The sequence below is a fragment of the Zingiber officinale genome, chromosome 2A (genome assembly GCF_018446385.1).
Source record: "Zingiber officinale cultivar Zhangliang chromosome 2A, Zo_v1.1, whole genome shotgun sequence".
Lineage (NCBI taxonomy): Eukaryota > Viridiplantae > Streptophyta > Magnoliopsida > Zingiberales > Zingiberaceae > Zingiber > Zingiber officinale.
In genome coordinates this window covers 3,124,928-3,195,130 of record NC_055988.1, presented here as the reverse complement: position 1 = coordinate 3,195,130, position 70,203 = coordinate 3,124,928, and the positions used below count along the sequence as shown (strand labels likewise).

Here is a 70,203-nt window from a genome sequence, read left to right as displayed (position 1 = left end):
GGGGATAAGGGGCTTCGGCTTGGCCGGGACGGAGGCCGTGGAGCAAGTGGCAGGATTCGAAGAAACCAGAAGGTAGATCGAAGACGGAGCGGCGGTTCCGTTCCCCGCGGCTCTTCTCGCTGGTCGTCGTCGCCGCCGCCGCCATAGATCGGCTCCGAACACTGGAATATCCTTTTATAGTTTATTTTAAAATTAGGGTAATTAATATAGTCAAATATTTGACATAAATATTAAAATATCGTATTTTAGTGGGCTTTACAGTGGACCCCTCTCGAAGCCCACGAGCCCACAACATAGCCGTCATAACGCATTCGTCTTCCTCGCTTCCTCTCCAGGCTGAACCCTCGCGTCCCGAGTTGCGCCGCCCACTCCACTCGCCGACGTTCCTGCCTCCTTTGATCGGGTAACTCCGTTACTAATAATTACCTTTCTGTCTTCTTCCTGTTCGCTAGTTTGAGAAGCTGATGCGTACGGGTTGCAGCTTTCAGGTTTCCTTCACAATGTTCGTATCCAGGATTGTCCGTCGAGCTTTTGGCGCCGCTGCCAGATCGAAGTCTTATTCAACTTCCTCCGAAGCTTCTGATTCCGCCGCCGCTGCGGTTTCTGCTAAGAGAACGCTGAATCCTCTTGAGGAGTTCTTCGAGCCGGACAGGAGCGCAGATGAAGAGAAGCCTGTTACCTACGGTATTATCTCGATCCCTTTAGACCCGTGCCACTCTTCTATAGCTTTTACCTATCTTCTTCTCGGTAGAGATGACAGTTCTAAGCCGAGTTTCATTGGGAAAAAAACGATCTTCAAAGCGCTTCCGTGGGTTTTCTAGTCTCTGGTCTTGAACACGTGTATATGAGATCTTATAACTAGCGCAATACTGAAGATATCAAGAAGAAGCTTTCCTTTCCCATGGCTGCATCGCAATTTCTGGGATTTTCTTTTCCAACCAAAAGTTGGGTCTAGAGATATCGTGGTATTTACTGCCGTAGTTACATGATTGCTGTCACACAAGAATTGTGTAGCATATACTCAGCGATAATGCCCTCAACCTCCTAGGGATTATTAATTTTGGCAACAGAAAACAAAGCAAAATAACATGAAGAAGTAACTGCTCATACAAATTATCAACTGAGAAACACTTTTTCGAATGAAAAAGAAAAGACATTCCCGGTGATTTATTGTATTAGAAGGAAAAAAAGGAATTACAGTAACATGATTCAGTTTTTGGAGAATTATTATCATGCGGTATTTCTCTACTATTTAGTTTTTCATGTGTGTATCTCTCGGTGATATCTGGTTGCAAAATCTCTCATTAGAGGCTTCAAGTGTGTGTTCCATATTAAATACAGTGTCATTTTTTTTTTCCCTTTTTGTTTGTTAACTTTGATGCTTAATGAAGGTCGTGGTTGGAAGGCTTCTGAGTTACGTCTCAAATCATGGGATGATCTTCACAAGCTGTGGTATGTCTTTTTGAAGGAAAAGAACATGCTTATGACTCAACGGCAAATGCTTCATACTCAGAATCTTCGTTTCCCGCATCCAGAACGAATTCAAAAGGTTTTTGTTACCTTTACATAATTCTCATTTTGAGATTTAAAGATTTATCAATATTTATTTATGAATCAATGATTCTCCAATTTTTGTATTGGATCAAAACATAAACTGTGTAGCTCATTTAATGTGAATAATTAATCCAAGTTCTGCCCATTTCGATGAGCTTTTCTTTGCTCATGTCGGTGACATCTGCAAGGCACATTTTTTATGTTCCTTCATCAAGTTTGGTTGTGTTAGTTTTTCCTGCAAAACACATGGTGGACTTAAGAGGGGGAGGAGGACAGGGAGGAACATCTTGAGGCAATTGAGATGTTGCTCTGGAAAGACTTTATTATCGCTGCCACCAGCAAGTTCAACCCAAATGGAGGGTTGAATGAATGTTGTCTTGATCTTGTCTCCATGGTGATCAAGGGACTGAAGTGTATGAAGGCTTGATGTGAGGTCAAATTGGATCGAGACAATATCTGATGGTGCCATAAGTGCCTGGTTATCTGTCTTTTATTATGCTTTGCAGTTTCCAGCCAAGAAAATATAAGTAACAGACTAGATAATTTGAGGTTTACTGCTAGGCCTATGGGTTTTTATCTAATAAAACATTTTTCGAAAAGATATCAATCCTACTATGAGTATTTTGTTTGTTCGGTTATAGGTTAGTATTTCACAGAATATGTCGGATTGCATTTTGCCAATTTCAAATGTCTGGAGTCAAGATATATGCCTGACTTGAGGAACTCAAAAGCTAGTGCAGTCTCTTACTAGAGTTCTTAATCTCAGTTTGCCTCAGTAATGCATGCAATCAATTTGTTACTCTGATTCGCTTATTGTGATTTTCTCCTATGGGCTGTTCTTACTTGAAAAAAGATGATGAACGCTAAATATGTCTTTCTTGTGGACCTTGAAAGCAAGTATGCCTTTCTTGGATAACCATCTTGGGCATATTTCAGAATATATGCTCTTATGCCCATCAAATTCTTAGAGATTGTTCCATGTTTTTAACTTCTACAAGTATGAACAAGATTCTTTAGATGTCTGACACTGCCTATGCCTGTCAAGTGTAGGTAAGGAAGTCAATGTGTCGTCTAAAGCATGTGCTGACCGAAAGAGCAATCGCTGAACCTGATCCAAGGAGATCTGCAGAAATGAAGAGAATGATCAATGCTATGTGATGCTGGCCAATTTCCTTCCAAGCTCATGTATCCTACTCTTGCATGAGATGAAATGCACCTCTAACATTTCGATCTGGATGCTCAGAGAATTACATTCTGTAGAGCCTCATGTTGGCTAAGACTTATCTTTGGATTTTTGTGTTTTGTTTATCCCTAATTTACAGTGGCAGACTGTGGGAATGTGTTGTGATTGTTGAATAATTGCTGATATATTAGGAAGACTTTCCATCTGCCTGCTCAAGTGATTCTATCTTTTGGGTTGTTAGGTCGTTTTGTTCTTAAAAATTAGTGTTTCATTTAATCAATTTTATAGATATATATATAAGGCTCTTTCATTTTATATGTGAATTATTTTTAGTTAAGTTATTCATCTATGATTAGTATAGCAACTTGTCTATTGTCAAGGGTTAATATGGAACTTAGCTATAATTTGTTTATTTATTCATTGAGCTTGAGTAAATTATATTAAATATTTATATAGAACATGAAATTTATATTATTTTTTATTTTAAATATTGATCCTGTCCGAATACTGAATCAACGGACGTTGGGCACGTGGCGTTCTCCAGGTCGCCGATGTAGATCTCTGGCTAGTCTCACGAAGCTCCGGCGAACTTGCACAGAAGTCGGGCCGGGAAGGGGTTCCCGACGGCGACCCTCCGACGCTCAAGTCAGGTAAGCAAGCAGTGAAAAGAGTGACTCCAAAGCTTGTAGAACGCGTACCTCCAACGAAGTCTGCGGCTCTTTATATAGAGCGGTGAAAGAGCTTCTACACACCCACCGAGGCGCGTACGTGTCCGCAGCCCATACCTCGGTATGTATTTGTCAGAAAGCTTACCTGACGTCATACTGCAACAGTCCCATCGCGCCTTCGATGGGACAACAGGACACCCCCGTTGTCAGACTAGGAGTATGGCTTAGCTATACGACTTGACGGCTGTCAGCAGATGTTCCTGTCCCTATTTACCCACCGCCGGTCAGGACGTCCATCCGGCCGGCTAGACGAAGAGCGCCGTCATGACGGCCCTAATTCCCTGCGCCGGTCGGGCGGCGCGCCTATTACGTCCTGCCTTCTCTTAGGCCTTCCGCTCGGTCATTATTTACTGTTTCATTGAGCGTCGGAACCCCGATCCCTGTCAGGACGCCTTTTACTATCAGATGTTTACTGGCAGACCGATCGGCTTGCCCTTTTCTCATGAGTCCGGTCGGCCCACCCTTCTTCAATGGACCACCTGGCCTTTTGACCTCCACGTGGCGTTGACCCCTCGTTAGGGGGTCCCGAGCTCTTACCACCGGATCACTTGCCTTCCCCTCAAGTCTAGTCGAAGGAGGCGAAGTCCGACTGACTGGACTGCCGATCTGACTGAGCAATGATCACTGCATTAGGTCGCTCGGCTAGGCCCAGGGATACTCATCCGTTCGGCGGTATCTTGTCCGTGCCTTGTGTTCTCTTGGAATCCATGTCCGATGCTCTCCCCTACTACCCATCACGTGCGCTGCGCACGGTAAGGGGAGCTCATTAAATGCGGCCAGTATCCTGCTGACACGTGGCGATCGTGCGTTTGTCAGCGTATGGCGGTGGCGTCACTTCCGATGGGACAGCCGCCGTTTGAAATGAACGGCTAGATGACGACCTCGATATCGGCGACCTGGATCGGACGGCTGAAATTAATAGCGGCCGCCCTTATAAAGCTCCCGACCCCAGATCTTCGCCGCATTTCAACCTTATCGTCTCCAGCCATCCCTCTGTTCCTTTTTTCCGGCGACCTTGCGTTCCAGCTCTCCGACGACTCTACAACCCCCTTCGATCATCTTCTTTGCCCGTAAGGATTCCTTTTCCTTGCTGCCTCTCCTTTTTTCTCTCTATTAGCTATTTCTTTCATCATCCCGCATTCTTTCCCTGTTTTTATTTCTCCTTCCTTCCATCACACGTCCATCCCTGGCCTTATACCATGACCAATACCTCACAGTCGACCGGCGGTGCTCCGGGTCTTTGGTATTCGACCATGGAAAGCCGGTTCGACGAGGAGGACGCCTTGCGCCTCACTCGAACCTATAATCTGCCGACCGACCATCAAATAGTGTTAGCCACACCGGCCGATCGGCCTCATGAACCGCCGCCCGGCACCGTTCTATTCTTCCGAGACCAATTTTTGGCCGGGCTACGCTTTTCACCCCACAAGTTCTTCTTACAAATCTGCAATTATTTTCGCATTCCGCTCGGCCAGGTAGTCCCTAACTCCATTAGGCTGTTGAGCGGAGTGATAGTCTTTTTTAAACTGAACAACATCCCCCTCGACCCTAAGATTTTTCACTACTTTTTTTATCCCAAGCAAGCCGAGTGGGGTACCTTTATTTTCCAATCTAGGATAGGCTTCGTCCTTTTTGATAATATGCCAAGCTCCAACAAACATTGGAAGGAGCACTTTTTCTATGTGCGTTTTCCCGAGCTGCCAACTTTTCGTACCAAGTGGCAGACGGCGATGCCGGCGCAACCGGAGCTCGGCAAATTTAGAGGTGATGCGGCCTACCTTCATGCGGCCGAGCGGTTGGTGGGTCAGCGCTATCACATTGACAAGCTGCTCCTCCCAGGAGTAATGTATATATTCGGCCTGTCTTCCACCCCAGCCGATCTGCCTTGCAGCATGAGTAAGCGATTCTCATCCCTCCTTTTTCTTTTGTTCTAATTGATTTAATCTTTGTTTCTGCAGCTGAAGTTATGTGGCGTGCTAAGGCGACCGAGAAGCTCAAATTGAAAGCCGCTCAGATTGAGGCGGTGAAGAACAAGGAGGTCGCCGAGCGGGGCCTTGATCCAGCCGATCCGACCGGCGAATTAGGCGAGGGGACTCAGGATGCCCCTGAAGCCTTAGCAGCTACTACCTCTCACGACGAGGCAGCGGGCGGCACAGAACCTTCTACCCAAGCCGAGGTGGAGGGCCGTTCGGCCGATGATGTTCCGCTACTCACTCGGAAGCGCCGACGACCGGAATCTGCATCTGCCTCAATTCCACTTGATGAGCCACAGCCCGAGCGGGGCGCGGATGCTCCGGTGTTGTCCGGGACGGTTTCCCTAGAGAGTACCCCGACCCCACATGGCTCTCCGAGGGCAAGCTCTGAGGTGCCGCCGTCCAGCCCTTCAAGAACTCTGCGCCGTATCAGGCGTTTGGGCGAGCTTCCTTCCTCGTCCACCGGTGGGCCATCCGGTAAGGCCGATGCTTCTCAGGGCGAGCCGAGCGGCCAGAACTTAATTAAAACCGTCCTGCGCCTCCCCTCAGAGGAATACATGGCTGCTGCTGATCGGCCAGTGGTCCCCGAGCAGCAGATCACCTTGACGGGCCCTCTTGCAAAAGCTTGGGAGGACGCTCAGCGCCGAATAAAAGCGATGACTCCCGGGCAGCTCGGCGACAGCAACCTTCAATAGGCCACCGGGGTATGCTCTTTTCCTTTGTTCGTGTATTTGAATTAAGTTTTTAACCTGTTCACTTTTGCTCGTAGAACTGGGTGGAGCAAATTGCCGTTAGCAATCGGTTGGCCGAGCTGGAGGATGAATTGAAAAAACTCAAAGCCACGGGGGACAGCCAACAGTCGACGGTCGCTCTGGAGAAGGCCAAAACATTACTGGAAGCCGAACGGAAACGGGCTTCCGATCTGGCGAGCAAGGTCGTTCGGCTTGAAACGATGGTCAAACAACGAGATAAGGAGATCAAGACGGCGACCACTCGGAAGCGACAGACCATCGATGACATGGACCGAATGAAGGTGGAGATCAGAGGGTTGGAGCAACGCATCAAGGATTTGGATGCTCTTCTGGCCACCGAGAAGGAGAGTCGCTCGGCCGATCTTCAAAGATTTGATGGAGAATTGAAGGATCTCCAAGCTGCCAGCGACGCTGCCCACGCCAAGCTCAAAGAGTATCAAGAGGGGGAGTCGGCTCGCTCCGACGAGGTGAGGAAGGCATTCGTCCGCTCGGATGCCTTTGGGGAGAAATTTACTGACAAGATCTCCCTCACCTTTGAAGAGGCGATCAAAGCGGCTGTGGATCACTTAAAGGCCAAAGGCCACCTGCCCGCCGAGCTGACCATCCCTCCCGAGGACCTCGCGACCGTGATGGGCGCCATCCCCGATGCTCTTTTTTATTTCGACGCATGAGGAGTGTTTCTTATGAACTTTTTTGTATCCCCGCCGTTCGGCCAAACTTATTTTTGCTGTAACTTTTTTGGTTAGCCCTGTGCTTAATAGATAATCTTTTCCTTTCCTTCAACTTTTGTTTTGACAAGAAATTTTTCTCTCGTCATAACTAAAGTGTTCTTTAAAACTCCTCCGCTCGGCACCACGCTTTGTCAGACAAGTCGATTGTCTTTAATAACGTCTTTCATTATGCGACTGAGCAGCCGCTCGGCGCGCGAACGTCACTCGTTCACTTGCTCGCATTTTTAATTCCGATTAACCATCTTTTGCTTCGCGCCTTACCTCAAAGGGGTTTTCGCTAGATTTTCACAATACGAGCCGCTCGGACGTTTATAGACGCCGGCTCGTCTCTCGATATTTAACGTCGGAGCTCGACGGTCTTCCGCTCGGACGTTTATAGACGCCGGCTCGTCTCTCGATATTTAACGTCGGAGCTCGACGGTCTTCCGCTCGGACGTTTATAGACGCCGCTCTCGATATTTAACGCCGGAGCCCGACGGTCTTCCGCTGTTTATAGACGGCGCTCATCTCTCGATATTTAACGCCGGAGCTCGGCGGTCTTCCGTCAACGCTTATAGACGCCGCCGTCTCGGATATTTAAGGTGAGCTCGGCGGTCTTCCGCCGGACGTTTATAGACGCCGGCTCGACTCTCGAACGCCGAGCTCGACGGTCTTCCGCTCGGACGTTTATAGACGCCGGCTCGTCTCTCGATATTTAACGTCGGAGCTCGACGGTCTTCCGCTCGGACGTTTATAGACGCCGGCTCGTCTCTCGATATTTAACGTCGGAGCTCGACGGCCTTTACGGCTAACTTCGACACTGCCGATCGGCGGAACCCTTGGCCATCCTTTGAATTAATTTCGCTTCCTGCATTACAAGGACACGGGCGACTAGCATATACACAAAAATGAGTTACATTCGTGCACCTTTCATCCAGCTCGATAAGGCTGGAGATGATTTGCACTCCACGGTCGATCCAGCTGCCGCCCGTCTTCATCCTCCAAGTAGTAAGCGCCCGAGCGGAGTTTTTCAATAACCTTGAAGGGACCCGCCCAAGGAGCTTCAAGCTTGCCGACGTCGCCGACCGGCTTGACTTTCTTCCAGACGAGATCGCCGACCTGGAATGATCTGGGGATTACGCGGCGGTTGTAGTTTTGCTTCATCCGCTGCCGGTATGCCATCAGCCGAACGGACGCCTTGGCTCGCTCCTCGTCGACCAAATCCAGCTCCATGTTCCTCCGTTCGGCGTTGCCATCATCATAGCTCTGGATCCGGACGGACTCAACGCCGACTTCGACCGGAATGACCGCCTCGCCGCCATACACCAAATGGATGACGCCCGTCCCTTCCTTCGGCGTCGTTCGGATGGCCCATAAGACGCCTGGCACTTCATCCGGCCAACTTCCTCCCAAATGGTCGAGCCGAGCGCGCAGAATACGAAGAATTTCCTGATTGGCTACTTCGGCTTGACCGTTGCTCTGGGGATAACCCACGGACGTGAAGTGTTGCTCGATGCCGTAGCTTTTGCACCACTCCTCTAACATCTTCCCTGTGAATTGCCGCCCATTGTCGGAAACCAATCGGCGAGGGATGCCGAACCGACAGATGATGTGTTGCCAGATAAATTTTTTGACCATCTGTTCGGTGATCTTGGCTAGCGGCTCGGCCTCCACCCACTTGGAAAAATAATCAACCGCCACTAGCAAAAATTTTCGCTGCCCGGTCGCCATCGGAAATGGACCGACAATATCCATTCCCCATTGATCGAACGGACATGAAACTGTTGATGCCTTCATTTCCTCTGCCGGTCGGTGGTTGAAGTTATGGTACTTCTGGCATGAGAGGCACGTCGACACGATCCGAGCGGCGTCTGCTTGTAAAGTCGGCCAAAAGTACCCAGCCAAGAGGATCTTCTTGGCCAACGATCGTCCGCCCGGATGCCCTCCGCACGATCCTTGATGTACTTCTTGGAGGATGTAAGCCAAGTCCTCCGAGCTCACGCATTTCAACAACGGGCGTGAGAAAGCCTTTTTGTAAAGCTGATCGCCAATGAGTGTGAACCGACCGACTCTCCTCCTTAGCAGCTGGGCTTCATACTCATTGGATGGTGTGGCGCCCAAGCGGAGGAACTCTATGATGGGTGTCCGCCAGTCGCTTGGAAATGTGAGGCCTTCCATCCGGTCGACGTGCGCCACCAACAGTACTTTTTCAATTGGCTGCTGAATGGCGACCGGCGTTATTGAGCTCGCGAGTTTGGCTAACTCATCAGCTGCTTGATTTTCTGCTCTGGGTATCTTCTGGACAACAACTTCTCTAAAATCGACTTTGAGCTTCTCGAAGACTTCAGCGTAGAGCTTGAGCCGAGCATTATTGATTTCGAAGGTGTCAGAGAGCTGCTGAGCGGCCAACTGCGAATCCGAGTGAAGCGTTACCCGACCGGCTCCCACATGCCGGGCAGCCTGCAAGCCAGCTATGAGGGCCTCATACTCTGCTTCATTGTTGGTAGCTTTATAATCCTGCCAGACGGATAAGTGCATCTTTTCTTCTTGAGGGGAGAGCAACAATATTCCAATCCCGCTTCCGAGCCGAGTGGACGACCCATCCACATATATTCTCCACATAGCTTCCGGCTCCGGCCTTTGCATCTCAGTCACAAAATCGGCCAAGGATTGCGATTTGATCGCCGAGCGGGGATGGTATTGGATGTCGAATTCACTTAACTCTGTCGTCCACTTGATGAGCCACCCGGACGCTTCTGGATTCAGCAATACACGCCCGAGCGGGCTATTGGTTTTGACAATGATAGTATGCGCCAGGAAATATGGACGAATGCGCCGAGCGGCGAGGACCAGAGCGAAAGCTAGCTTTTCAAGCCCAGTGTAACGAGATTCAGCATCTTTTAAAATGTGACTAAGGAAATACACAGGCTCCTCTCCGCTCGCCCTCACCAGTGCTGAGTCGATTGCCTGCTCGGTCGAGGATAGATAAATACAAAGTGGCTCACCAATAGTCGGCTTGGCTAATATCGGGAGCAAATTCAGATATGCCTTTAAATCTTCGAACGCCCGGTCGCATTCTTCGTCCCAGTGAAATTTTGTAGCCTTACGCAAGATCTTGAAAAATGGAAGGCTCCGGTCGGCGGTTTTGGAGATGAATCTGGACAGAGCGGTTATCCGACCGGTCAAACGCTGCACTTCCCTTGTATTTCTTGGAGGCGGCATATCTTGTAGAGCTTTCACCTTGCTGGGATTTGCTTCGATACCCCGCTCGGTCACTATGTACCCCAAGAAACGCCCTCCTTTTGCTCCGAACAGGCACTTCTGGGGATTTAGCTTGACTCCATATTTGCGTAGCGTTCGAAAGGTTTCTTCCATGTCCTTGAAGAGATCGGCCGCTCGGACGGACTTAATGAGAATGTCGTCCACATAAACTTCTAGATTCCGCCCGATCTGCTCTCTGAATACTTTATTCATCAAGCGCTGATATGTGGCCCCCGCATTCTTCAATCCGAACGACATCACATTATAGCAATAAGTGCCATCGGCCGTCACGAAGCTGACTTTTTCTTGATCTTCACGGGCGAACGGCACTTGGTGGTAGCCCTGGTAGGCGTCGAGCATACAGCCGTAGAGTCCACCAGCTGATCTATCCGGGGCAGAGGATAAAAATCTTTCGGGCAAGCTTTGTTAAGATCCCGAAAATCTATGCACACTCTCCACTTGTTGCCTGGCTTGGAGACTAATACTACGTTAGCCAACCAGCTCGGGAACTGCACCTCGCGTATATGGCCGGCCTCCAGAAGTTTTTCAACCTCTGCTCGGATGATGAAATTCTGCTCGGCGCTGAAATCCCTTTTTCTTTGCTTTACTGGTCGAGCGTCCGGTCGGACATGCAACTCGTGTTGCGCTATGCTCGGCGAAATTCCGGGCAGATCATGTGTCGACCAGACGAAGACATCATGATTTCTTCGGAGGCATTGGATCAGCTCCTCTTTCTGCTTCTCCTCCAGATCGGACGCAATAAAAGTCGTGGCCTCCGATCGGGTTGGGTGAATCTGCACTTCCTCTTTTTCTTCATAAATTAAAGAGGGTGGCTTTTCGGTGATGGCGTTTACCTCGATCCGGGGCGCCTTTCGAGCGGAATTGGCTTCTGCTCGGACCATCTCGATGTAGCATCGCCGAGCTGCTAGCTGATCTCCCCATACTTCTCCCACTTTGTCCTCCATGGGGAACTTGATCTTCTGATGGAAGGTTGAGACGACCGCTCGGAATTCGCTGAGCGCCGTGTAAGACCGTTGGATCGATAGAGGGGGGGGCTCTTCTCCCAGCGAGGTAGCCAGCCGGAGCTGTCCGACCGGCTGAACTTCGTTACCCGTAAACCCGTAGAGCGGAGTTGTCATGGGCAACAGCTCGGCTCGATCAATTTGCAGTTGATCGAACGCCTTCTTGAATATGATGTTGACTGAGCTCCTTGTGTCAACAAATACGCGGTGAATAGTATAATTGGCTATTACCGCTTTGATGAGCAGAGCATCGTCGTGGGGTACTTCAACTCCTTCCAAGTCCCTGGGCCAGAAACTAATTTCGGGTCATTCTGCTCGTTCTCGGCTACAGCCGACCGCATGAATCTGGAGCTGCCGGACACTCGTCTTTCTAGCTCGATTGGAGTCTCCTCTGGTCGGCCCGCCAGCAATAACGTTGATCTCGCCTCGGGAAGTATTGCTTCTATTTCCTCTTCCCGAGCGGACGGTCGGGACCGTTCTCTGGACGCTCGGCGATTCTCCTGCCTTGGAGAACGATGCCGATCGGGAGTCTATTGCCGTGGCCTATCAGCTTGCGTCCGATCGGCTTTATGAGTTCTCTGTTGCCTGTCGACTGAGGGAGACCGTCGTCCGGCATTCCGGGGCACAGGATGAGCCACGAAGGGAAGACTTCGACAATCCCTTGTGTTGTGCGTATCCATCCGGTGGAAGGAGCAGAACATCGGGGTCCATCTCTTCTTTGGCTTGGGCCGGGCGGCAGCTACCTCTTGCACATGGGACATGGCGTGGGGGGATCGGATTGCTTCGGCCCTTGGTCCTCTAGGCGGCTGATGAGCGGCGTGCTGTTTCCGCTCGGCCGGAGGAGCCCGCTCGGCTGGAGTTTCTTCCATGTTGATGTATTCGTTAGCCCGGTGTAGCATGTGATCGTAATCTCGGGGCGACTTTCGGATGAGTGATCGGAAAAAATCCCCATCCACTAGGCCTTGTGTGAAGGCATTCATCATGGTTTCCGAAGTGGCCGTTGGAATATCCATCGCCACTTTGTTGAATCGCTGGATGTAAGCTCAGAGCGATTCACGGGCTTCTTGCTTGATGGCGAACAGGCTCACGCTCGTTTTCCGGTAGCGTCGGCTGCTTGCAAAATGGTGGAGAAAGGCCGTTCGGAAGTCCTTGAAGCTTGTGATGGATCCGTCCGGCAACCTCCGAAACCACCGTTGAGCCGATCCCGAGAGAGTGGTAAGAAAAACTCAGTACTTTACTCCATCTGTGTATTGATGGAGAGTAGCTGTGTTATCGAACTTACCCAGATCAGTTGTCCCATTATACTCGCCGATCGTCGGAGGCACATAGTGCTTCGGCAGAGGATCTCTCAGAATAGCCTCTGAAAATTGGCGATTAATCCTCTCGGGTGATGCGTCCGCTCGGGGGGCTTTCCCCTTTCTGTCATCTCGTCTAGGCATCTCATCCGAAGAAGATCCCCTATCTCTATGAGCTGGTACGGCTTCAGGGGTGCGGAATAGGGCTCGATGAAATGCAACGGTGGCCGGTGGTGCTTCCGCTCGACCACCAGACGCTGATGTTGCTTGCTGCTCCGGCCGCTCGGCTGTGGCTTTCTGTTTTTGCTCCACAAGCTTGGCGGCCCTTATCTCGATCAGAGCGTCGAGTTCCTCGTTCGAAAGCGTCACCATGTGTTGTCGTCCAGCCTCGTCCATTGCTTCCGATCGGATGCAGGAGCGTTCCCACAGACGGCGCCAAATTGATCCTGTCCGAATGCTGAATCAACGGACGCTGGGCACGTGGCGCTCTCCGGGTCGCCGATGTAGATCTCCGGCTAGTCTCACGAAGCTCCGGCGAACCTGCACAGAAGTCGGGCCGGGAAGGGGTTCCCGGCGGCGACCTTCCGACGCTCAAGTCAGGTAAGCAAGCAATGAAAAGAGTGGCTCCAAAGCTTGTAGAACGCGTACCTCCGGCGAAGTCTGCGGCTCTTTATATAGAGCGGTGAAAGAGCTTCTACACGCCCACCGAGGCGTGTACGTGTCCGCAGCCCATACCTCGGTATGTATTTGTCAGAAAGCTTACCTGATGCCATACTGCAACAGTCCCATCGCGCCTTCGATGGGACAACAGGACACCCCGTTGTCAGACTAGGAGTATGGCTTAGCCATACGACTTGACGGCTGTCAGCAGATGTTCCTGTCCCTATTTACCCACCGCCGGCCAGGACGTCCATCCGGCCGGCTAGACGAAGAGCGCCGTCCGGAAGGCTTTAATTCCCTGCGCCGGCCGGGCGGCGCGCCCATTACGTCCTGCCTTCTCTTAGGCCTTCCGCTCGGTCATTATTTACTGTTTCATTGAGCGTCGGAACCCCGATCCCTGTCAGGGCGCCTTTTACTGTCAGATGTTTACTGGCAGACCGATCGGCTTGCCCTTTTCTCATGAGTCCGGTCGGCTCACCCTTCTTCGACGGACCATCTGACCTTTTGATCTCTACGTGGCGTTGACCCCTCGTTAGGGGGTCCCGGGCTCTTACCACCGGATCAAATATATTATAAATTAGTAAATAAAAATTATAGGAGTGTCCCTCATTTTGTGAATCATGAAAGTAGTGTTTCATTTTGATTTCTTTTATCAAAAGGACGTTTCATCTCCTTGTAAAATAACAAAGATATCTTTTGCTGCATGTATGTATATAACACACACAATATTGTCTTTTTTTCATTTAAATCTTGTCACATTGTAGTACCTACAGAAATATAACTGTTACAATTATAATAATAGTTGTAGCAACTATGAACATGTAGCTACTACAACTATAAAATTATAGCAACTATGAGCTAATAGTTGCTACAATTGCAATCCATGCACATGAGGAATCAGAAATTGAATGTCTAATTAGGAGAAGAGTTACAATTCCATGAATAAGTCATGCACATGAGGAATCAGAAATTGAATGTCTAATTAGGAGAAGAGTTACAATTCCATGAATAAGTTGCTTGCTCAAAAATCCTAAAGTCTAAACATGTCAACCCTAAAACAAACTAGATAATGAACTTTTGTTATGTGTATACTACATGTTCCAAGTGATTCAGTGATTAATTGATTAGTTATGATATATCATTCTCTACCTTGATGAGATAATTAAGAAATCAACTCTATATTTGTGATATATCTTTTATATCAAACGTCTCTTAACACTACTAACACTACTAAAAAGAATGAAAATATTAAAAAAGAAACTCATGTTTCAAGTGATTCAATAATTAATTGAATAATTATAATAAGTTAAATTCACCATTCTCAATTATAATAAATATGAAATTATAATTGCTATAACATAGTTTTACTGTTCAATTGTAGCAGCTACAGTTTCATAGCTACTATACACAGTTTGTTGCTCAATTGTAGCAGCTATGGTTTTGTAGCTGCTATAATATGATCAGATTTAGGTTAGAAAATAGGCAGGAGTGTACATGCAACTCGTCGGAGGACATCTATATCATTTTATAAGGGATGGGGTGCCCTTTTAATAAAAAATTACTTTGGTTATTCTGAAAAAAAAAACACTCCTATGATTTTTACCTAATTTTATTTATGAATTATTTATTAATTTTATCAACCCGGGCTTATTAACAACAACATCCTTGTTGGGACCTTAACATTGGCTAGAGAGGGTGAATAGGCGGTCACCCAAATCATTCACATCCTGAGTTTCCTTTCGTGCACAGTAGAAATACATAACTAATATGAATACAAAAGCTAATACTAAAAATAAGAAATAAAATAATCAAACCACTAACACGTTGATTTAACGTAGTTTGGAGATGATGCTCCTATTCCACGATGTGTCCGTAAGGGGGGCGATCTCTCAATCTGTTAGTGGATTAGTCGTCGGAACTCCAGCTATCTCAATCCTCCTTCTCAATGGAGAAATCTCGCCACAATCTCTTAATCACACACAAGGATCACATTGAGTGCTTTGGAGACTCTAATATATTTTAACCAAGTCTATTTTCATCACCTAAGCCAGCTACACCGAGCTCCATTCTATAAAGCTCAGGAGGAAACACCTAAGTCATGTTTCCGCCACCAGTCGACTGCTATACTTGCCAGTCGACTGACCTTTATGGAATTCGACCATTACAACATAATGGTTTGATTTCAATCGACTGCCCAAACATGGATCAGTCGACTGAACCACATGGATTGAGCAACAAAAGCATTTTATTTGCTCTCAGTCAACTGTGCGGTCGACTGGTCCAATCAGTTGGTAAAGTTATGACTAGCAACCCTAAAACCACAAACCCTGGAATTCCATTCAAGGTTTGCTAGTTATCAACCACTAGTTAACTGGTAAACCCTGACTTAAAGTTTTACCCCCGACTACAATCACTCATGCACTCGTTCTCGCCCGCACAACCTTGACCTTGCCTTCTAGCCTACTCCATCAGCTTTGCGTCCCTTGAATGCTTCCCCATCCTTCATGCCTTGCCTTCAAGAGTTTTTTTCGGCCTTATTGTTATTGTCGAATATTCAACTTGCCAAGTCACAATTGGATTTACATGGCCAAGCTTCAAGATTGGACGGACTTACACCACTAGGACTCTCATGCTTAGACTTCACTTTTTCCAAAATTACACTTGAACTTTCCTTTGCACTTGTCACCTGCACACTAAATAGCACATATCAAATACAAATGCAAACCTTTACTTAAACTCTTTGCCTACACTTAAAAATATAATGATACATCGATTGCTCCTACAATCCTTGCATGAACCAACTGCGCTAGTCCATGGGGCAAAAAGATTTCATTAATTTTGTTGGAATACCATTAAAGTCCTATATTCAAAAAATATGTAAAAGATCATGAGTTTAAAAGAATATAATATATTGATAAGTAGCATTTTTATGTGATATTTTAGCTCTCATACTTAGCATTTTTATCCTCTCATTCATTTAAATCTTGCTTTATATCATGATTCATGAGTTAGGATATATTTGTGAGCTTATTATAATCTCTCCCTAATTTTGGTATTATTTCATGATTTTGTAGGCGTCGGTGCGGTTAGCACTAATAGTTTAACTCATGTTTTGATGAATGACCAATTAGGTTAAGTTAGGTTTGTCGTTATCTAACACTCTGAACGAGTGTGCAGACTAAGTCCAGACAGGTCGACGGGCTGACCGGATGTCTGGCACGAAATCCAAGCGGGTCGACGGGCTGACCGGATAGCTGGTGAGAAGTCCAAGCGGGTCGACGGGCTGACCGGATAGCTGGTGAGAAGTCCAAGCGGGTCGACGGGCTGACCGGACGCTTGGCGAGAAGTCCAGATGGGTCGAAGGGCTGACCGGACGTCTGACAGTTGAGTAAAGGTAAGTCACTGGAAGGGAGTGACTGTGAGGACGTGTTCCCGGGAAGGGAACATTAGGCGTCGATCCGGCTTAGATCCATTTCGAATATCTAAGTCGAGATCGTGACTAGATACCGGTCTCGGAAAGACGGAATCTAAGTCATACATTTTATATTGAACTTATAAACTGTGCTAATACTTTGTTTTGCAGGATATACATTATCTATTTGCCTCAGACTAACCTTGTTTTGCAGGCCGGAAGGGATCCGGGCGCCTGGGAGGTAACTTTATCCTGATCGCGTCGTCGCCACGTAGAGCTCACTAGTTGGACCTGCCACGTCTCACCAGGGCGCCCGGAAGGGATCCGGGGCGCCCCGAGCCTCATATAAAAGAAGGGGCAGAGGTAGAGCTTCAATAACAACTCAGAATCCAAGATCTGCTCCTCTGTGCTCTCGCGACGCCACGAAAAGCTTTCCGACTCAGTGCTGATTTTGTTTTCATTCTGTTGTCGGTATTTTCTTTCTGTGTCAATTCTTGTACTTAAACTCTGTAATATTCAAATTGATAGTGATTGCCCACCGAAAGCGGTCAACGACCGCGGGCCTTGGAGTAGGAGTTGACACAGGCTCCGAACCAAGCAAAGTGAATTGTGTTAGCATTGTTTTACTTTTCCGCTGTGTTTACTCCTGTTCGAACGTTTTTTGATATTCACCCCCCCCCCCTCCTCTATCGAACGTCTACGATCCAATAGTAGGGAATTAAAGACATCCCAAAAACATGAGCTGAGTCAAATTAATTAGACCCAAAGCTAAGGTTGAGCCTTGGTTCACTTCATTTCAAAGAGAGAAGCTCAATCCTCAAGCCCACTTTTAAAGCCCAATCTTGAAGCCCAATTTCATAACCCAATTTCCCTTGTCTTATTGGATTCAGATCGAATCCCTTTCCTTACCCAAACCTGAAACTCATTAAGAAACTTACCTCTTCACTCACACGGACGCACAGGATATGAGTTCTCGCGACTTCTCTGCAGAGAGACTACCTACAGTGACTGACTTTAGGTCACTCTCTCTTAGAGTCCAGGATTATATCCTATATCGAGTTCTGACTACCTACATTCTTCAGCAAGAAGGACCTTCAAAAGATCAATTCTCCAACCGAATCAAGGAGTGTGACGTGCTTCGGATGCAACAAGAAGGGCCACTACAAGAACGAGTGCTCGAGATTGAAGATCGACAAACCGAAGCCGACCAAAAAGAAGGCCCTCAAGGCAACGTGGGGCGACTCCTCCTTGGAAGAATCGGAAGTAGAAGATCAGAAGCACCAGAGCCACCTCGCGCTGATGGCCCTCGAAGCAGAGTCGGAAGACGAATAAGAAGACGGGTCCAAACCCGAATCGAGCCACGAGTCCGTACTCGTTTTCGAAGGTTCCGAAGAGGTATTCCTAACCTTAAACCGGAAATTTTTTAAAATTATTTCGTGCTTAAATAATAAATGAGTTAAATTAGAAAAAGAAAACAAATTACTCCTCGAGGAAAATCAAATCCTCAAGGAACAAGTTGTAAATAATAAACCAACTCAAGATCTAACACTTGAGGAGGAAAATTCATCATTAAAATAAGAAATTAATAATTTAAAAAATATGTTAGAAAAATTTACTACCAGATCAAAAAATTTAGACTTAATTCTAAATAATCAAAAAATATGTTATAATAAAACCGGACTCGGATATAAGTCGAACTCAAATAAAACTTTTAAATCATTAATAACTCAATACAAACCAACAAATAAAGTCTGGGTTCCGAAAGCGTGTTTAATCACACAAATAGGACCTAACCAATATTATATTCCTAAAGATAAAATATATTACGTAAAGACAAATAAACCAAATCAAAAACCAGAGCAAAAACCCAAACAAAAAATTTTAAAATCTAAACATATTAGAACTCAACAAAATTTAAACTATCACCAAGTAAAATATAATTATAAAAGAAATAGACATAAACCGAAAACTAAAAATTAAATTAATGGTCATTAATTCAAGGGGAGGCTCCAGAATAGCTGGCACCTCCAAAACTAACCTACCCGGCAGGGTAACCCTAACCAACCTACCCGACAGGGTAATTAGGATTAGTTAAAAAGGGTTCAAGTTTAACTTGAAAAATGGTACTGGTGAAATTTTGGATAATAGTACGTTAGGGAAGCTTAGTCTATGCATGTCTAGGAAGATATGACTTCGACCTGGTGTATTTGGCTAAGTGGAACTGACTGAAGCTACCCTTTATGGATCCTAACCAGTTAGACCAAGGTTTTGTACTAAGTCTAGTGGATAGGACTATTTGGAAAACCTCGAAGGCATGGTTACTTTAATGATGTCCAAGTGACTCACCATAGCCCAGAAGTTTATCCAGAGAACGCCTATTTGTTGAACCCAAAGCTAAACCTGAATCTAACACAAGTTAAAAACAAACCCTAAAATTGAATCTAATTCATCTCACAAAATTAAAGGATTCCCTGATTGAAAACATAGATTGGGTGAGATGACTAAGGACATTAAAATTAAATTAAATTAAATTTAAAAAATTTAAAATTAAAATTAATTTAAAATTAAAATAAAAATAAAAATGAAATTAAGATAAATTAAAATAAATTTAAATTAAATTAAATTGAAACTAAAATTAAAATTAATCGTAAATTTTTTCCTTTTTTTTTAAAATTTATTTTAAAACTTAAATTTTTTTAACTTAAAAATTATTTTAAAATTAAAACTTAAATTTTTTTAACTTAAATTTATTTTAAATTAAACTCAAATTCTTTTTAATTAAAAATTAAAACTTAATTTTCTAAAAAAATTTATTTTAAAACTTGAATTTTTTAATTAACTTAAAAATTTATTTTAAAAATTAAAAATTAAAATTTTTTAACTTAAAATTATATTAAAAATTAAAACTAAATTTTTTTTTAACTTAAAAATTTATTTTAAAACATAAATTTTTTAAAAAATTTAAAAATTCTATAAAAAAAATATTTTAAAAAAATTCTTTAAAAATCATTTTAAAAATTATTTAAAAAATTATATTAAAAATTGTTTAAAAACTCTTTTAAAAATTATTTTAAAAATTGTTTAAAAAGCTCTTTTAAAAATTATTTTAAAACTCTTTTAAATTTTTTTTTAAAAATTATTAAAAATCATTTTAAAAATTATTTTAAAAAACTTTTTAAAACCATTTTAAGAATTATTTTAAAAAAATATTAAAAATCATTTTAAAAATCCTTTTAAAAACTATTTTAAAAATCCTTTTAAAAATGATTTTGAAATTTATTTTAAAAATCATTTTAAAATTTTTTTTAAAACTCTTTTAAAAATCATTTTAAAAATTCTTTCAAAAATTCTTTTAAAAAATTATTTAAAAATTACTTTAAAAAAATCATTTTAAACTCTTTTAAAAATTATTTTAAAAATTATTTAAAAATTCCTTTAAAAATTATTTAAAAATTCCTTTAAAATTATTTTAAAAACTTTTAAAATTCATTTTAAAAATTCTTTAAAAATTATTTTAAAAATTCTTTAAAAATTATTTTTAAAATTCTTTAAAAATTCTTTTAAAATTTTAAAAAAAATTATTTTAAATGTTTTTCAAAATTATTTAAAAATTCTTTAAAAAAAATATTTAAAAAAATTATTTTAAAAATTATTTTAAAAATTGTTTAAAAAACTATTTTAAAAATTCTTTAAAAATTATTAAAAAATAACTCTTTAAAAACTATTTTAAAAATTCTTTAAAAACTATTTTAAAATTTTTTTAAAAACCATTTAAAAAATTATTTTAAAAATTCTTTTAAAAAAATATTTTAAAAATTCTTTAAAAAATTATTTTAAAAATTGTTAAAAAACTATTTTAAAAATTTCTTTAAAAATTATTTTAAAAGACTCTTTAAAAACTATTTTAAAAATTCTTTTAAAAAATATAAATAAATAAACATAAATAATACTATTAAAAAAATCTTTTAAATTCATTTAAAACTTAAACCCTTATCTTAAAAACTTAAATTCCATTAACTTAAACTTTAAACCTAATTATGTACAACTTAATTGTTTAAGTTTCACTTTAGTTGAGTTGAGGACTAAAATTGACTTGAATTAAACCTTACTTAACTGTGTTTAATAACTTTAACTTCATGCTAACTTCAAACTAAATTAATCCTACTTAAAAGGAAGTAAATAAAAAAAATAATAATAATTATAACTAACACTTTCATTGACCAACTCAATCAATTAATACGAAATTTAAATTATTTCACTAAGTATTAAATTATTAAATCAAGTAAAAACTAATCAATAAATTATCGATAATGGTTAACTGTTATTGAATTAATAAAATCTTATTTTATTTAACCTTAAACTAAAGTTAAACTCCTGAATCTAAATTAATTATTGATTAATCAAATTCAAATAAACAATTATACAAAGGATACAGAAATAATTATGTGTTACTAAATCCCCTACAACACTCAGGTAGAAAAATGTGTTAGGGCTTTAAAATTTAGCACACTCAAACCTTAGCATTATATTAAGGGGGATAATAAAATAAGGAAAATTAATAAATTAAGGGGGAGATATTAAATTAAGGGGAGTAACAAATTCAGGGGGAGGTTCAATTTTTTTTCAAATTTCTATTTAAATCTCTTTAAAAAAATCCTACCTCAATTTAAAAAAAAAATAATTAAAAAGGGTTTACTTTTTAATATAAATACTTTTATGTGAATATTTAAAAAAAAGGTTTACTTTAAAATTATGTCAGGTTCAGGGGGAGGATTAAATCAACTGATTTTCACACTTAGCACCAAATTATTTTCTCCGCTTTAAAAATAATGTCCTCTCCTAAAATTTCTTTTTAAATCTGATCTTTGAAAATCCAATTTAATATATCTATTTTTGAAAACTAGCTTTTATTAAACTAAGCTTTTAAATTAGATTTTATAAACTAAGATTTTGAAAATTGAATTTTTTGCAAACTTAGTTTTAATTAGTTTTGAAAAGTAGATTTTTCAAACTTAATTTTGAAATTTTGGATTTGAAAACTCATTGTTTCAAAGTTGAAACTTATTTTGAAAATTTAAACCTTGATTTTGAAACTTTGATTTTGAAAACTCATGTTTATAAAGCGTTCAAGCTGAAACTTATTTTGAAAATTTAATTTCTTGAAATTTGGAACTTAAAACTTATGTTTGAAAAGTGTTTCAAAGTTGAAATTTATTTTGAAAATTTAAAACTTGATCTTAAATTTTGAAACTTATACATTTCTACCTGAAAATTAGCTTTTTAAATTTTTGACCAAAAAAAAAAAATTCTTTCTAAGTTTACAAATTCATTTTGAAAATTAATTTTGCAAAAAATTATCTCAAAATGTCCTAACTCATTACTAAGTTAGTTTGCTACAATTAGCCATTTTTCAAAAAACTTAGTCTTATTACAAAAAGTTAAGTTACTATATAGTGAAATTTAAAAACTCCCCCAAGTTAACTTGACATCATTTCTTACATTTTAACTTTGACTGTATTCGGTATTTTTTGAGTGTTTAACTTATGTCCTTGTTTGATGAATGTCAAAGGGGGAGGGATAGGTGTTAAGTTAGAGAAACAAAATGTCATATTTAAAAACTAACTTAAACCTTATAAATCATGTTGTTTTTTTATTAGCATATTTTTCACTAACTTAACCAGGTTGACATTCCATCAAAAAGGGGGAGATTGTTGGTGCGGTTAGCACTAACGGTCTAACTCAGGTTTTGATGAATGACAAATCAGGTTAAGTTAGGTTTGTCGTTATCTAACACTCTGAACGAGTGTGCAGGCTAAGTCCAGACAGGTCGACGGGTTGACCGGATGTCTGGCACGAAGTCCAAGCGGGTCGACGGGCTGACCAGATGTTTGGCGAGAAGTCCAGCTAGGTCGACGGGCTGACCGGATAGCTGGCGAGAAGTCCAAGCGGGTCGACAGGCTGACCGGACGCTTGGCGAGAAGTCCAGACGGGTCGAAGGGCTGACCAGACGTCTGGCAGGTGAGTAAAGGTAAGTCACTGGAAGGGAGTAACTGTGAGGACGCGTTCCCGAGAAGGGAACATTAGGCGTCGATCCGGCTTAGATCCATTTCGGATATCTAAGTCGAGATCGTGACTAAATACTGGTCTTGGAAAGATGGAATCTAAGTCATTCCTTTTATATTGAACTTATAAACTATGCTAACACTTTATTTTGCAGGATATACATTATGTATTTGCCTCGGACTAACCTTGTTTTGCAGGAAAGGTGTTCCCTGGAAAAAGGTGGTCCGGGCGCCCGGAAGGGATTCGGGCTCTCGGGAGGCAACTTTATCCTGATCGTGTCATCTCCACGTGGAGCTCGCTGGTTGGACCTGCCACGTCTCACCAGGGCGCCCGGATGGGATCCGGGGCGCCCCGATCCTCGTATAAAAGAAGGGGCAGAGGTAGAGCTTCAACAACAACTCAGAATCCAAGATCTGCTCCTCTGTGCTCTCACGACGCCACGAAAAGCTTTCCGACTCAGTGCTGGTTTTGTTTTCATTCTGTTGTCGGTATTTTCTTTCTCTGTCAATTCTTGTACTTAAACTCTGTAATATTCAAATTGATAGTGATTGCCCACCGAAAGCGGTCAACGACCGCGGGCCTTGGAGTAGGAGTCGACACAAGCTCCGAACCAAGCAAAGTGAATTGTGTTAGCATTGTTTTACTTTTCCGCTGCGTTTACTCCTGTTCGAACGTTTTTCGATATTCACCCCCTCCCCTCTATCGAACGTCTACGATCCAATAGTAGGGAATTAAAGACATCCCATAAACATGAGCTGAGTCAAATTAATTGGACCCAAAGCTAAGGTTGAGCCTTGGTTCACTTCATTTCAAAGAGAGAAGCTCAATCCTCAAGCCCACTTTTAAAGCCCAATCTTGAAGCCCAATTTCATAACCCAATTTCCCTTGTCTTATTAGATTCAGATCGAATCCCTTTCCTTACCCAAACCCGAAACTCATTAAGAAACTTACCTCTTCACTCACACGGACGCACAGGATATGAGCTCTCGCAACTTCTCTGCAGAGAGACTACCTACAGTGACTGACTTTAGGTCACTCTCTCTTAGAGTCCAGGATTATATCCTATATCGAGTTCTGACTACCTACATTCTTCCGATTACATCTCACGATGTTGCGATGATGCGATCGTCTCATTCATTTTTTCTGTATGCACTATGTCAGCGCCTTGACATTGATATTGCATTACACATATTTCATAATGTCATTCATGCATTTAGTATCGTCACTAGCCGTCAGGTTCATATGCCCTATTGTCACATCTTGACATATATATTTTCGACCATAGGAGTAGATATGACTCAGGGTACATCTAGTTCCCTTAGTGTGTATGACGAGATTGATTAGCGTTAATTAGCTAGCTTTAGTGCATATAGACATTATTGCTCAGGGGGTTCAAGCTTGGAGAGCTGGGTCGCAACCAGCCATACCAATTGAGGCTGAGGATGATTTTCCAGCTGAGGAAGAGGAGTGGCCAACATTTATGGTTGAGGAGCTCCTAGGATATCCTCTGACTCCGACCCAGCCCTCGACATCACTATCCATCGAGGATCGACTCGCTCGACTTGAGGAGTCCTCTGCACAGCTTCAGTAGTCAATCTCGGATGGATTCAACACACCCGGAGGGGAGATGACCACTAAATTTACTTCTCTCTAAGATGACATGACAACCAGATTTGAGCAGATTCTTCAGGCTCTGTGAGCACCTGAGTGATCCCTACCACCACCACCTACTGACGATGATCAAACTTGATCATGTTACATATACTATTAGGCATTGTATATTCTTTTACTTACTATCTACAGTCAATTTTTCTTTCCTTTAGTCTATTTGTTAAATCAGGACTGTGTTTAATAGACTAGGACCACTATTTTCAAAATTATTTTTCAAATAATTTACAAATTCTATGGTAAAATTTTTTTCTACATGATCCTGTCCGAATGTTGAATCAGCGGACGCTGGGCACGGGGCGCTCTCTGATTGCTGACGTGGATCTTCGACTGGTGGCACAAAGCTCCGGTGGACCTGCACAGAAGTCGGGCCGGGAAGGGTTCCCGGCGGCGACCCTCCGACGCTCAAGTCAGGCGAAGCTCAAGAAAGAAACAGTGGCTTCAAAACTAGTAGACCGCGTACCTCCGGCTCTTTATATAGAGCGGTGAAAGAGCTTCTACACGCCCACCGAGGCGCGTACGTGTCCGCAGCCCATACCTCGGTATGTATTTGTCAGAAAGCTTACCTGACGCCATACTGCAACAGTCCCATCGCGCCTTCGATGGGACAACAGGACACCCCGTTGTCAGACTAGGAGTATGGCTTAGCCATACGACTTGACGGCTGTCAGCAGATGTTCCTATCCCTATTTACCCACCGCCGGCCAGGACGTCCATCTGGCCGGCTAGACGAAGAGCGCCGTCCGGAAGGCTTTAATTCCCTGCGCCGGCCGGGCGGCGCGCCCATTACGTCCTGCCTTCTCTAAGGCCTTCCGCTCGGTCATTATTTACTGTTTCATTGAGCGTCGGAACCCCGATCCCTGTCAGGGCGCCTTTTACTATCAGATGTTTACTGGCAGACCGATCGGCTTGCCCTTTTCTCATGAGTCCGGTCGGCTCACCCTTCTTCGACGGACCACCTGGCCTTTTGACCTCCACGTGGCGTTGACCCCTCGTTAGGGGGTCCCGGGCTCTTACCACCGGATCACTTGCCTTCCCCTCAAGTCTAGTCGAAGGAGGCGAAGTCCGACTGACTGGACTGCCGATCTGACTGAGTAACGGCCGCTACCCTGGTCCGCTCGGCCAGGCTTAGGGATGCTCATCCGTTCGGCGGTACCTTGCTCGTGCCTTGCATTCCCGTGAAACTCATGCAAAATCCTTTCCCCTACTGCCCATCATGTGTGATGAAAAACAAGGGTCATGTTCCTGCCGATCTGTCCGTCCCTGCCGAAGACCTGGCGACCATGATGGGCTCCATCCCTGACCATCTTTTTAATTTTGATGACTAAGAATGTCTGTGAGGCTACTTTGTATTTTTCTGTATGCGTGCCGGTCGGGGCAAACTTTAGAAATTTTGTCTATCCGTCGGTCGGCGTGAATGAACTGTGTCTTGTTATTTGCCCGTTCTTCCTGCGTCTGATTTTTGTTTTTCACCTTGGTCTTGAGCTTTTTGTGCCCCAAGTAAATTTTATAAAGGAGTCGCTCGGCCTTACGCTGTTACGTCGGGTCCGACAGAGGGCTACGCAGAAAACCATCCATCGGGCGACCCTATAGGCTTCAGTCACCCGTCGAATTTTACCGTCGGAACTTGACTACTGTCCGATCGGTGGGTTTATAAACGCCGAGTCGTCTCTCGACGGTCTCCCGACCGGAGGGTTTATAGACATCGGCTCGTCTCTCGATATTTAACGTCGGAGCTCGACGGTCTTCCGCCCGGACGTTTATAGACGCCGGCTCGTCTCTCGATATTTAACGTCGGAGCACGACGGTCTTCCGCTCGGACGTTTATAGACGTCGGCTCGTCTCTCGATATTTAACGTCGGAGCTCGACGGTCTTCCGCTCGGATGTTTATAGACGCCGGCTCGTCTCTCGATATTTAACGTCGGAGCTCGACGGTCTTCCGCTCGGACGTTTATAGACGCCGGCTCGTCTCTCGATATTTAACGTCGGAGCTCGACGGTCTTCCGCTTGGAGGGTTTATAGACGTCGGCTCGTCTCTCGATATTTAACGTCGGAGCTCGACGATCTTCCGCTCGGACGTTTATAGACGCCGGCTCGTCTCTCGATATTTAACGTCGGAGCTCGACGGTCTTCCGCTCGGACGTTTATAGACGCCGACTCGTCTCTCGATATTTAACGCGGGGCTCGGCGGTCTTCCGCTCGGACGTTTATAGACGCCGGCTCGTCTCGATATTTAACGTCGGAGCTCGCGATCTTCCGCTCGGGCGTTTATAGACGCCGCTCGTCTCGATATTTAATGCCGGAGCTCGGCGGTCTTCCGCCGGAGGGTTTATAGACGCCGCTCGTCTCGATATTTAACGCCGGAGCTCGGCGGTCTTCCGCTTGGACGTTTATAGACGCCGCCTCGTCTCGATTTTTAACGTCGGAGCTCGGCGGTCTTCCGTCGGACGTTTATAGACGCCGGTTCGTCTCGATATTTAACGTCGGAGCTCGACGGTCTTCCGCTCGGACGTTTATAGACGCCGGCTCGTCTCTCGATATTTAACGTCGGAGCTCGACGGTCTTCCGCTCGGACGTTTATAGACGCCGGCTTGTCTCTCGATATTTAATGTCGGAGCTCGACGGTCTTCCGCTCGGACGTTTATAGACGCCGGCTCATCTCTCGATATTTAACGTCGGAGCTCGACGGTCTTCCGCTCGGACGTTTATAGACGCCGGCTCGTCTCTCGATATTTAACGACGGAGCTCGACGGTCTTCCGCTCGGACCATCTCGATGTAGCATCGCCGAGCTGCTAGCTGATCTCCCCGTACTTCTCCCACTTTGTCCTCCACGGGGAACTTGATCTTCTGATGGAAGGTTGAGATGTCCGCTCGGAATTCGCTGAGCGCCGGTCGTCCCAAAATGACGTTGTAGGACGAGGGAGAGTCGACCACCACGAAGTTTGTTGTCCTTGTCCTCCTGAGCGGCTCTTCTCCCAGCGAGGTAGCCAGCCGGATCTGTCCGACCGGCTGAACTTCGTTACCCGTAAACCCATAGAGCGGGGTTGTCATGGGCAACAGCTCGGCTCGATCAATTTGCAGCTGATCGAACGCCTTCTTGAATATGATGTTGACTGAGCTCCCTGTGTCAACAAATACGCGGTGAATAGTATAATTGGCTATTACCGCTTTGATGAGCAGAGCATCGTCGTGGGGTACTTCAACTCCTTCTAAGTCCCCGGGTCCGAAACTAATTTCGGGTCCTTCCGCTTGTTCTCGGCTACAGCCAACCGCATGAATCTGGAGCTGTCGAACGCTCGCCTTTCTAGCTCGGTTGGAGTCTCCTCCGGTCGGCCCGCCAGCAATAACGTTGATCTCGCCTCGGGAAGTATTGCTTCTATTTTCCTCTTCCCGAGCGGACGATCGAGACCGTTCTCTGGACGCTCGGCGACTCTCCTGTCTTGGAGAACGATGCCGATCGGGAGTCTGTTGCCTTGGCCTATCAGCTCTCGTCCGATCGGCTTCATGAGTTCTCTGTTGCCTGTCGACTGAGGGAGACCGTCGTCCGGCATTCCGGGGCACAGGATGAGCCACGAAGGGAAGACTTCGACAATCCCTTGTGTTGTGCGTATCCGTCCGGTGGAAGGAGCAGAACATCGGGGTCCATCTCTTCTTTGGCTTGGGCCGGGCGGCAGCTACCTCTTGCACATGGGACCTGACGTGGGGGGATCGGATTGCTTCGGCCCTTGGTCCTCTAGGCGGCTGATGAGCGGCGTGCTGTTTCTGCTCGGCCGGAGGAGCCCACTCGGCTGGAGTTTCCTTTTTCCTGGTCTCTTGCGCTTCTTCCACGTTGATGTATTCTTTAGCCCGGTGTAGCATGTGATCGTAATCTCGGGGCGGCTTTCGGATGAGTGATCGGAAAAAGTCCCCATCCACTAGGCCTTGTGTGAAGGCATTCATCATGGTTTCCGAAGTGGCCGTTGGAATATTCATCACCACTTTGTTGAATCGCTGGATGTAAGCTCGGAGCGATTCACGGGCTTCTTGCTTGATGGCGAACAGGCTCACGCTCGTTTTCTGGTAGCGTCGGCTGCTTGCAAAATGGTGGAGGAAGGCCGTTCGGAAGTCCTTGAAGCTTGTGATGGATTCGTCCGGCAACCTCCGAAACCACCGTTGAGCCAATCCCGAGAGAGTGGTAAGAAAAACTCGGCACTTTACTCCATCTGTGTATTGATGGAGAGTAGCTGTGTTATCGAACTTACCCAGATGATCATCTGGGTCAGTTGTCCCATTATACTCGCCGATCGTCGGAGGCACATAGTGCTTCGACAGAGGATCTCTCAGAATAGCCTCTGAAAATTGGCGATTAATCCTCTCGGGTGATGCGTCCGCTCGGGGGGCTTTCCCCTTTCTGTCATCTCGTCTAGGCATCTCATCCGAAGAAGATCCCCTATCTCTATGAGCTGGTACGGCTTCAGGGGTGCTGAATAGGGCTCGATGAAATGCAACGATGGCCGGTGGTGCTTCCGCTTGACCACCAGATGCTGATGTTGCTTGCTGCTCCGGCCGCTCGGCTGTGGCTTTCTGTTTTTGCTCCACGAGCTTGGCGGCCCTTATCTCGATCAGAGCGTCGAGTTCCTCGTTCGAAAGCATCACCGTGTGTTGTCGTCCAGCCTCGTCCATTGCTTCCGATCGGATGCAGGAGCGTTCCCACAGACGGCGCCAAATTGATCCTGTCCGAATGTTGAATCAGCGGACGCTGGGCACGGGGCGCTCTCCGATTGCTGACGTGGATCTTCGACTGGTGGCACGAAGCTCCGGAGGACCTGCACAGAAGTCGGGCCGGGAAGGGTTCCCGGCGGCGACCCTCCGACGCTCAAGTCAGGCGAAGCACAAGAAAGAAACAGTGGCTTCAAAACTAGTAGACCGCGTACCTCCGGCGAAGTCTGCGGCTCTTTATATAGAGCGGTGAAAGAGCTTCTACACGCCCACCGAGGCGCGTACGTGTCCGCAGCCCATACCTCGGTATGTATTTGTCAGAAAGCTTACCTGACGCCATACTGCAATAGTCCCATCGCGCCTTCTATGGGACAACAGGACACCCCGTTGTCAGACTAGGAGTATGGCTTAGCCATACGACTTGACGGCTGTCAGCAGATATTCCTGTCCCTATTTACCCACCGCCGGCCAGGACGTCCATCCGGCCGGCTAGACGAAGAGCGCCGTCCGGAAGGCTTTAATTCCCTGCGTCGGCCGGGCGGCGCGCCCATTACGTCCTGCCTTCTCTTAGGCCTTCCGCTCGGTCATTATTTACTGTTTCATTGAGCGTCGGAACCCCGATCCCTGTTAGGGCGCCTTTTACTATCAGATGTTTACTGGCAGACCGATCGGCTTGCCCTTTTCTCATGAGTCCGGTCGGCTCACCCTTCTTCGACGGACCACCTGGCCTTTTGACCTCCACGTGGCGTTGACCCCTCGTTAGGGGGTCCCGGGCTCTTACCACCGGATCACTACATTTTTCTCAAAATTCTCTTATTTTTAAAATTTTCAAAAACAATTTTAGTCTTAGTCTAGATTAAATTAATAGAAAGCATGTTCCTATAGATTTAGGACTTGAGCATCTCACCAACACATTAGGGATATATTGTTTGTGTATTGCCAAACTTATAAAGGGGTGAGATGCATAGGCAGATTTCTTGGACTTAAGATGCTTGTATCAGTGCATCAATATAAGTTTGGGCATTAAATACCAAATTTATAGTGATCAAGTTAAGTAATCCAGTTTAGTCAAATACTAACTGGATAAAAAGACTTAACCTGACTAACCAAGTGAACACTACTATCTTTTGATAGTTAGTTAGTATCTAACGGTTAGATAGTTAAGGACAATTTATAGTTGATTAGATTATTTTGAAATAATATCAGGTTCAGAGGGAGGATTGATTTTCAAAAAAAAAAAAAAATCAATTCACACTTATACTTTTCATAAATCCATCTTTGAAAATATGTTTTGAAAAATTCTGTAATTTCTCAATTCATAAGTTTTGAAAAATAAATTTGACAATTGTTTCAATTTTTTTACCATTTCTTTATGTTTTTGAAAAGTTTTACACATTATTGCAACACTTATTATTTTAAATTTTGAAAAATGCTTTTTATTCTTGAAAAAGTTTCATTGTTGCAAAACTTGGCATTTTCAAAAAAAAATAATAGTTTTTTTTTAAAAAATTGTTTTAAAGTTTTTTAAAGTTAGTAGATTTTGAAAATTTCAACTTTTTTAGTCTTGTGAAAATTTTGATATAGAGTGTTTTAAAATATGGTTTAAGATGTTTTTAATTAATTAATTTGAAACATATTCCAATTTTTGAAAACTGCTTTAAAAGATATCTAACATGAGAAAAGTTTCTTTCTTGCTAAATTTATTTTTCACTTTTAAGCTTCTTAATAATTATTCTATATACTTTATCATTTTGAAATGATAAGTGTTTTCAAAAATATTTTGGATGTATTTTAACAATTTTTGAATGTATTTTAACATATGTTGAAAACACTTTGAAAAGTTTTTATGATTATAAAATTTTAATCCTGAAAATTATCCTATCGTCAAATTTTTTTCTGATTACTTAGCATATTTTTTGCTTAGTTGTCTATTCATGTTTTTGATAAATATAAAAGGGGGAGGGTTAGGAATAAAGTTAGCAAACACTGAAAAGTTAGCAAACATCGAAATCCGAATAACTCAAACCATATCATTTTGTTAGAGTGTATACTAAAAGTTTAGTTTTTTGTATAAACATATAAAAATCACATTGGTTAAATACCTACATTTATGCTAAGTGTAGTTATCCATTTAATTTATATTGTAGATAACATGGTGTGAGGAGACACACAGAAGATCATGTTATCAGATTCTTATAAATTATAAACAGTTGCTCACAACCAAGATGGAATGAGACAAACTATTGGAGTTGTTGTAGTGTAATTAAGTATTAGTTTATCTTGACTAATAAATTATACTAGTACACTATGAGTGTATTGAGTAGGACCAATTGAGGTAGTATCTTTTTATATTGACTATATAAAAGAACAATACCTCTGTTATTATGGAAGTGTATACTCTTAATCATGATATAATAACAAGCACATATACTTAGTATTTATTTCTTTGATTTATGAAAGGGTGTGATTTAGCTCGTTAAATCAATAGGCCCGATAAGTTGGGAAATGATATTATTTATATGGTGTGTTGTTGATTATAGAATGAAACTGTGTCCTAGTAATCTAGGTTGACGATGTCCCCTTGAGGAGCTCATAAGGATTGTCATGTAAACCCTGCAGGTGGACTTAGTCCGACATGACGATAAGGTTGAGTGATACTACTCTTGGAGCTAGATATTAATTAAGTGAGTCGTCAGTAACTCATTTAATTAGTGGGTATTCAATATCTTAAACACAGGGAGACTAATACACTCATGATAAGAAGGAGCCTATATAGTAATATGGGATTGGTGCGGTAGTACAATAATAACTCTTTAGTGGAATGAGATATTATTGATGAATTTGAGTTGGGTGTTTGGGGTGAACACGGAAAGCTCAAGCTCATCAAGAGACCAAAACCAATTCCTCCTCTCAGTCCCTATTGTAGTCTCTTATTTATAAAGTTTTATATTCACCCAAACCCAACTTCTTACCCACCTTAAGATGGCTAGCCAAGCCAAGCTTGGAGCCCAAGCTAGGGCCGACCAAACCAAGGTTAGATGGGTTCAAGTTGTGGTCGGCCCTAGCTTGGAGCCCAAGCAAGGGTGGCCGACCACATTGAATTCAAAAGGAAGTTTTATTTTGTAAAATCTTTCCTTTTATAGAAATCCATTAAAAGGATTTAAAATGATGATTTTAATATAAAATTTTTCTTTTTTAGATCGGTCATAAAAGGAAATAAAAGGAAGTTTTTATTTTGTTGAAAACTTTCCTTTTATGTTGGTTTTAAAGAGAGTTTTAAAATTTTAAAATCTTTCCTTTTATAGCTTTCTACAAAGGAATAAAAGAGAGATTTGAAATCTTTCCTTATTTGTAGTTATCCATAATGTGAAAGAAAGATTTAATTTTTTTATAAAACTTTCTTTTCTTGAAACCATGTTTTATTTTAAATCTTATCTTTTATAGATATCCATAAAAGGATTTAAAAGAGAGAGTTTTTAATTTATAAAGCATTCCTTTTAGAACTATCCACAAAAGAGATTTTTAAAAGAGAGATTTTAATTTTTTTTTAAAATCTTTCCTTGCTTGGAGAACAAGCATGTGGCCGGTCATGACAAGAAGAAAAGAAAGTTTGAATTTTTTATTTTAAAACTTTGATTTTTAGTCATTGGCAAGGAATAAAAGGAAGTTTTAATTATGTTTAAAACTTTCCTTATTTGCCAAGACCAAGAAATATAAAAGAGAGGGTAGAGGTACCTCACCTCACAACAATACATCTTCTATTCCTCTCCTCTCTTCCTTGGTGGTGGTCGGCCTTTACTCTTTCTCTCTTCTCCTTTGTTTTCTCTCTTGGTGGCCGGTAGCATATTGGTGTGGAGATCCATTGATGGTTGGTTGCTTGAAAGAGAAGAAGAAGAGAAGGAGGTTCTCTTGTCTAGCATCCCTTGGAGGAAAGTTGGTGGTCGAACTTCATCATCTCTTGGAGAAAGTTGGTGGCCGAAACTTGAAAGGAAGAAGAAGGCTTGGGTGGATTCTCGTCTTGGAAGATCGTCGCCTACACGACGCCCGAGATAAGAAGAGAAATATAATAGAAGATTAAGAGGTCTATAAGTTACAAGAGGTATAAATAATTATAAGTTTCCGCATCATAACTAGTGCATCCTTTTGTATAGATCTTGTAAAACCAAACACAAGAGGTTATCGATTTTAATTATCGTTTTTGTTATCGATTTTCGTTTCGATTTCATGTTTCGATAATGTGTTTCTATTGAGGTCTCTATTGTTAAACCTTGTTTACTGTGAGAAGTTTAAATATTCGATTTCTTTGAAAGATTTTGTCTAGGCAGTGATGGATGATCCCATACCCAAGAAGGCCTAGTGCCTCACCATGTTTGACCTGGAAGCCAATCCTTGAAATAGATATTTGATCAACTTCTTAATATGGTTTAACTTAGGATGATTACATCGGTTAAACTTGAAGTAAGAATGTTAAGTTTCGTTCCCAATTTAAGTTTAACTCCTAAAGGAAAAATTTGGATTAATAATGTTAAGCATCGTTTGCAATCCAAATTTAACTTTAGTAGAACACATGGGTAGCTAGGATAGTTCTATGCTTGTACAAATTTTTGTACAGGGGAACTAGGACGGTATTCCGAGTAGCAACCAATACATTTGTCTATTTATGTTTGCATTTTTTCCTAATTTAATCCAGGTTATCATTGCATCAAAAAAGGGGAGATTGTTGATGCAGTTTGCACTAATGATCTAACTCAGGTTTTGATGAATGACAAGTAAGTTGAGTTAGGTTTTGTTGTGATCTAACCACTTGATTAAGTGAGCAGGAGAAATCCAGATAGGTTGACGGGCTAACCAGATATTTGGTAGAAAATCCAGCTTGGTCAACGAACCGATCGGATAGCTGGTACGAAGTCTAGATAAGTCACGAGCTGACCAGATATCTTATGAGAAGTCTAGCTAAGTCAACGGGCCGATCAGATAGCTGGCATGAAGTCCAGACATGTCAATGGGCTGACTGGATATCTGGCAATGGTAAGTCAAGATAAGTCACTAGAGGAGAGTGATCTTGTGAGGACGCATCCCGGTTGAGGGACAGTAGGCGTCGGTCCAGTTTAGGTCCATTTGAGATCCCTAAACTGAGACATTAACTAGTTTCTGGTCCTGGGAGGACAAGAACTAATTATTACTCTTTATTATTAATTATTATCCTAATACTTGTGTTGTAGGTTATTTGGACTAACATTGTTTTGCAGGATAAAGGAGAAAATTTGCCTTCGGATGAATATTATCCAAAGGCACCTTCAAGCAGTGAAGGTGACTTTGTACTGTTCATAGAAGGAGCCTTCCATGGCTATGGAAGGCGCTTTCCGCAGGATAAATTTTGGACGCGATTGGAAATAAGTGTCGGGCTTCTCGGGATCAAATTTACAAGGTTGAAGGCGCCTTCAACAGCTATGGAAGGCGCCTTCCATGCCCTATTTAAGGCCGTCTCGAGAAGGTGTTAAAAGAACACTGATATACGAGCTTCTATGCATCTGTTTGAGCTTTTGACCGCTTCAGGCTTCTGTTATGACTCTGCTGCAAAGCTACTACTCCCAACGACTGTTCCGAGGACTTCCGATTGCGGCCGGTAGACCGACAATGACACACAAGTGCTCCCATTTCGATCCTTAAGTGTTGATAATAAATTTTGTTTGTGTACTTAATTTTTGCAAAAGGACAAAGGACAAGTGCAGTGTGTTGCACTTGTTCAAATCCTTTTTGTACTCGATTCCCTCTTCCGGAGATACCGAAAGAGGTTTTAGTGGATTACCCATCGATAGGTTCGTAGGACTGGGTCTTGGAGTAGGAGTCGCCGAAGGCTCTAAACTAAGTAAACCGACTGTGTTTTCTTGTGTTTTTTGTTGTCGATTTCTTATTTACTTTTCGCTGCATTCACACTCGTGATTTTAAAATTGAGAAAACAAGTTTTTGAAAACCACGTGATTCACCCCTTCCCCCCTTTCACGTACATATCGATCCAACAAGTCTAGGTGACCAGATACTCGCAAGGAGACCTGAAACAGATCAGAGTTACTGGATGCTTGCGGGAAAGGTCCGGAGCAAGTCACGACGACTGGATGCTCGCGGGAGGCCTGATGCAGATAAAGAGTGATCGAATGCTTGTTAGAAAGGGCTGGAGTAGGTCATGGTGACCGGATACTCGCGGGGAGGCCTGAAGCAAGTCAAGAATAACCAAATGCTGACGGGGAGGCCCGAACCATGAAAGTAATGATGGTCATTCGTTTGAAGAGAGACTTGTCGGAATATAATTAAAATTTCATATTAGAAAGATATGAAAAAAAATTATAGATTTAAAAAGATATAAAATATCTCGACATGAGATCTTTTAGATAGAGTATAAAAATAAAGATACGGTGGTTTAAATCTAAAATGAATAATATCATATTAGAGACATATGAATTTTATTTTAGACACAATAAATTTTATTTATGTGACAAAAACAATGCATCTCACGTTTTATTTATGATGGTAAAAAGTGAATACGTTCGTCCCCAGCGCCCCTGCCAACCCGTCCAGGGCCAACACGGAGGAGGTAAATTACGGGCGGCTACTAGCCTTTGGAATAGTGACTAACACATAAGAGAGATATTTATTCGAACTCCAGATCTTATGATGATAACATCTCATGTGCTAACCACTAGATCTATCCGAGGAGACATCTCGCTTTTTATTTATGAACATTAATAAGTTAAGTTTATTAGCGTTTAATTTTTTTATTATTAAATAAATATAAATAAATTTTATCATCCGGGGGTGTTTGTGGAGAAAAAAACGTGCTTATTTGTTACCTTTAAACATTTTTTTTTTTTTTTTGACAATTGACTTAATAAGTTTTATAAAATAAAATATTTCTGGAAAAGCAGATTTTTATGGTGATCGCCCAGCCCTATATATACATGCACTTTCTCCCCGAAGCGGTATTGATAAAGCCTATTCTCTCGCCGCCTCTCCATCCCCTGTTTCTAGCTGCGGCGGCGTCGCGAGAAGCTTCGCCCTCATCTCCATCTCGGGGTTCGCCGGAGTGGTGGAAATAATAGGAGCTCAGATGGCCCATCCGAGTGCCTTTCGTGGAGACGAGACGGATCGGTCCCAAGATTCGAGCGGGCGGCGTCTTTATAATCCCTACCAGGACCTGCAGATTCCCTACCGCACCCTCTACGAGATCCCGACCTCGCCGGAGTTCCTCTTCCAGGAGGAGTCCCACGCCCAGCGCCGCTCCTGGGGCGAGAACCTCACCTACTACACCGGCATAGGGTACCTCGCTGGATCCGGCGCCGGCGCCTCCATCGGCCTCCGTCGCGCCGTCCTCTCCGCCGAGCCAGGGGATACCCTCAAGATCCGGGCCAACCGCATCCTGAACTCCTGTGGTCAGGACGGCCGTCGGATCGGCAACCGCGTAGGCGTCATCTGCCTCATGTACGCGGGGTTGGAGAGCGGGATGGTGGCTTCGAGGGATACGGACGACTGGGTCAACAGCGTAGTCGCCGGGCTCGGTACCGGTGCCCTATTCAAGGCTGCTAATGGTCCCCGATCGGCAGCAGTTGCTGGTGCCATCGGAGGCTTGATGGTTGGAGCTGCTTTCGCTGGCAAACAGGTTTTGAAAAGATATGTTCCTATCTAAGGTTCTATCTCTTCCTTCCTCTCGCTTTTAGATATTTGAGCCCTGAATTATGGATGAATCTGTGATATTTTTCCTCAATTTTGACCCAAACACATAACGTAAATGGCCGGAGGGTCGTAGACATTTTTCCCCCAATAGTCTTTGGTAAAACAGTCCAGTCATATGATCTGGAGTAACTTTTGGAATTTGTAAAGTTTGTCATCTGGTTTCTGTATCGTGAATTAGGAGCTTGATCAGTCTATGTTTGCCTTTTCTTTATAGTAAATTAGAATGGGAGAATAGCATCTGATATCCTGCATCCAAGTCTGTATCCTTCAATATGTTCAATTCCTATGAATTTGCAATAACAATGTTTCAAATAGTTGATATGTGAGCCATTAAAAATATCAATTGTTTAGGTCGAAGATGCTGCTTAATATATGTAGAACAAAGTAATATTGTGAGCCACAGAGTATGAAACACATAGTATTAGCAATCTATATGAATCAACAATTTAGAACATATCACATATATAACATGCATATAACTGAATGCATACAAAGCAAGTATTTAATTAACACTTATAAGCTAACCATCCTTCTAAATATTTCACAATCACAAGAACTAATTCTCTGAGAAGAAAAACAATACAAATATGTTATTTGAAAAAGTTTTAAAGCAAGTATGAATTGGTTTTAAATGGTCAAGAAGAAGTATAATTCCAATTTTAATGGCATCAATGGCTGCTTGGCCCTGCATATTGAAATCAACTGCATATATAGGTGATTACATATGCTATATGTGATATTTGCTGCCTTGCCAAACACCTAGGCGGTCGTCTAATCTTACATTTAAAACAATCATCTAAAAGACACCACATATGATGTGTGATGTGTTCCCTGGTACAAATGTTTAGGCAGCTCATATAATGCATTCTAAAACCATGTTGACTTATATTTTGTTATGGTTCATGCATTGTTTTGTTCCATCTTTAATGTTCAGTTATTTTGGAGCTGGGAGGTACCAGTTCACGTTGTTCTTCATTTGTCATGAAGAACCATCACCTTCTGCTAAACTGCAGAAGATCATTTTTGGAGCAGTTTAAGACTAGTTTTCAGTCAGTATCTTCTACGATACATGTTGATAATTTTATCTTATCATTTTTAAATTTTAACAAACAATTACTAGTTTTATTTTTGTGCTTAAAGTTCCATGTAACCTGTAATGACATCTCTTATTTGTGGATTTTGTGACATGTAGTGCTTTATTAGACGACCTAACTGGATTATTTATCGTTCTGAAATTGATCTTTACTAATCGAATGAGTCTTCTCCATTTTTGCTTGCATTTTTCTGTCCTCCCATCCAATGTTCCTCATTGAAGCTTCTACTATGTGGCATTCTGTTTTGATTTTCTATTTTATGAAGTTGTGGTTCATGGGACAATTTCATTCTTCAACTATATTCGGCAAGTACTAGATGATTATTCAGTTGTTTGTCCTTCAAATTTTAGGGTTATATTTAATTGGCCCACTTTTGTTCATTTGTTGGGATGGCAAATTATTTTTTGAGTGATGCTTTGTTTAATCAATTTTACAAATGAGAAAGATGGATTATGTGGAATTTGATTGTTTTGTAGTTTGTTATAAGACAAGGGAATTCGTTCGCTCAGCTTCGTGGAAACTTTCCTTCCACTTCCCCAAAGGAAAGAAGTTTCATCATTCATCTCTTAGGTTTTGCTTACTTATGAGGATAAAGAGTGGGCTATGGGATGGAAGATATACTTGAAGGTTTTCTTAGGTCATGCTAATACTTTCATGTGTGCTCACAGAACCAGCCGCCAATAGTTTATAACGTATTTCATATATCAGATCAATATATATATAACATAAATTTAGCAAAGAATTCTCAAAATTGAAAAATAAAATTTAAATACAAAACATATATAACAAAACGTACCCAACAACCTTTATAAATACTAGTCTTTATAAATACTATTGATCGTGCACACATGGGCGAGGCCAATACAGAGAAAGATTTGGGTGAGGCCAGTACAGAGAAAGATTTGAGGGAAAAAGAATTATTTTATATAAAATAGTTTTAATTTTTAAGTATTATTTCTATTTTAATTTTATTTTTTTTAGTATACTTTGATACTTTTATAATTTTATACATCTCTAGGAATACTTATAAAAAAAAAATTGAGGTGGGGCAACTCCTATCAAAGCTATATATGATTTCACTCTTGTTTACGTGTAATATAATATATAAACACGTGCAAATGATAGAGTATCCTTTATAAAACTTGGGTAAGTAACATACTCTTTTTGATAAAAAAAATAATTTAATATCATATATCTTAGCTAAAAGAAATTAAGAAAAATATGCTTTTTAATATTGTCTGTATAAGGTATTTATAAAAAATTTTCTACTTATAATGTTGACAATTTTAAGATGTGAGATTAAAGAGAACTTTAGATTTTTAATTGATTAATGAAAAAATTTTTAAATAATATGCACAGTAGTTGAGTTTCGAACTCTAAATTTTCGATTGATTAATGAGAAATTTTTTTAATAATATGTCACAGCTGAGTCTCGAACTTTAGATCATGATTGTGGAGATTGCTAATAAATCTTGAAATTATTTTCGATATGAAAAGAAAAAGGATATTGAGTATCCACACTAGCTTTCCTATCCAAAATGTATAATTTAAGGTAAAAAATTACTTTATTAAATTTAGATATTCATTTTTCAATACACTATCTATCAGCTTCTCTATTTCTTCTCTCCTATATAATATTTAGGGAATGAAATCCATTCCCTAAATTTAGAGAAATACGGTTCATAAATGCATAATTTAGGAAATATATAGGGTAGTTAATGTAAAGATTTTTTAACTATTCTATCCAAAATTTAGGGTAAAATTTTTAAATAGACTATCTGATGTAGATGCTCTTATATAATTTTATTTCCGCTACATTAACAACCCCTAGTACCGGTCCCATGGATATGAATAGAGACACATACAGGTGGTTAGAACATTAAGTGTTTCTTTCTTCTTGTTAGTCTTAGCCCTTGTAATTGGGTCTCTATTAATATATAATTGATCATCATTAATATATAGAGTGAGTTAAACATGATCCATATCATAAATTTATTATGTAACTTATTGTTCTTCTTCTTTTACTCCATTTAGATTTTACCAAAGTTAATTAGTAGATATTCTTAATAAAATAGTAAAATTCTAAAATATAATTTAATTACTAATAGCTATATTTCAAAGTACAATATTTTATTGAACTACGAAATTGCGTCTTCAAGTTTAAGTTTATTTATACTATCGATACATTACAAGGTATGGAAGGGTACATTTGACGAAATTGATTGACGGATTTAAAGAATTTTGAATCGTGGAAATGATTCATGGATTTAAAGAATTCAATTATTTTAAATTAAAATTAATGTAATTATGGAAGCACTTATCAGATTTGAATTTTAAAATTAATGTAATTTTGTTTATGGATCTAAACAAATTTTAAATCACTCTAAATCAATTAATATATTTTTATAAGTCTTCTTAATATAATTATACATACAGTCCCTTCTAGGGATATAAATGAACCAAACGGTTCGCGAGCTATTCGGAACTCGATTTGGTAAAAAACTCGTTCGAGTTCGTTCATTTATCTTATCGAGCCGAGCTCGAGCTCGATTTCGAGCTCGACAGTTTTATCGAGTTGAGCTCGAGCTTAAGGATATTCGGCTCGTGAGCTCGCGAACATGTTCGTTTATAAGCTCGCGAGCCAAAAAACGAGCTTTAAAACGAGCCTTAAATCGAGCTTTAAAATGAGTCTTAAACGAGTCAAAAAAAAAAGAGTTTTAAAACGAGTCAAAAAATGAGCTCTAAAATGAGTCTTAAAATGAGTCAAAAAATGAGTTCTAAAACGAGTCAAAAATGAGTTCTAAACGAGACCGAAAATGAGTCTGAGCTCGCTTAACGAGTTAGGCTCGTTAACTTTGATAATCGAACTAATAACGAGCCGAGCTCGAACTGTTCGCGAGCCTGATAATTCTAAAACAAGTTGAGCTCGAGTCTTGTGATAAAAGTTCGATTCAAGCTCGAGCCCGAATATAACTTAAATGAGTTAATATGGTTCAAATTCGATTCGACTTGTTTACATCCTAGTCCCTTCTCTTATTATATTCATACACTCTTAATATATTTTTATAAGTCTTCTTAATGTAACCAGTAAACACGAAGAATAATCGTGTGCATTATTAAGGGTCAAACCAATCGTGGCAGTGAGTCATCCACCCCATTCATGGCGGTAAGTGTCGTTGACGAATGGGAACAGGAACGCCGCGTTCGTTGACCAGATTGGTCCCGACTCTGACTTCTGCTCCATCTGGACCGCCGGACGGATCTTGTGAAGACAACGAGGCGCACGTCCGAATCCCCAACCACATGTCGTCTAGATCCTTCCCCACCCTCTTAGATTTCCGTACGCGCTTAATCTGCACGTTTTAAATAGGCACCCTCCCCTCCCTCTCAGCCCTCGCCCTCACCCCACCCATTTCAAGTATTCCAACACAATCACCGAGGCGGCGGCGGCGGAGGGTAGTGTGATCATGCCTCACAGAGCGGCGCCGGCGAAGGGGCGGGTGACGGTGAGGGTGGGCGAGGAGCAGCAGCGGTTCGCGGTGCCGGTGGAGCACCTGAGCCACCCGCTGTTCGCCGCGCTGCTGGAGGAGGCCGCGGAAGAGTACGGGTTCACCCAGCCGGGGGCCATCGCCATCCCCTGCCCCGTCGACCACTTCCGCCGCATCGAGGAGTTGATCGAACGCCGCTACGGCGGCGCCGACCACCACCACCACCACCCCCACGTTCCTTTGAATTTACCCATTTGGAAATAAGTGTCCGTCCACAAAGACAACAGTGTACGAGTTGTTATGGCAAATCAATTTCCTATCGAATTTTAATTGTGTGTATTGATTTTTCCCCTTTTTTTTTGAGTGTGCAAAAATTTAAAATATAATAACAAATATTATCCCTTCACGCAATTGCACAGAAACATCAACGAAATTGCAGATCCGATTAATATTCACAAACCTAAAAATAATAATAATAATTTAAGACTCATTCTTAATCCGTATATATTTCTTTATATTCATTAATTTTCTATCCAAATCCTAAATTATATTCACATTGAATTAGTCCTATTTTTTAATATATATATATATATATATATATATTATTTATATTGTGTGAAAGTATCTTATTAGGAAAGGAATTAAGTTCACTTATATTAACTCAACTAGAACTACTCGCTTTTCTAGTTCTTTTAAATTTGACAAGTGAGATTAAAATGGTAATTAATGATTTTTTTAATAAAAATAGAAAATTATCTAAAATTATTTATTTTAGTAACTAAGAGACGCTTTCTAATAATAAATTTATTTTATTTTATTTTTAGTAGGGTTTTAATAAGCATATTCTAGGGTTTTTGGCCTTTTTTTTTTTTTTTTTGGGATTTATTTTCCTATTCTTCTACCCTTTTCGGTATTTTAACTCTCATGCCTCTCTCCGGCTGCCGCCCCCCTCTCCGACGGCCGAGGCCTTCACCAGAGTGATGGCGTCGCCCTCCGAATCCGAGACAAGCATCGCCCTCTTCCTCCGCAAGACTCTTCGCGCCGTGCTCTCTTCCCGCATACCCCGCCTCCGGCCCGGCCCCCGCCCTTCCGCCGACCGACGCTTTCTCCTCGACCTAGGCGACCTCCCCGCCCCGATCGAGCACCATGGAACCTTCTCGGACCCCTTGGTCGTTGACATCCTCCTCACCCCGCGCGGGGAGGACGCAGAGGCCGGCGCCTGCGAGAGCGTCGTCGAGCGCTGGACCGCGCAGTGCGTGCCCTGGAACGCCGCCGTCCCGCACCAAAGTCGATATAGCTCGTTCCAACCCTGGACCTATAGCGGTTCGGCGATTCTGCTTAGATCCATCATCGCGCTTCTGCGGCTCCTCCCTGCTCATCGGATCTTCCGCCTTTTGTGCTCCGTCGGCCAGCGTTGCAACTACGATCTCGGATATCGAGTCTCCTCCTTTGCGGCACCATTTTCCAGGGCGGAAGAGGCGAACTTGAAGAAGTATAGCTTCGCACCGGTCGACACCCTCGCTGGCCAGCTGACCGTTTCGGTGCAGTACCGACCTAGCCTCTCTGGTTGCGGCCTCGTGAACTCCTCCCATACGCCGCCGATGATCATATCCGATTACATCGGCAGTCCGGCCGCCGATCCCATTAGGACTTTCCCTGCTACGCTGCCTGATTGGGCGTCTCTCCCCAATACGTCCCAGCATTCATCTAGGGTCATCCGGCCATTGGCGGCGGTGACTCCATGCGATCGCCCACATACCTGGAACACTGCGCCGATGGCACATCACCCTCTCAATCCCACGCGGGATCGGATTGGTGAAGTAGGACCGTCGCCGTCCGAGCATTACTTCCGCCCGGTGCCGAACCGGAGGCAGCTAAGCGATATGAAGGGAAATTTCAATTTTGATGATGTTCGTGTCTCCCTGCCGTCCTCTTCGCCTCCAACACTTGGTGGCCATTGCCTACAATCCAGATTGCACATGGAAACAACACCGAGGAGCATACCTTCAGATACTGTCAAGAACCTTTTGCCACCTCTATCTCCTAGAAGCGCAAGGCCTGAATCTTCGAGCCAGGAGTCTCCTTGGAAAAGTACTTCTTTGAGGAAGTCAGAAGGGAAGAGTGCAAGAGACATCTACTCAAACTTGCATACGCACGCCGCAAATAAGGTAACATGGAGTCCTCGTTTTCCTTGACATTTTTTATGGATTGAAAGGCGATACTCTTATTTCATATTTGATAGATCATTCTTGCTCTTTTTTGAGACGTTTGCAACCCCAATAATCTCTGTAGAAACAGTATAAGATCATAGTGTAGTACCAGATAATCTCGTTTCTAGTAATTTTTCTACTAATATAGAAGATGTGCATCTTCGTTGGGGACAAATCCTGCGTTTCAGTTTTTTTTTGCCTATCACAAGATTTTATCATCTTGAATCCTCTGACTCATTTTGCATACTATATGCACATCAAAAACTATATTAGTTGTTTTTGAACATATCCATACTATCTTGATCCATTTTCTCTCATTTTAATATCATTTGATGGAACAACCCTAATTGCTCTCTGTTAATGTTTTTTGCTACATCTTTCTAACTTAACATTCTTGTTTTTTCTATAGGAAATTTTTGTGTTGTTTCCTTATTCAGATAATTGCATTCAGGCACTAGCAACTTGAATGAATACTCAATATTCCTATCTAAATCACATCTAGCATTTTTGTAAGTAGCCCTATCGAACAAATGGTCCAGACTTGTGTGGCTTACTTATACCCAAGTCTCAGTATAATAAAAGTAGAAAACCAATAGATTTTATTGGCATGGTTTAGTTGTAAACAAGGATATAGATAATTTTGTATCACACTTTTTAAATTGATACGGTGGGTATATTCAAAAGAGACCTATAGATTCAATGGGTAGAATAGTTGAAATGATTCGAGTGAAGAGTGTGGTGAGTAGAGAGAGACTAAAGATTGCAAGTCGATATAGCAAAAAGTGGTTTAACTAATCTGATCATTTCTAATGACATTGATGTTGTGCAGATCAATGTGAAGACATAAGATTCATGTAATCAATCTCAAATAGTTTGGATAATCATAGCTTGATAACAAGAACGACGCGGGCAACTTTCTGCCCTTTCTATAATTGTTGTACTCATAGAATAGGGACCTGCAGCAATGAAGGGAACTTAGTGTATCACAATATGTGAGATGTATCTGACAGCAATACAGTGTAATATGATCTAAAGTATCTCTAACTTGGATGCAATCCTCCTTCCTTCATTTCAAAATAAAAGTTTAACAATCATGGATTGTTTTTCTGTTTTCAGTATTGATTTACTTTTTAGTGCTCCAGTAGCATGCTGACATGTTCGATCCCTTGACTTTGTGAGAAAATGATCTGCATACTGTTTCAGCATGAATATTCTCATTATACATTCGTTGGCTACTATCTTTTAATTTACTAAACCTAGAAGTTATTCTATGATAATGTGTGAAGTTAGAATAAAAATTGCTAAAGGTAATTCTTATCTACTTTTAGGGTGTTAAGGATGGTCGGGATGATTCGGGAAGATATTCAACTTTGCCTTATGGTGGTTCAAATAGGCATGGGTTTTCAAGAAGCTCAAGACGATTCTCAATGCAGGATGATCCTGACGATACTGATTTCTCTTGCCCATTTGCTGTAAATGATGATGCCACATCAGATTCTCATACAAGGTGATTCTCAATTTTTTTCTTCTTATGATTGTAGTATGGTTATTTGAGTTATCTTAGAGAATTGTTTAACAATCTTATTTTCCTTTTCAAACTTTTAATCCCTGATACTAATGAGGATGCTGTCTTGTTCTCAGTGTGTTTGTGATACTTTTCTGATTCAAATTCCTTTGTTTCTTGATTAGAGTTTTCCTTGTATGCTTTGGCTACCACGTACTTTTTTTATTGGTTAATGTAGTGAAATCTTGATTGATTGATGCCTTGTGATTAGTTTAATACGTAATATACTGGCTCGTAAATTGGAAATGATATTTGCTTGCAATATCAGATTGATTGCAATACTGAAAAAGGTTAACCCAGAATTTGGCCTGGTAGACCTGTAATAGTTGGTGAGTACTGTAAGGGATTATAAGTCCTCTTTGCTACTATTCCATCATTTATCATAAGAACAATCCTTGATGTAAAACCTGTATTGATCTAAATTACAAACTGCAACACCAATTGTTCTATGAGGTATTATACTTCATGAAAACTCCACAAACACATGAGTTTACGGGACTTTTTGCATTATTTTCATTGCTATAATTGTGGATTATGAGGTTATTTGATAGTTAAACTAGAATTCTAGTTATGTGTGAAGACATTATGGTTTTCAGCTGATAATTCTGTGTTTGTTTCTTCTAAGTTGTGAATTCTAATCTGATGGAACGTTGCCAAAAGTTATGGAATACAGAATTCTAAGTTGTGAATTCTGTCATGTGCTCAAATTCAATCAGTTTGCGGGAACGAAAGTCATGTTGATGCTTGATCTTCGGTATAGAAGGTGTTTTGAAGGAATCAAGGCAAGTATTTAAGATATCAACATAAGCAATTATGCAAGCCAAACTAGCAAGTGTGGGAGAAAGTAGAGAGAAAAATATAGCTGGGGTTTAAAAGGATTTGGCTAGGGACTTAAGTGTTATCTCAACATGATTTAACTCGGTTGTGTTTCGGTTTAGGTAAGTTAATTGTGAAAAACCTCTTGAAAATTGTGGAATCTTGACTGTAGTAATCAACCGTTAACATAATCCTTGTGAACTAATGCATTTTCTCGTTATCTTCTAATGGACAGGAGCTCTGATGTGAAGGAAGCAGAGTGTTCTTCGTCGCATAAATCACAGCAGGCGTCTGTTGGAGTTCTTGTCCGCATGTTAAAGACCGCACCTCCACTTCGCCAGGATCAGAGTTATGCGCGGCAATCTTCGCATTTAGCTGGAGAAGTTAGTTCGAGCAGTTCTGTCTTAACTAGGAAAACATCTGATGCACTGGATGAACTCCAAAGCTACAAGCACATAAAGAACTTTCTTCTTTCAAAGAGCGGGGCTACGACGAAGTTACAAGACTCTCTCGTAGAGAAGTGCTAATTTATACGAAGATAGGTAGGCGCGAAGGTCAGTCATATCAGAGCTGCCCCTAGGAGTCGTTCTTATGCATATAGTGGTTCATTTCCAGGGAACTTGAAACTTCAACCAATTGTTTCAAACTCTCTACTTTTCGGAGTGTTCCAGCAAACAAATCTTTCTCGTGTAAATAAATATTTAGTCATACCAAACTCTAGGGTTCTTTATTTTTTATGTCAAATTTCTTTCTTGTGAAAAATGAATGAAAATGGAAGAAAGAGGACACGAGTTGAGTCCCTCCTCAATGGGCTTGAAGTTTCATTCTCGTGCCGCAAATCTATCATATGGTTACCGGCTCGGCTATGCCCTAAGGGTTTGAAGTATATTCTCGATCAATCATAAGGTGAGTAGTTGTGCTCCTATGTAAAGAGTTTTGGGGTAAAAGTTTTTAGAAAGATCTAAAAAAATCAAACAGATTCGTGAATCGAATGGGCACATTTAGTTAGAAGGGTCCTAAAACCTAATCAACAAACCAACCCTGGAACCTCTGATACTTCTTTAAGTTAGATCTAGGTATCCTCGACCTAAATCCCTGAAGACTCGGGAACGTGGTCCTATTGTCTTATTATTATTATTATTTTTTTGTTTCTTTTGTTCTTCCCCGTGAAGATTCAAAACGTCAAAATCGCACTAAATTTCTCAATGAGCAGACAGACAAATGGAGCACAGCCACAGTGACGTGAACCAAGAACGAAGACAAAATACAGCAGAAAACAAGAGGCAAGATAACAGAATTTGTATGGCCGTCGGAAGAAAAAAGATGAGACTTTTACTGCGCCACCTTTCTCGTCGCCGCCTACCACCAGTAAGTGCAGTGGAGTGCAGGGCAGGGCAGGGCGGTGAAGGCTGAGCTTTTTTGGGTTGAAAAAGGTTGGATTTTTATGGAGGAAATGAAGGGAAAATTTTTGGAGTTTCAGATCTTGTAGATGATTAGGAAGCAGGGGAGCACCGCCCGGGGATCCAACACCACGAGCTCGTCGTTGCCCAGGCTCACCGAGTCGGCCTCGGAAGAGTTTGGGGGGTCCGCCTCGCCCCTCACTCGCCCGGCGATGACTCGGCACAGCAGCATCGCGCTGCGGCCGGAGACATCGGCGCCGCCGCTTCCGCACGCGTGCGCGCCGCCGCTGCCGGAGAAGGTCCGGACGCCCTTCAGCTTCCCCTGCGCCGACCATGATACCGTGGCGTCGTACACGCCGCCGCAGCGTCCGGAGGGGCCGTAGTGGAACCGCATCATCTCGTTGCCGTCGGCGGCACAGCGCGCGTCGGCGGACAGGGCGCGGGCCGCCGCGCGGCGATCCTCGAAGCGGGCCAGCGTGCGGGCCGGGTTGTGGACCCGGAAGAGCATCTCTATCTCGCCCGGGAACGCCGCGGCGGCGGTGTCGGAGGAGGACCAACTGGTGAGGAAGATGAGCTCCACCACCCGCCGGGACGAGTGGCCCGCCGGAAGCTCCGAGAGCGTCGGGAAGCCTACAGTGCGGCGCGTAGCGGGCTCCACTGCCCGGCCCCCCGCCGGCGACGAAGAGGGAGAAAGGTAGGAGCTCTTCTTGGCCTTTTGGCGGGGCCTCGTCGGCTTCTTGGGGAGCGAGGAAGAAGAGGAATGGTATTTGGGGAAGAGAAAGACGGCGTCTTTGACCGCGCGGGAGGAATCGGCGCAGGAGGCTGCGGAGAGAAGCTGCTTCCTGGACGACGACGAAGATGGCGGTGGCGGCGCAGGGTAGACGACGTCGTCGACGGCCTTAGACTTGCAGCGGAGCGATTTAAACCAGGCCCCCCTCGTCATTTGACGGCGGCGGCGGCGAGAATTGAGAGAAGAGAAGAGAGAAGATTTGGGAAGGGTGGAGAGAAAGGCGGCTTTAATGGTGGTTTTTGGTTGAGCACTCGCAGGGGGGATTCTCCTTATAGTGAAGATTAATTAAGGATGAAATAGGAGAATATTCAAATTTGGCATGGGATAAGTGTGTATCGTGGTCAGCTTTAGAAAGAATTGATGATTATTGACGAAGATAGTGATATTGCCTGATTTGTTGTAGTTATTTCCTTAAATATTTTGTAAAATTTAGTAATAACTTCTAGTTAATGCTATTATAACTAGCGTGTACTATTGCGTAGGTAATATATATAATACATAAATAGAAGTAAATTTTATAAAAGTAAATATTTTTATCAAGTAATTAAATAATATTATTTAATGATATTATGATTTATTCTCATATTTGATCTTATCTTTAAAAAATAAGTTAAGAAAAATATATTTTCTAATATCACCAGCCCAATGTATTTATAGAAATTTTTACGCTCTCGTTGTTAATTTTAAAATATGGGACTAGAGAGAATAAGAGAAAATTATTGATAAAAAATTCTCAATAATATATCTCAGTTGAGTTTCAAACTCTACATAAATTTCAAACTCTACATCCCATTGATTAATAGAAAAATTCTTAATAATACGTCACAGTTGAGTCTCGAACTCTAGATCCTTGATTGATTAATGAGAAAAATTCTTAATAATATCGTAACTAAGTCTTGAACTCTATATTCCTGATTAATGCGTCTATAGAAATTAATAGTAATCCTTACAATTATTTTCATTGTGAAAAGGAAAAAGACATTAACATAATTTAATTTTGAGCTTCACCAAATTAATTAAGAGTTAGTTAGTAAAGGATCCAGATTTTTCATAAAATAGTAAGATAATTATAGTACAAAGTCGATTACGCTTATTCCAGATGTTTCTCACAGTCCGTCCCCAGATTATATGAATGGAAATAAATCGGTCAGCTTATAATCGACCATCAAATTGACTAGAGGTAAAAGAGGTTTTTTTCATAAGGGCATGTGTCCATCGAAAATTAATTCCTTGTCCCATTGTAAAAAGTATGTCACCCTCTATACACTTAGACATCCTATGAGAATAGTTTTATTATAATAATATATGCATGAATGATTGCTCAATAGATTTTGGGATCAATTTTCAGCTGATATAAAATATCTCGTTGGATGCCTAACCTTCCCATGCAAATGACAGCTACGCTAAACCAAATATCTTCCATAATTTACCCTCTTTAGAAAATGTGGGGTTATCCTTTATAGGTCTTAACTATTATAATCTCATGTGCCAGAGTGATTGTTTCAATAGATCTTGCCATCAATTACTAACGGATGCTAAATGCTTTATGGTGTGTCTGATTTCACTCATATCATTGTGCTAAAGTAAATGTTTCTCATAATTTATCCTCTTTTAGATAGTCTGAGGCTGCTATGAAAACACTCTCACAGCGATGACTTCATATTTTGCTTTAATATTATAATATATAAAATCTATTGCATGTGCCTTTTGTACACATGATTTAATATAAGTAATGATTTAATATAAGTAGATCCTAAACTTGACTGTACTATTAATGGAGAAAAAACTCCATCTACTATCCAAAGGTGAATCTTTAAAATGAACTATACTCCTCGTGACCTATTCCACTAGTGCACCGATGATGTTATTCGAGTCCATGTGGAATTGATCTAGCTCATCATATAATAGAAGATAAATCTTTTAATACTAGCATAATCTAATGGTCTCGACTACTCTTGGCTCTATTATCTTTCAACCTCAATCTCTAATATTCGATATATGTAGGTACACATAAATATTTCATATCAATAATGAAATACAATCATAGAGCTGGTAATTGTACAGCAATCAATGAGGAGAGCTTCAAGACCCGTACAGTGTGTTTGTTAAAGAGTCTAGTAAGAACAGCAATCAATCAGAAGAGCTTCAAGACCTCTACAGTATGTTTGTTAAAGAATCCAGTAAGAGCCTTTTAAAGTTGTCAAAATCATGCGTTCTTCAAATATCATCAAGCATGCACTTCCCCATTGGCTTTACCATCATGATCAATACGCATTTCCCCGAGCCTTGAGGGTTTTCGGCATCATGAATCATGAACAGAGGAATTAAGAGGGTTGTGATTTGAATGTGACTTCGAAGGAGGTGAAAAAGGACAGAAAAGGGTGGGTTATTTGTGCCAGGCTTTGTCCCCTCACGCCTACTACAAACAAATATGTTACATTGCCAAATCCATCAATAAACCCCAGTTTCTTTCTTCGACGCGTGCCCCTCGGAAATGCAGCTCCAAAGGCTCTTTTCTCACTCTCACATCACTTGCTTGCTGAGAGCCATCATTCCTGTCCTCGTTACATTCTCGACAAGGCCTTAGCTAAATACTTGTGTAATTAGTATGCAACTGTAGGCCTAAGCTAAATACTTGTGTCATTAGTATGTAACTGTGGGTCTATTGCTGGAAGCATAGTTTGTAAAATTATGACCTGATCCGGATCAGTAACGGATTATTACGGATTATTCTTGGATCGTGCAGGATTATTTTTTACAGTAGAATCGGAATAGAATCAATAGGATCTTAACATAGAATCGGTATAATCCTACGTTGTTTTTGTTAGGGATTGCTAATACGGAAACTTTAAGAGCTTATAATTTTTAACTTGGATTAAACAACGAGACCTATAATATATCAAATGGAATCTCATCCGGAAAACTATAGTTGGTTACCGGGTTTACTTGTAACCGGCAATTTTAGATCCAAAAAACATCGTTTAAATCTTATCAGGAGTCCAAAAGATTTTGTCTTTTTAAATTATTGACTATTTTATAATTTAGGTTATTTTAATTTTTGGCATAGTTAGAATTAGGATGTTAAAATTATTTAAACATCTATTTAGTTGTTTTTGAGTTATTTTTTTATCAATAATATTTTATTATTTCTTAAAAAAAAAAGATGAATTTTTTAATGCTTATTGTTTGGTATTATGTAAAATCAACATATCTAGAAGATTGTCTCCAACATTCATGTTCGAATCAAAGAATTAAATAGTTTCTGCTATATTAACTATTTTGTTGGTCTTTAAACTGGGCCGTCTTGTGAACCAAAAAATATTCTTGAGGTTGAATGCGATTATTATTATTGTGTTAGTAAAATTTTATACTATTCTATTTTGTGCTATGAAACTATAAATATTATTGAATGCTACATGGTAAGAATGATAGTTAAATTTCTAGTAAATTTAAATTTATACATATAATAATGTCATATGTGATATTGAGTGTTAACAATTGCATGTATATATAAAATTATTAATCTATTTATATGCAAATGAACTTTTTAGACATTTTATCTACTTATTAATTATGTATCATAAAATTTCAAAGGATTTTAATAGGATCATGTGATTCTACAATCCAATCCTACGTAAGATCATAATTTTGCAGATTAGGGCCATATGATTCTACAATACAATCTTGTGTAGGATCATAATTCTGCAAACTATGGCCGGAAGACCCTAGGTCTATATCTTAATGGCACATCTCTAGTTAGCATTGATCTAGTCTTGTGTGTTTTTTCTAGCTCACACCTTGGTTTGAACTCTTGTGCCTCTTTCAAGTTTCTTGGTTGTAACTAAGTTTGTTTCTCACCGCAAATAACTACTTCCTGTAGAGGATCATCAACATTCTGCATTTTGAATCTTGAGTTAATTTCCTCTTGAAGAAAATTTATGACAAGAGACATTCTGCAATATTTCTTGTGTTTGTGATGAGGTCATTGGAATCTTACACTAGATGAAATTGGTCGCATGGTCATTTTCTTCCATGGTACGGAAATCTTATCACCAAATTATCATCTAATACATTATTGTGTCAAGAAAGAGTACAGTTATTGTAATATCATTGATGGCCTGACCAAAGAGAGGTGAGGATCTACTATGTGTTTATGTCCTGCTAGAGGGGATGAATAGGCGATGCATCTAAATTCATCAATTCCTCACACAAAAACACAATTAAATTCAATAATAATTAGTGGTACAAGTGTGCTCGTGTAGGTTCGATTGATGATGTTAAGAATATGTGCAACGAAAATAAATACTAATACACCTTAACCCAACCAATGAAATGTCACAAGCTAGCACTAAGTTAACCCTTGAGAGAGATTTCACTCGCAATTTTATCACCTTTCCATAAAGATGAAAAATCAAAGGCTAAGATTACTAAGAGATTGAGGATTGAATCCTTTCAATCCTTTTCCAATATCCTATGAAAAGGTTAATTTTTGAATCTCAAATCCCTAATTAACCTACGAAAAAGTCAATTTTTGACTTTACAATTTGGTGCACATGGTCAAACATTCACATTACCTCAGACTTTCACAGTGTAGCAATCCTATAGAGCTATGGTGTTCCAAGCAAAGATCTAGTGATGGATACTTCATTATTTGGGGCAAGTATTTACAGATGCAAACCCTTTTTACTTGGATAAACTTTGCAGCATTCACCAGTTGTTCTAGAGAGAATTCAACAAATTCACCTTAAGCTGGCATTTGGAATTCTAGTTCAAAGTCATCCAACTTAACACTCTTGATAATTTCTTTTTCAACTAGATGATAACAATACATTTAGCTTTAGTTTGCTCCTTTTTTTTTCCAATCTCTGGCAACCTCATAAGTATGTGAGTGGAGAATGTGGCCACAAGGAAAGAAAGAATAAGAGCAATGAAGATAAACAAGGTGCACATAACTAACATTGTTCTATTGAAACTTCATTATTTAGTTTGATAACTGAGTTTTGAAAATAAGACCACCATAGACAAAATGCACATAAGCTTTGGAGATGAATCAAAACTAAGTGAAGACGAAGAAGATATAAGATTTGTGTCAACTGTGAAGCATGTAGCAGCACAATCTGAGCAGGGTGAAGAAATATGTATTTTTTTTCTATTACCTTACAAAAAACCAGTAGCCTGAAAAAACACTAGCACATGAATGATTAATAAAGTGTATTCCACTTCAACAATTCCACTTCCAGGGCTTGTTTTCTTGGAAGAAAAGGCAAGGAATAGATTGAGAATGAGAGATAAATCAAAAGGATAGATTGAGAATGTGAGATTATTAGAAAAAAAAAAAATTTAAACATCCATCCTTCCAACACCTCCTCTCAAAATAGGATGGAAATCTAACTAACACTTGTTATTATAAAAAGTGATCAGCTTTCTTAATTCACATGTATTCAAGAAGACAACTCAAAATGATAATTCTTTTTCTATATCAATTTGCTAGAGGAAACCAGGCTACAAGCGCCCATGAACAGATGTGAAATTGGCACAATTTTGTTAAAGCAAGAAATTGTATACCAGCAAGCAATGGCATGGTTACAGTAAAGGCAACAAATAGAACACAATGAGAGCTTCTAAGACACCCAAGCATGCTCCAGCAATAACATCAAGAATAAAATGCCTACCAAGAAGGACGCGAGAGGCCGATGTTGCCGCTGACCAGATCGACACAATCCATGCCAAAAGCTCGACGAGATCTCCCCCATAGTACTGCTCAATCCAGCGGCGAGCGGGAGTGATAGGACCGTCCAGAGGAAGGACGCGTCGGAGTGAAGAAGAGGAGAGGCGGAGGAAAGTGGAGATAAAGAAGACGCGGGAGGAGTGACCGCTAGGGAAGGACCAGTGATCGACAGCGAAGGTGAGGCCCATGCCCTTGTTGTAGACGGGGCGGGGGCGGCGGACGAGGTGCTTGATGAGGCCGACGAGGAGGAGGTCAAGAAGTGATCCGAGAAGGAGGCCGAGGAGGAGCGGGTAGGCGACGTCGAATCCATAGGCGGAGGAGAGAGGGAGAAGGGAAACAGGGACGGGGAACCAGAAGCGTCCGTCGCCGGAGATCTCGAGGGCTTTGAGAAGGAGGCGGGGGACGGGGAGGCAGAAGGTGTGGATTCGGAGGGAGGCGGCGGTATCGAGCGCGACGACTCGGCGGAGGACGGAAGGCTGGGCCGACACGGCGGCGGCCTTGGGATCGTCGGCGACGGCCATTTAAGGCTCCCTGACTCGACCTGAGAATCACTGAAATCCCAATTCGACCATTTTTCTCCCTCTTTGTCATTATCGGGGCAATATGTCAAAACAGTCCCTCCATTTTCTGAATTTATAGAAAAGTCCATTTTCATTCCTTAGTCTACCCCTTTTTTGAATTTACAGTACCTCACCACCCCCTCCCTCGCTAGTCGAGTTAAGTAGATATTATTAGAGTGTCATTTTCTAAAAAAAGGACTTTAAAAGAAAATAATTTCATATTTAAAAATAATTAATTAAAAAAGTATTTGCTAATCATTTATGCAAATCCACCCCAAGTCCATTCCTTCGAACCATTTGTTTAAACACCATTACAAAAGTAACCCTAAAAAAATGTGTATAAGTAGCAAAAAAAAAAAATCCAATTAAAATCGTTGATGCTGAATATCCAAAATCAATTGGAGTAAAAAGTAATATCCCCACGACAAGATACAAATATATAAATCACGGTGAATATGCTAGAATCAATGAACAGTTTTGTTGTGAGTTTTTTTGCTTTCAATAGGGTACAGCAATCAGCCTTTTCCTTGAATATTAACTCAAATCGATAAATAAGTGGGGAAAAAATAATTTCGCAGTCGAATTCACCTTCTACGAACCGGCTTGTAAAGAACAACCGTAACATATTTCGATAGGAAACGGTGAGTGATCCCCATGGCAACTACAGATCTTGGAGCTTCCCGGTTCTCGATGTATAGGTGATTGAGGATCACATTTTCAGGCACAGAGAGGCAGGCTGGATCGTCTTGGCTGGGTAGGCTGTTCAGTAATGTCTGATGCAAATGGGGAGGGACGAGAGGTGGTTCTCGAGCTTCGTCTTCATTTCCTGGCATAGGGTTATTGTAGCTCGACTCGGGTGATCCTGGAACTTCAAATCCTACAACGCTGACACCTTCCTGCAGTCGATGACATTTTGGAATGAAATCGTGTGACAGGAGTTTTGGGGGAAAGATAGTTGAGCTCCGAAGAAGCGCTTACATGATCATTTTCATTCAGGCGGCGATCCATGATTTGCGAGGATAAGCAAGGCCTGTGTCCTAACCAGGTAGCCATGCTTATTGAGGTAAGTAAGAATCAAGTTAAAAATCACACTCTCATAAGTAGAGTAGACATTCAGTAAGTTGGACTTTGATCTGGTGATGATCAAACTAGTATCATTTGAAACCCAGTCAAAAAATAAGGTGTGGTTACTTAAGTAGAAAAAAAAATTACACAATTTAGGGTTAACATAAAATCGGCATTATGTGCTACCAGAAAAGAGAAATCTAATGAAAAAATCCTACATCTTTGACTATGTGAGCTTAGGCATCAAGGTAATGACAGAAAAATAATTACTGTATTTGAGATGATGAATATTGTATGTAAAAGTTCAACTAATATGTTGGACAAGTATCGTGATTCATGGAATCAATAAGCAGAATACCAATATCCACTCTAGGTTCCAAGAAACTAAACTCAAAAGCATATGTATAATGCAACATCAGTCTCCTATTCAACAAACATATCACACATAGAGAAATAAAAGCAAAGAATGGAATATGAAAGACAAGTTTAGGTGATACAATTAAATGCATTTCTAAGATATCAGAATTTTTTAAATAATCCCAGCTGGGCAATGGAATAACATAGAAGCAATTCTAACTGGTGTAGGACAACAAGAAGTTAATGCTTCTTTTCTTTTCTCAGAAGAGAGAGTACTAGAATTACTAATTCATTAACTTGGGTTTCTTCTAGGACTTAAAAAAGTGTGTTGCCTTTACAGTTTAATTTAAATTAGGAGTGTCAAATTAAGTAGTCGCACAATGCTAGATTGTGTGCCTATTCATGTTAAAGCCCCCTAAGTAACTAGCCATTTTGGGTTGGGTTGGTTGCTCACGGGCTTTAACATACGTAAAAGATATTTCATCCAGTTGTTTATCATTAACAAACATCACATATAGTAAAAAAATACTTAATCAAACACTAACTTCTAACACTGAAATAATAGCCATTGGACTCTTGATATGAACCTGTATAGGTTTCACTAGTGGAATTATTTCAATCTCCATTACTTCTAACAGGCAATTCATTTTATTCACTATGTTGATTCCACTTACTAGCAATTGAAGCTTAAGCGCCTTGGTTAGATAAAAGGATGCTCAGATCAGATAGTATAAGTTTTGTGCAATTTCTTTAAGATTGACCATCTGATGCACTTAAACTACAAAAATATGCTAGGTGGTGATTCAATCCCGATGTTTGTAGCAAGAGAATCATAGGTCCATAGCCACTACCACTAAGCTTTGGTGGGCCTTCATTCAAATGGTATGGTTACTTATGGTATTCCTCTTTACTTCAAGCATTTTAATGTTCTACCAAACCAAAATTTTCCTTAACAAGGGGTTTTAATTAGCTTATCCCACATTTTGGGTTTTACATTCTCTACCCCGTTAGCAATCACACATCTTATGGTGCGCCTTTTCTCACATAATACAATGTTTCAGAAGCATGTGCACTTTATAACTTATCTGTAAATTATGTTTTCAAGATGAGAATGATGTGACTTCTCTGAGTGAAATACATTACATGAGCAACCCTTGTATGTATATTCATATTGTATATGTTTGATCCCAACAAATGGCACCAGCTCAAGTCCTCTTTGATCACAGCCATGGCATCATTATCGGTTTTTTTTTTTCCAGTAGCTCCTAAAGCATTGCATCTATATGGGCCATTTGGCATATAATTTTGATGATAAGCATCATATATATATATATGACTTTGTTCCCAGTACTATTCAAGACAATGAATTCAATTTTCAAATTAAATAATTACATTATATATCATCATTATTGTATGCATTTTAACACTAATGTATAACCACTCCTTAATCCTTTATATTAATTTTCTTTTCAACTTGATCTTTTTGAGTTAAATTGCAACTAGTTCAGAAAGGTGATAAGGTTGAAAAGCAAAGCAATTGCAGTCAAAACAGAGACTAAAGCAAACTGTATGGGGGAAAATACTAGAAGAAAAGCTGCAAGTTGTTTACATAGTCAGAACATTCACTTTAATATTTGCATAATGAAAGATGGATGTCATAGCAAAAGCAAACTGTGCTGAGAAAACATACTTGAAATTAAAAGATGAAATGGCCTTTAGTCAAGGGATGTTTAAAACTAAACCTATTAATATTATTGAGCAACCCGTAAACACATGAGCAGACAAAATGAAAAATAGAAACTCCTATGACCATTTTTGTTAGAAAACGAGTAATAAATCAAATATGTTTGATTTGTTGAAACTTTTCCAATTGTTATTTTCCCTTCAAAATGAAAGAAATTGAAATTAATATTTGTGTGTGTGTGGCATCTCCCTGAAATGAGAAATAACATTATGATGAAAAATGTTTCAAAAACTTGTAAAAAAAAAAATAGAAAGTTAAAACACAAAAATATTAGATTGTTGCCATAACAAGATCTTACAGTCAAATTTCACAAACATAAAATAAGATGCAATAACAGCATTCCTAAAACCAATACAGAGCAACCCCAGGAAAAAATATATATGCCAAATAAAAGGAGCATGCAACCCTAACAAATTCGCAAAGATAATCATAAGATAAACAAAAAAAAAAAAACATAACACTCAGATAGCTCCATGTAAGGTTAATCTGTCAAAGACAATTTTTTTTTTGAACGAATGCAAATTGATATAAGGAATTTTATCAACGAAAGAAGGTTATTAAAAAAAGCACATTTCTCCACATATAATTTGCTAAAAAATCCCAATTGAATCCTTAACCGCAATCAGATAGCACGAGAATGCATATACGAACAATCTAAGAGTCAATCAAGGCTCTCCCTTTCCTCCTACCATCGTTCCCCGTCAAAATTCGCCCTGATCTGAAAGGATAAGTAGAATATTGCAAGGGCGAAGCGGGCGGAGACCCCGAGAGAGCGGAACCAACGGCAGAGAAGACAAGGAGAGGAAACAAATACGTACCGCCTTAAGCACGAGCTGACGGGCGGCAGGCGGCAGGCGGCGGGCGGAGAAAACGTGGAATCTTCGACGTCGGAGAGAACGCAGGGTACCGTCTCGCTCCCCCTTTCCGCCTTGGTGTTTAGGGCACGGAGGAAGCAGTGAATAAAAAAGTGGCGAAGAGAGAGAGAGAGAGAGAGAGAGAGAGAGAGAGAGAGCAACGCCCGTTTCGTGGTCGCCTACTTGGTCGATCGGTACGGTCGGATCAACAAAAAGCCCCTGCGGTTGGCTGGCTCAAACTATTTAATTTTAGTTGGGTAAAAATAAATTATTTATTTTAGTTTAAATTAATCAAAGATATTTTTTTTAAAAAATATTAATTTAATTAAAATTGCTTGAGTTTAATTTAAGTAAAATTATTTTAAAATGGTTTAGGTAACTAGTTTCTCTAACTATTCGATTTTAGAATGATTTTAACTAAATAAAATAATTCTGATTAAGTTAGATTCTGTACGAAAACGGCGGCTCAGCAAAAATCTCTCCGCTTAATCTACTAATTAACAATGTGATATGAAAATAAAATTATAAAATATGAACTTATTTAAGTTATATATATATAATTTTTAATTTTGAATATTACGACTCAAGAGACGAGTGTGAAAATTAAGGAAAAATTATTCGCTCAAATCTATTATAATTTATAACCTAACTTTTAAATTCTAAAATTTAAACCTTAAAATATATATATACACTAATGAATATTAAGATATTTAAATTAGATTAATAAATTTAATGAGTTAATATTAAAAAATAAAAAAATGAGTTAATTTATATTGAATTATATTATAAATATTATTAAATAAAAAATCATTGAAAGAATCTATGAGAAATTATCGAACCGTGTAAGAAAATTTATAAAATACCTACATCATATATCATAATTTCAAAATTACTAAATCACGTATTCAATATCCATTTTACCCCTCTGCTCATTTACTGAATCGATTGCTACATAATTGATTTGGATCATGTCATTTTTTTTACTATAGAACCACCTCGTCAAAAAAAAAAAAAAAAATCTTAAACCTTCATCTCCCCTTTTTCCTCTCAACAACCTAAACATTTTGAACCCTTTCTCTCCCTTTTCCCTCTCAAAAACCCAAATGCTACCAAGCCTCCTCCTTTGAGCTCCCTCACACCACCCTTAACCATCTTTGTCAATCAATTCCCACGGTGGCGACTTGCCTCGCTTGTTCATATGCATGTATGTACCCATATTATACTATCTATCTTTTTAACTCTTTACTCCTGTCTTGTCTTAGGATTTATGATTTAGCACGTTATAGTAGTTACGATTTGGTAGATGTTACAATGTAAAAATCCTAAAATAAGAACATTGTAGTAGTTACGATTTGGTAGCTACTACAACGTGCTTATCACATCACATTGCAGTAGCTACCAAATTATAGCGGTTACGACATTCTTATTTTACAGTTTCCAATTTGTAACAGCTACCAAATCATAGTTGCAATAACATTCTAGTCACACCGCGTTGTAGCAGCTACAATTTGGTAGCAACTATGATTTAGCTATGATTTGATAGCAACTATGATTTAACTATGATTTGGTAGTTACTACAATGTGGTATGATCAGTATGTTCTGATTAAAATTAGTTGAGTTATCATTTTGTTGTTCAAAACTAACATTATAATGTATCATTATATATAATTAAATGGTGTTTAATGCATCAAAGTCTCACATAAGTTCTACTTCTCATGTATACCGTAATTTAAGTTGTTCATAAAAACACTAGAACCAAATGATCGACAGTTAGAATTGCTAAGTAGAAGCTCATTTGCTTGGGTGGTAGATATACTGTATATTGTAAATATCAGAGACCTTGAATAAAATATGTTTGACAATTGAGACTATGATGCTAAATTTTTCATCTTTCAAAATCAGAAAATTATATTCACAAGAAAAGATATTGCACTGATTTTAAGACTTTCAAATTATGATGATAAAGTTTCTTTGCATTTGGATGTCAGTTCCACCCTACTCTACCTTCAACATTTCATGGATGAAGAGTGTTTAAAGAAGGAAGTAGAGAACAAGCTGATCAACATTAGCAAATAACCATAACTATCTCCTGAATTCGATATTTTGTTTTGTCAACTTATTATTTTATATTTTTTATATGCATTTTATTTACTACTACTAGTAGTATATCTAGATTACTAGTAAAATCACTACTTGATTATATAGATGACTATGAAAATATAGGTAAATATAATTGGTATAAGACTATATATAACTACATGACTTCATAGATGGAAGTAATAGGTGTGATGCTCTCTCAATGGTCCAAGCGACATAGGCTTGAGGGAAATCAAACTCCAATGTTAATAGGATTTGCATACATACTTGCTGTAAGTTGTTAAATTTTATTGTAACTTAATTAATTCAAAATTTATAATCATATTTATTGTATTATAGGTTTGGATATGTAAAATGTTGGTGCAGCGGTGTCAACAAGAGGGGAGGGGTGAATTACCTGCAAATAAAGAATAACCTCCTCAAGACTTTCAACTAAAAAATAATAGAAACAATAAAATAAAGTAAAATGACAGAAAAGAAAAAGGGACTCGGTGAGTTGACTTGGTTACAACCAAGAAGGTTGTTAATCTAAGGCGGTTGAATAGGCACACTAAGAAAGTCTCCTTCTCTAAAGGTGGAGAAGCCTTTTACACACTAAAAGCTCTTACAAATTGCTAGGAATTGAATACCGAGTTGATTGATTAATTCCTAGGTCCAAGGGTCCTTTTATAACTCCTGGAAACTCTATCTCTAAGGTTGAGGCCGCCTCCAAAGACCATCTGAGGCGCCTCCAATATGAAAACCGGATAGAGTTTTATCCGATTGCAAACAATCACGTAGACTGTGTCTGAGGCGCCTCACATGCTCTTGAAGGCGCCTGAGAGCGCCTTCAACGTAATGAAAGTGCCTCCAGCACTGCAGTCAGCGTAGGCGCCTTCAGCATTTGTTGAAGGCGCCTCCGGCTAGCTTCTTTAGCTCCTTTTGACTTCTTTTCTCCTTCCGAAGCTCTGATTGATTGGGTGATTGCGGCCAACCGAAATATGGCTCACCCGAACTCAATTTCTGTCCTTCTCCTCAAGGAGGCTTCAGTCCCGACTTCTCATTTCTCGAACGCAATGCATGTTCTTTTCGTCCACCGGTGTACTCTTCCACAGCTCTCTCGTCCTTCGGATGAATCGAGCTCGTCGGCTCCCTTCCTGCGTCGTCCTTCTCGCTAGCTGGGTCTTCCGCTTGACTTCCTGCGCTACTAAGCTCTTGCACACTTAGACACAAGGATCAAATAATAAGCAGGACCTAACCTAACTTGGTTGATCATATCAAAATAACCACGGGGCCCAACAATTTCTCCCTTTTTGATGTACATCAACTAAGTTCAAGTTAGGGAAACAAACAGACAAATAGTAATTTTAAAAACATTACCAAACTAACATTTTAAGTAATAAGGTTGCAATAAAATAATTTGCAACATTAAGTTAAAAAACATTTTAAAAAATGTTAACTTCCCTAAAACTCCCCCTAAACTTGTACCTGTTTCTCCCTCTTTGATCACAGTAAAAAAGAATGGGGTAAGACAATTTTCTGAAAAAAAAAGGTAAATACACATTTCTAATTTCAGAAGAATTTTTAACCAAAAAAATGTTATTTGAGAATCTTTCTTTTTAAAGCATTATCTAATTCTAATTTTAAATATTTTATCAGAAAGTTAATTAAACATTTTATTTCAATATTTTGGTTTCCAGGTCGTGGCAAGGCACTAGACCTTCTTGGTTATTGGAGCAATAACCACTTCCTTAGACAAAGCCTCATAAAGAAACTCACTATTTAATTTTCTCGCTGAAAGTTCTAACTTATAAAATTTTAATCTAGCAAAGATTTTGGAACCCAGTATAGGTTCCTTCCTACTGGATTATATAAGAACTTAGGGGGGTACATAATTTGTGGAAATTTGTCTAAGTTGTCCCTGATGTTTTCTAATATACCAATTCAGTTTTCCATAAATTTTAAGTTTTGATTTTGGAAATTTATTTGAGCATTCATTATTTTTTAATTTTTCAATTTGCATTTTCAAACTATCATTCTCTGATTTTAAGTTGTTAAATAACTCTAAGGGGCATGCTTTTTCTAATTTTAATTTTAATTCAGCATTTTCTTTTTCTAATTTTGCTAGATCTTTCGTAAGCACCTTGATAAATTGAAAAGACTGAGTAGGGGTGAGAGTACGTACCTTACTTACCTCACTTGATGATGCTCCCCCTTCATCGTTGCTTTCCTCTTTTGATTCTCCCCCTTGATCTATACTCATCTCTGATCCCGAGTCATCTTCAAAGAGATGGTTGGTCATTAGTGCTACTCCTAAGAAGGCTTTGACTTCTGACTCGGAGGATGAAGAATCATCCCATGTAGCCTTCAGACTCTTGCGTTTGGAGGACTTTGGTCTTTGAGACTTCTCCTTGTCCCTTTTCTTTAACTTTGGGCAGTCATCCTTGATGTGCCCTTCCTCGTTGCAGTTGTAGCATCGGGCTGTCCTTCTGTTGCGTTGATGCTTCCCAGACTGCGATTTGAATTTGTTAGTCTTAATGAACTTATTTAATTTCTTTACCAATAGTGCCACTTCAGTTTCATCGATCGACGCTTCTGAGTCAAGATCGTCCTTTTCGGCTTGTAGTTCAACATTAAGATTTGGCTTCTCTACTTGCTTAGGCTCTGCAATTCGAGACTCGTGAAGTTCAAATGTAGAGAATAAACTTTCTAAAGTACTTACCTCAAAGTCCTTAGAGATGTAGTAAGTATTTACTAAGGACGCTCACTCTGGAGTTCTTGGGAAGGCGTTGAGCGCATACCGGATAGAATCTCGGTTCATTACCGATTCTCCAAGATTGGTCAGTTGACTTATCAGCTCCTTTATTCTTGCTTGGAGTTGCGCTACCTTCTCGTCGTTGTTCATCTGGAGATTTGTCAACTGGGTCCGAAGAATGTCGCGCCTTGCTAACTTCGCTTCTGAGGTGTCTTCGTGGAGCACCAGAAATTTTTCCCAGAGGTCTTTAGTATTGTCATAACTTCCGATCCGACTTACCTCCTAAGACGGCAGAACGCTGAGCAAGTGGAACTTAGCCTTTCTGTTAGCCACGAAATCAGTGTTGGGGTTGCAAGGTTGCAAACATAGTCTCACATTGAAAACACATGGGAAAGATCATGGGTTTATAAGAGAAAGATATCTCCATTAGAATGAGGCCTTTTGGACAGAGCCCAAGAGCAAAACCATGAGGTCTTAGGCCCAAAGTGGACAATATCATACCGTTGTGGAGATATCTAAATTCTTTTCGATCCTACAATTGGTATCAGAGCTCGGACTGCCAGAAGGTTTAACCGCCGACTGTGCACAAGAGTTATGGTCTAATTGAGCCATGTGGGTACAATATTGACCTCAAACAAAGAAAGTGGGGGCTCCTATGTTCGGATCAAGAGGACCAGACACTAGGCAGGAAGTCCTAGTTGCGACTAGGCAAAGAATTCCTAGTAGGTCGGGTGGACCGAGGAGCAGGAAGACCTGATGGGTCGATGATCGGACGTAGGAAGTCTGTGGTCCTTTGTTTGAGGGGGGGGGATTGTTAGGGTTGCAAGGTTGCAAACATAGTCCCACATTGAAAACACATGGGAAAGATCATGGGTTTATAAGAGAAAGATATCGCCATTAGAATGAGGCCTTTTGTGTAAAGTCCAAGAGCAAAACCATGAGGGCTTAGGCTCAAAGTTGATAATATCATACCGTTGTGGAGATATCTAAATCATTTTCGATCCTACAATCAGCTTGCTCCTTCTTCGTCCAGTTGTATTCTCCCTTTTCTTTAGGGGCTGCAAAATCGTATTTCATAATAAGAAAAATATCAAATTCGATTTTAAAGAATACCTTCATTCGGCGTTTCCACGTCGTGAAATCTCCGTCGAATTTCGGGGGATGAATGCTTGTTCCGGCCATCGTCTTGATCTTTGTGCTTCAGTCGACGGTTAGTCCTTCTGAGGTTGTTGGACTCTGATACCACTTGTTGGTGTAGCGGTGTCGGCAAGAGGGGAAGGGTGAATTGCCTGCAAATAAAGAATACCCTCCTCAAGACTTTCAATTCAAAAATAATAGCAACAATAAAATAAAGTAAAATGACAGAAAAGAAAAAGGGACTCAGCGAGTTGACTTGGTTACTGTTGGTTGCTACTCGGAAAACCTAATGGTTCCATTATACAAAGATTTTGTACAAAGGTCTGAACCTTTTCCTAGCTATCATGTGTTCTTTTAAATTAAACTTGGATCGCCTGCGGAACTTAACACGTTTGATCCAAAGTTTAATCTATTTGTTCTTTTAGGTTTAGACTTGGATCTCCTGCGGAACTTAACACGTTTGATCCAAATCACCTAGGTTATTAATTTCATTAAATATTAATTTCCAAAATTGGCTTCCAGGACTGCATGGCGAGACACATGGCCTTCTTGGATATGGGAACAACCACCACCGCCTAGACAAAGCCTTTTAAGGAAAGCTAATATTTAATTTCCTTAAATAACTTTAGGTCAACCGAAAAGAACAATCAAATCACAAGGAAAAGAAAAACAAAGAACGCAACATCGAAAACAAATTCGAAATACTAGAATCGCATGCCTCTTGTATTTGGTATTTTTTACATGAAGATGAAACTAATATGACGTGAAAATTAAATACTAGTATACCTTTTCCTTTGTAAGCAAAAACCTCTAGGTCTTCTACCGTATTCCTCTTCTAACCTCGGACGTTATGTGGGCAACGGTCTTCCGAGATGAGAAACCACAAAACCACCTTCTTCTCCTCCTTGCAAGGTTCGGCCAAATTAAGTGCACCTCCAAGAAAGAAGAGAAACAACCAACCAAGCTCCAAGGGATGAAAGCTTTCTCTCCTTCTTCTCCAAGCTAGAAACCGGCCACCACTTGATCTCCTAGAGGAAGAGGAGGTTCGGCCACAACAAGGAGAAGAGAGATCTTGAAGGGGCTGGCCACACCAAGGAAGAAAAGAGGGAGAAGAATAATAAAAGTTGTGTTCCATGAAGGCACCCCAACCCCCTCTTTTATAATCCTTAGCTTTAGCAAATAAGGAAACTTAATTATAATAAAATTTCCTTAACTTTCCTTGACATGAATTAATTAAGAAAAATTAAATAAAAATTTCCTAAACCTTCATGTCATGGCCGGCCACATCATTAAGAGCAAACAAGGCTATTTCAATCAACAATTAAAATTCCTTATTTGTCTTTGGAAATTTTAAAAAATAAAATTTCCCTTTAAAATCCCTTCATGGTTGATAAAAAGAAATTTCTATAATTTTAATTTTTCAACATGTGAATAATTTACAAAGAAGAAAAATAAAATATCTTTCCAATTTACAAATAAGGAAAGAGATCTAATCTTTTTCTTTAATCTTTTGTAGATCCTTTTAAAAGAGATATTTTAATTTTTAATCTCTCCAATAAATTATATCTTTCACATAAGAAAAATTTAAATTTAAAATTCTTTTTAATTTAATGGGGGCCGACCACCTAAGCTTGGGTTCAAGCTAGGGCCGGCCACCCATGAACCAAGGCTTGGCCGACCCTAGCTTGATCCACAAGCTAGCTTGGCCGGCCCCTACATCATGGGTACGAAGGTGGGTATAGGTGGGTATAGTACTCTATAAATAAGAGGCTACGATAGGGACCGAGAGGAGGAATTGGTTTTGGTCTCCCGATAAAATTAAGCATCCCGTGTTCGTCCCGAACACACAACTTAATTTTATCAATAATAATTCATTCCACTAGAGAACTATTATTGAACTACCGCACAATCCAAAATTACATTTTTGGGCTTCTTCTTATTATGAGTGTGTTAGTCTCCCTGTGTTTAAGATGTCGAATGCCCACTAATTAAGTGAGTTATTAACAACTCATTTAATTAATATCTTAGTCCAAGAATAGTACCACTCAACCTTATCATCATGTCGGACTAAGTCCACTTGCAGGGTTTAACATGACAATCCTTATGAGCTCATCTTGGGGACATTATCAACCTAGATCACTAGGACACAGTTTTCTTTTATAATCAACAACACACACTATAAGTGATATCATTTTTCAACTTATCGGGCTTATTGATTTATCGAAATAAATCTGACCCGTTGATAAATTAAAGAAATAAATATTAAATATATGTGTTTGTTATTATATTAGGATTAAGAGCACACACTTCCACAATAACTGAGGTCTTTGTTCCTTTATAAAGTCAGTATAAAAGAAACAACCTCTAATGGTCCTACTCAATACACTCTAAGTGTACTAGTGTAATTATATAGTTAAGATAAACTAATTCCTAATTACACTACGACCTTCCAATGGTTTGTTCCTTTCCATTTTGGTCGTGAGCTACTGTTTATAATTTATAAGGTACTGATAACATCATCTTCTGTATGTGACACCATATACTATGTTATCTACAATATAAATTAATTGAACAACTACAAATAAATGTAGATAATGTGACCAAATGTGATTCTTTATTCAAAATAAATGTTTACAGAAGCTTAGGCTTTCAGTATACACTCCAACAGTTACAACCAAGAATATTGTTAATCCAAGGCGATTGAATAGGCGCACTAAAAAAATCTCCTTCTTTGAAGGCGGAGAAGCCTTTTACACACTAAAAGCTTTTACAAGTTGCTAGGAATTGAATACTGAGTTGATTGATTAATTCCTAGGTCCAGGGGTCCTTTTATAGCCCCTGGAAAATCTAGCTCTAAGGTTGAGGGCGCCTCCAAAGACCATCCGAGGCGCCTCCGATGTGAAGACCGGATAAAGTTCTATCCGATTGTAAACGGTCACGTAGACTGTGTCTGAGGCACCTCACATGCTCTTGAAGGCGCCTCGGACAAGTTGAGGGCGCCTTCAATGTAATGAAGGTGCCTCCAGCACTGCAGTTAACGCAGGCGCCTTCAGCACTTGTTGAAGGTGCCTCTGTCTAGCTTTTTTAGCTCCTTTTGACTTCTTTTCTTCTTTCGAAGCTCTGATTGATTGGGTGATTGCGACCAACCAAAAACGACTCACCCGAATCCAATTTTCGACCTTCTTCTCGACCAAGCTTCCATCCCGGCTTCTCATCCCTCGAACGTCGATCACGTTCTTCTCATTCACCGGTGTACTCTTTCGTAGCTCTCTCATCCTTCAGATGCACTGAGCCCGTCGGCTCCCTTGCCGTGTCGTCCTTCTCACTAGTTGCGTCTTTCGCTCGACTTCCTGCACTCCTAAGCTCCTGCACACTTAGACACAGGGATCAAATAACAAGCAGGATATAATTTAACTTGGTTGATCACATCAAAACAACTAGGGGCCTAACATAAACATGTTAGAATCAAACAACCACACAAGAAGTTTGCCCTTGCAAGAATATGTCGATGGAATTGGACAATCTTATGTGTATCTATAATAAAGACGATAATTGCCAATCTACCTTCATAAAAAATAATCGCAACTTTGGTTCCATTAGATTTAGAGGAGCATCTACAAGTAGTTGATTTCCTAGCAGATGTAGAAGAGCAAATTGCATAGCACTTTGACATTATTGAAGCTTATCTTGAGCAAATAGAGGATGTTCAGGCAATAGATAATGTTCAGGAGCAAGTTGCAGAGGATGTTCAGGAGCAAGTAGATTACCAATGTTGCAAAGTAAAAAAAATGATCAACTCGTTGATATGAAAACTTTGGTCGTTGAGTTGAGCAAGAGCATTGAAACATAAGGATACAGAAATAATGGAACTATCTGCATTATTAGATAGGAATGCCAGTAATATTGAAATCCGCATGGGTGAAAAGGACAAAATCATGATTTTGTCTAAGGCAGGCGACCAACTCTACCTTCTTCTCCACCCCCAGGTCGGCGGCGATAAAGGTGGTTGCTTCCATTCGGCTGGGGTGGATCTGCATCTCCTCCTTTTCTTTGTACACCAATGTAGGAGGTTTTTCAGTCATTGTGTTCACCCCCAAGCGCGGATTCTTCCGTGCGCCTCTCGCTTCCATCTCGACGTAGCATCGCCGAGCAGCCAGCTAATCGCCTTTGACTTCGCCCACTCGGTCGTCCACCGGGAACTTAATCTTTTGGTAGTATGTAGACACCACCGCTCGAAATTCGTTGAGGGCTGGTCAGCCCAAGATGACGTTGTAGGCCGACGGTACGTCTACCACGATGAAGTTTGTGGTCCTGGTTCTCCTCAGTGGCTCTTTCCCGAGCGAGATAGACAGTCGATCCTATCCGAACGACAGTACTTCGTTGCCCATTAAACCGTAAAGAGGGGTCGTCATGGGTAGCAACTCATTTCAATTGATTTGTTATTGATCAAACGCCTTCTTGAAGATGATGTTTGATAATTAGTATTTTTATGTAATATTTTAGCTCTCATACTTAGCAATTTTTTATCCTCTCATTTACTTAAATCTTGCTTAATATTATGATTTATGAGTTAGGATATATTGATGAGCCTTTTATATTCTTTCCCTAATTTTGCTATTATTTCATGATTTTTGTAGGGAATTAAAGAGGAGCCAAAGACATGAGTGGAGTCAAATTAATTGGACCACCCAATGCTAAAGTTGAGCATGAGCTAATTTGAAGAGCTTGACTCATTTCATGCCAATTTGGATCAAGAAAGAAGAATCCAATCAACAATAATCCACTTCTAAGCCTTATCCAAAGCCCAACTCATTCAATTTTGAAGCCCAATTTCAACTCTATTCTTAATGAATTGGGTTTAAACTCTAACGGATCTTTTCCTTTACCCAAAACCTTTACCCGACCCGTTAAGAAACTTCTCCCTTTCCTTCTCACCTGCACGTCACAGGCCCGAGACCTTCTGTTCGCGAGTTTTCTGCGGCTAGGGCACAGCGATCTCGCGCCACCTCCTCCTTCTTTCTTCTTTCACCGGCCGGCGGTACTCTTCCCTTACCTTTACTGCCGCCGGCCGGCCGGCCATCCACTGCCCAATCTTCCTCTTCTGGATTCCAGCGGCAACGAGCATCCATCTCACCGGAGGGGTTCTCCGGTGAGATCCTTCACCTTCCGACTTCTCTGTCTTTCTGGGGTTCGGACGGGCAGAGGAAGAAGAAGGCGACTCCATCACCGCCCTTTTTCCAGCAGCAAATCTTCTTCATTGGATCCCTTTTCACAGTAGCTCTTCATCCGGTTCAGATCTGGACAGTAGCAGCTCCAGTGGCCATTGATTCTTCCGGATAACAACATCTTCTCCAAATTTGGTAGTCAGCAGCCTTCAAGTTCTTCAACAGATCTGGACAGAACTCCATCTTCCTTCATCAGATTTCAACAGCAGCTTTCAAATCCGAGCAGAACTTCATTTTTCATCAGATTTTGGACAGCTTTAAATCGTTGCATTTCTTCACTTGATTCGTATAGACATGTTAATTTTGTGTGGTTGATTGTTTGATGCTTGTACTTAATTGTTCTCCCATGTTTTAGTGCACATACTCATGTCATTTTGATTCATGCTCGTGAAGTGTTCGACAAAATGTTTTTTCCAACAGTAGGTTTACATTTGTGCACTTTATTTTACTTAATGTTAGCTTGTCTTGTCTCTTTCAATTGTTATAAGTTTTGTTCTTCGTTTGAATGCAATTAGGATTAGATTTCTTTAATGATCTAGATTACGTTCTATGCTTAATTTCTTTAGTTGCTTACTTTATGTTATCTTTAATTTCCTTGCAATCATAGTTTAAGTTAGACTATAGTTTCTT

General features: G+C 40.7%; 8 protein-coding genes across 10 annotated transcripts in view; 4 read left to right on the top strand and 4 right to left on the bottom strand.

Moving 5' to 3' along the window:
• LOC122040546 (ankyrin repeat and zinc finger domain-containing protein 1-like) overlaps positions 1-193 on the bottom strand; it is a 5,103-nt gene extending 4,910 nt beyond the window's left edge. The window contains exon 1 of the mRNA XM_042599897.1: positions 1-193. This exon is cut by the window's left edge and continues 188 nt beyond it. Coding sequence (XP_042455831.1) covers positions 1-145 — 145 coding nt within the window. The 5' untranslated portion in view covers positions 146-193.
• A 74-nt stretch (positions 194-267) lies between these two features.
• Positions 268-2,942, top strand: LOC122040547 (39S ribosomal protein L47, mitochondrial-like). 2 transcript variants are annotated; one of them, XM_042599898.1, is made up of 4 exons: positions 268-403; positions 482-684; positions 1,392-1,549; positions 2,605-2,942. In XM_042599898.1, the coding sequence occupies exons 2-4, from the start codon at positions 501-503 to the stop codon at positions 2,710-2,712; spliced, it is 450 nt and encodes a 149-aa protein (XP_042455832.1). In that variant the 5' UTR covers positions 268-403; positions 482-500; the 3' UTR covers positions 2,713-2,942. The 2 variants fall into 2 exon arrangements, with proteins under 2 accessions (XP_042455832.1, XP_042455833.1); XM_042599899.1 differs by having other exon boundaries at positions 282-403; positions 489-684.
• A 33,021-nt stretch (positions 2,943-35,963) lies between these two features.
• Positions 35,964-38,291, top strand: LOC122040545 (mitochondrial import inner membrane translocase subunit TIM23-2-like). The gene has a single exon (XM_042599896.1). The coding sequence runs from the start codon at positions 36,087-36,089 to the stop codon at positions 36,660-36,662; it is 576 nt and encodes a 191-aa protein (XP_042455830.1). The 5' UTR covers positions 35,964-36,086; the 3' UTR covers positions 36,663-38,291.
• Positions 38,292-40,986: 2,695 nt separating this feature from the next.
• LOC122040386 lies at positions 40,987-41,621 on the top strand. Its single transcript, XM_042599701.1, has 2 exons — positions 40,987-41,108; positions 41,174-41,621. The coding sequence occupies exons 1-2, from the start codon at positions 40,987-40,989 to the stop codon at positions 41,553-41,555; spliced, it is 504 nt and encodes a 167-aa protein (XP_042455635.1). The 3' UTR covers positions 41,556-41,621.
• Positions 41,622-41,774: 153 nt separating this feature from the next.
• Positions 41,775-46,612, top strand: LOC122040542 (autophagy-related protein 13a-like). 2 transcript variants are annotated; one of them, XM_042599893.1, is made up of 3 exons: positions 41,775-43,459; positions 44,830-45,008; positions 45,691-46,110. In XM_042599893.1, exons 1-3 carry the CDS (start codon positions 42,272-42,274, stop codon positions 45,701-45,703), a joined length of 1,380 nt encoding a protein of 459 aa, XP_042455827.1. In that variant the 5' UTR covers positions 41,775-42,271; the 3' UTR covers positions 45,704-46,110. The 2 variants fall into 2 exon arrangements, with proteins under 2 accessions (XP_042455827.1, XP_042455826.1); XM_042599892.1 differs by lacking the exon at positions 45,691-46,110 and adding an exon at positions 46,117-46,612 and having other exon boundaries at positions 42,108-43,459.
• Positions 46,613-47,357: 745 nt separating this feature from the next.
• Positions 47,358-48,224, bottom strand: LOC122040385. Its single transcript, XM_042599700.1, has one exon. It carries the CDS (start codon positions 48,222-48,224, stop codon positions 47,358-47,360), a length of 867 nt encoding a protein of 288 aa, XP_042455634.1.
• A 5,368-nt stretch (positions 48,225-53,592) lies between these two features.
• LOC122040543 (probable lipid phosphate phosphatase beta) lies at positions 53,593-54,380 on the bottom strand. Its single transcript, XM_042599894.1, has one exon. It carries the CDS (start codon positions 54,318-54,320, stop codon positions 53,655-53,657), a length of 666 nt encoding a protein of 221 aa, XP_042455828.1. The 5' UTR covers positions 54,321-54,380; the 3' UTR covers positions 53,593-53,654.
• Positions 54,381-54,763: 383 nt separating this feature from the next.
• Positions 54,764-58,517, bottom strand: LOC122040544 (SNF1-related protein kinase regulatory subunit beta-3-like). The gene is made up of 3 exons (XM_042599895.1): positions 58,344-58,517; positions 55,338-55,396; positions 54,764-55,255 (listed from the first exon to the last, which is right to left on the bottom strand). Exons 2-3 carry the CDS (start codon positions 55,365-55,367, stop codon positions 54,944-54,946), a joined length of 342 nt encoding a protein of 113 aa, XP_042455829.1. The 5' UTR covers positions 55,368-55,396; positions 58,344-58,517; the 3' UTR covers positions 54,764-54,943.
• Between the last annotated feature and the right edge of the window lie 11,686 nt (positions 58,518-70,203).

What these genes read in the sequence shown, in the direction of transcription:
- LOC122040547 (XM_042599898.1), top strand. Translation starts at nt 501, where the DNA reads ATGTTCGTATCCAGGATTGTCCGTCGAGCTTTTGGCGCCGCTGCCAGA. An exon ending in AGAGAAGCCTGTTACCTACG is followed by an intron (nt 685 to 1,391) that starts GTATTATCTCGA and finishes TGCTTAATGAAG; the next exon opens with GTCGTGGTTGGAAGGCTTCT. An exon ending in ATCCAGAACGAATTCAAAAG is followed by an intron (nt 1,550 to 2,604) that starts GTTTTTGTTACC and finishes TGTCAAGTGTAG; the next exon opens with GTAAGGAAGTCAATGTGTCG.
- LOC122040545 (XM_042599896.1), top strand. Translation starts at nt 36,087, where the DNA reads ATGGCCCATCCGAGTGCCTTTCGTGGAGACGAGACGGATCGGTCCCAA.
- LOC122040386 (XM_042599701.1), top strand. Translation starts at nt 40,987, where the DNA reads ATGGGAACAGGAACGCCGCGTTCGTTGACCAGATTGGTCCCGACTCTG. An exon ending in GTCCGAATCCCCAACCACAT is followed by an intron (nt 41,109 to 41,173) that starts GTCGTCTAGATC and finishes CGTTTTAAATAG; the next exon opens with GCACCCTCCCCTCCCTCTCA.
- LOC122040542 (XM_042599892.1), top strand. Translation starts at nt 42,272, where the DNA reads ATGGCGTCGCCCTCCGAATCCGAGACAAGCATCGCCCTCTTCCTCCGC. An exon ending in ATACGCACGCCGCAAATAAG is followed by an intron (nt 43,460 to 44,829) that starts GTAACATGGAGT and finishes ATCTACTTTTAG; the next exon opens with GGTGTTAAGGATGGTCGGGA. An exon ending in ACATCAGATTCTCATACAAG is followed by an intron (nt 45,009 to 46,116) that starts GTGATTCTCAAT and finishes TCTAATGGACAG; the next exon opens with GAGCTCTGATGTGAAGGAAG.
- LOC122040385 (XM_042599700.1), bottom strand. Translation starts at nt 48,224, where the DNA reads ATGACGAGGGGGGCCTGGTTTAAATCGCTCCGCTGCAAGTCTAAGGCC.
- LOC122040543 (XM_042599894.1), bottom strand. Translation starts at nt 54,320, where the DNA reads ATGGCCGTCGCCGACGATCCCAAGGCCGCCGCCGTGTCGGCCCAGCCT.
- LOC122040544 (XM_042599895.1), bottom strand. Translation starts at nt 55,367, where the DNA reads ATGGATCGCCGCCTGAATGAAAATGATCAT. An exon ending in GCCTGAATGAAAATGATCAT is followed by an intron (nt 55,256 to 55,337) that starts GTAAGCGCTTCT and finishes CATCGACTGCAG; the next exon opens with GAAGGTGTCAGCGTTGTAGG.